The following is a 69,776-nucleotide window of genomic DNA, read 5'->3' as shown; positions in this document are numbered from 1 at the left end:
TCGCTGAAGGCCTCAGCAAAGTGTCCATTTCTGAAATCCTTCTTCATCTTGGGCCTGGACCCACATCACAATCTATGAACTACTTGTCTGCCCTGCTCTTAGTCCCCAGGCTCCACTGACTAGACCGTCTGGTGTTACAGCTGCCATCTTGGTCACAATGCACCAAGACACTCCACCTCCTGGGGGATTCAGCGCAGTTTGCCTTGCCAAGCAGCAGGGTCACTAATCCCAAGAGGACAATAGCTCATCTTCATTCATCCATTCTACAAGCACTTACTGAGCACCTACCGTATACCAGGCATGACATATAAACCATAGATAGGTCATGGTCCTTGCCCTCATGGAATTTACAATCTAATAGAGATGAGCATAAGAAAAAAAAGCCACAATGTGTTGTATGTATTCTATAGCACACACCTGTAAAGAGTCAGTGGGGGCACTTAGGAGGGCGTGGATGATTCAACTCTGCAAGGACAAGCTGAGGAGGTGGGAAAGGTTTCATGAAGAGGTTGTGCTACAACTGACTATTGGAATATGAAAGAGTGTTCCCTAGATAAGCAAGCTTGTATGGAGCAGGAGAAGGCAGGAGATTGTTCCTGCCGGAGGGAGCAGTATGAGCAAAATACCAAGGTAAAATTGCCTGGCAGTTAGGGGAGCCCTGAGCAGCATGGCAGCACACCCAGAGGGTGGTGGGTGAAGGAGCCCGGTGGTGGAGCAGAAAGGTAGTGTTGGAGAGATAAACAGACACAGAAGGACACTTGGAACTGTCCTTGTCTGCAGAATTCTTGGAAGGGTTCTAAGCAAGGGCTAAAAACCATATTTGTGTTTCAGAAAGACCACTTTGCTGAACCAAATGAACTTGAGGTTTGTGAAGATGGTTGGAGGAAGGCAAGACAAGTGGTAAGGAAATAAAGAGGAGGCAATTCCAGTAGCCTAGATAAGATAGGAGGAGGACCTGACCCTAGGCAGCAGCAATAGAGATGGGAAAAAGAAATAGATTGAAGAGATTTTAAGTAGGTAGAAACTGTAAGACTGATTGGATGTGGGAAGTGAGGAGGAAATGGGGATGGCCCCATATGATTCCAGGATAATCTAACTTAGGTGTCTGGCTGCTTGGTGGCTCCATTCAGCAGATTAGCAAGAGCAGGTTTGGGAGAAAGATAATGAGCTCCCTGTTGGGCATACTGAGTTTGAAGGGCCTCCTATAGGTATGTGGAGCCACAAAGATATGGATTTGGAAGTCAGCAGTGTATCACAGTTGTTCAAACAGCTCAAGGGACTGAGAGAATTCTGGAAGTACAAGCAACACAGACAGGAAAGAGAAGACACAAAAGGAACAGTCAAAGAAATGGGAAAAGAACCTGGAAAGAACAGAATTATGGAAACCAAGGTGGGAGAGTGTTTCAAGAGATCAGTAGTGTCTAATATTGAGAAAGGTCAAGTAAAATGAGTGCCCAGGATTTGATAACTTGAAGCCCATCAGGTGAGCTTTACCTGAGCAGGTTCAGTAGAAGATAGGGTGGAGGCCTGATTTCAGGGAGCTACAAATGAATGGAAGGTGAAGGCTTAGAAAGGCTGAGTGTCATCCATTCTTTAAAAGATGGCTGTGATGGGAGGGAGAGACTTGGATTTTCTTTAGAATGATGGACCAGTTTCCCTGAACAAACTTTCTGCTGAAGAAACAACTCAAAAAGCTCAGTAAACTAGCAAGTAAGTGAAGAATGCTCGAGTTAAAAACTAAGGAACAGAGGGGCTGGCCCCGTGGCCGAGTGGTTAAGTTCGCGCGCTCTGCTGCAGGCGGCCCAGTGTTTCGTTGGTTCGAATCCTGGGCACGGACATGGCACTGCTCATCAGACCACGCTGAGGCAGCGTCCCACATACCACAACTAGAAGAACCCACAACGAAGAATACACAACTATGTACCGGGGGGCTTTGGGGAGAAAAATGGAAAAAAATAAAATCTTTAAAAAAAAAAAAAAAAACTAAGGAACAGAGAGAGGAAAGCAGAACACCAAAGCTGGTTTCCACCTTGAGAGTATTTGCATACTAGGTGAACTTGAACTTTGTTTTTCAAAGGTGAGCAGGATACAGAGAACAGGAGACAAAGCCCAGGCCTGCCCAAGGTGGGGAGTCTAATAAGCAACACTCTGCAAAAAGCTGTGTTTTACAAAGCGTAATAATACACTCAGTCGAAGGATGAACTAGAAATAATTCACTCCTCCAGGAGATTGCAAGGAAAATTGCCTGACTTGAACCTCTGCTCAGAGTGAGAATGGGGGAAAATCCTCCCTGAGAATTCATAGCCACAAGCTGGCCTGCATGATTTAATTTCATTCCAAATTCACCCTACCTGGGTGGTCTAAAAAATTTAGATTCAAGTAGTCCCAGGCTGGTAGTACCTCCTGGTAATACCTAGAATAAAAATGAGCAAATCATCTCTAGAGGAACCCGCCTTCAACTCAGGTTACAAAGAATTCTCACAGACAAAATTCCAAGAAATATAATCTATGCATCAAAAATCCAAAAACAGTTAAATAGGACTGAGAGAAAAATAACATCAACTTAGAATTGCATACTGATAGAAAATGTCTTTCAAAAGTGAGGGCTAAATAAAAAATGTATAAGTTACATATGAATTCGTGTGTACTTTATTAATTGTCAGATATTCGCTAATAGAAGAGAAATAACTATAAAACTTTCAAGTTAAGAGATGGAAGGAACTAGAATGAGAAAAAAATAATCCAAAAGAAGGCAAGAAAGGAAAGAAAAAGGATGATATTAAGGTGAGATAAATAGAAAGCATAAAATAAGATGGTGAAAGTGAATTCAAATATATCTGTAATTACAATAAATGTGAATGGGCTAAATAATTCAATTAAAAAATATGGACAAGACTGGACAAGAGAAAGAGAGGAAAGGGGATTTCCAGAAGGATACACAAGGTCACAGAAGTGTTTGCTGTGTTTTGTTGCATTAATAAGAAGAGAGAGATGGCACCTTTAGACTGCAATAAAGGAGCTAAGAGGAGTTCAAAGATACAGGAAGAAGAAGGAGTAAGTGATGGAGCCAGAACCCAGGGTGGATGGGGAGCACAGGATCAAGATCCAGAGGCACAGGAAGTAGCCTTGGCCTGAAGGGAAATATTACCTTCTAGGAGGCTGGAGGAAGGAGATGAACACAGAAAGTTTATAGGTGAGAGAGGGGCCCCCTGGGGTTCTCAGTCAAGGTGCAGGCATGGCCCTCTGTTTTGGCACAATATGATCAGGAGGCAGGATGACATATGATGGTGGATGTGCCTGAAGAGAGTGGTGAGAATTTATAAAAGCCACTGTGGAGATGGGAGTGGTGTCCAGGGATACAGAAAAGCAGAAAAGGATTGCCAGAGTGGCACTGGGGCCCAGTTGCAGAACATAAAGTTGAGGTCATAACAAGCCTCTGATGGTACAGTTTTCTCTGGAAATGCTCAGCATCCCAGAGTGGGAGCAGATGAGGGGATGTTTGGAGGCTGAAGTGTTGGGGGGGGGGGTGCAGCTATAGAGGCTGGCTGGAGAACAGACGGGCCGGGGAGTTGAGGCAAGCGGAGGGAAGGCAGCTTAAGCAATGGAAGAAACTTGAATGTGCTGTGGTTGGTGGCTGGGGATGGGAGCCTGGTAAGAGGGACTGGTATGGGCTTGAGAAACCCAAAGGCCGCAGTCAATGTCAGAGACCTGACGCTGTCAGCAACATGCAGTCTGTGCTCACTGGTCCCATGGAATGGTGCTGAGCTGTGGTGTTCTTGAAGAAAACCCCTCCCTCCCAGGCTTTTCTTGCTCACTTTCTGCTCCAAAGGCCATTGCATGATCTTAGATTTTGTTTCTTTAACCCTCACGCTGACCTCGTTCCACCTCAATGCCTGCTTGGTAAACAGGCCTGGTACCCTCAGCCCTGATGATTCATACCTCACGTTCTATCCCATCATGCCTAGTGGCCAAGTAGGATGGCTCTCCTGGTCATTCACCTTTTGTTATGGACCTCTGAGCTTTTGCCTAACTGGCCCACCTCTTCTTCATGCCCTCAGTGAGGCCTCATAGCACACATCTCTGGTTCTGCTAGTGCTGCAAACTCCCTACCTCCTGGCCACCCTCCCTGATGTCACCAGGCACACCATGGCATGGCCATGTTCTGAGACAGCCCCCTTCATTTGGTTGTCTGCCTTGTTGAGAACATACAGGCTCCCTATTGCCCGTAACACAAGGCCACCTGCACGGCATTCTAAATCTGGAGGGGATTTTAGAAATTATTTCGTCTGAACCCATTGTTTTAAAGATGGAGAAACTGAGGTCCAGAGAAGATAAGTGACTTGTCCAGGACTGAACCAAAACTGGCAGTCAAGACCTCTACATGATGAAAACTTAATGTCCATCCAGACTTACTTCCCCTACTCTTAAAAATAGCGTTCAGAGACTGACCATTTAGCCTCCTAAGAGCTTTATGTGGATTACTTAATTAATCTTGACAAGAACCCCATGAGAGAGGTACCACTATTCACCCCATTGTAGAGATAAGGAATTGAAGCATAAAGAGATGGAATAACTTGCCCAAGATCACCCAGCTGATCCTAGTCCTTCCAGCTCCTCTCTTGTCCTGGCTCCTTTCTCTCTCTCAATCCCTCACCCTTTCACACACAAACACACATACACACACCCTCACACACCCACCAAGTCCTCACTCATAGTCTTTGCCCTGCCTGGGCAGCCCCTGCTCCCTCTTTTCCATCTGGATTACAAGAGTTCTATCCCTTTCACCTGCCTACGCCCCCTTCTCCTAGGTGAGTACACGGTCTGCCCTCTGGTCACAGATGATTGCACCAGCTTGGGCATCTGAACCAAGGAAAAGCAATAAATAGACTGGTTGAGCAATTCAGCTTCTCTCTCATGAGCGTTTGAACTAAGGAAGTGTAGAAACAGTTAATTCAATGGTGGCAGGAGCTACAGAGTAGTACCTGGAAGCCACCCTGGGCCATGTGGCAACAGAAAGCCAGGAGAGGAGAGTGGAGCAGAGGCAGGGAGAAGGAGAGAGAGAGATTATGGAGGTGAGCCTGTGGGTGTGTGCGTGTGCACACACGCCCTCCAGCCTCACCCACTCGAACAGTCAAGTTGTCCTCAACACACACCCAGCCTAGTGTCTTATCAGATCCCATGAGAGCTGGTCGTGTTTTCCACTACCGGTTTCTCTGAGATTCCCATGTATCTTTCCAGGAAATCCTCTTTTCACCTCCACTGGTTTGAGTGTGTTGATCCTTGTAGCCTAGGAGCCCTGGCTAGAATACCAGCTCAAGAAATTCTACCCATGCTTCAGAACAAGCTCAGGGCCTGACTCCTCCAGGAAACCCTCCTCCCTCCAGGGTGTGTTCCTCTCTCCTTCCCCAGAGAGATCATAAACCTTACAACTTCCGTTTCCTTCCTGACGTGCAGTAAATTCTTACTGATTGATCAAACTTATAACTTTGGGGGGCCCATTTCTAATTTTGCCATCTGAAGTTGGACCGTCTTTGTTGCTGTCATTTTCTGTTCTAGCAAATCCACGCATCCATCCATCATTCATTTATCCTGGGAACATTATTAGAGTGTCTATGAGCCAGGCACCAGACCAGGCCCTGGGAATGATTAAGAGGAAGTTCTTCGTTCTTGCCCTACAGGGGTTCACAGCCCAGGAGGGATATTCAGATTCCCCTCACCAAATGGGTCACACCAACACAGCCTCTGGTTTCATGATGCCAGAGACACACACACACAATACCCTAGATGTGACTACTAGCCCTGTCACCTTGTCACACACACCCAGACACAGGCTCTATCTTGTTTTCTCCTCCCAGTTCCTCCATCCCCTTCCTCACCCCAAGTGCCCACCCCTGCCTCCTGCCTGGCCTCACCATTCACCCTGCTCTCTGCTCCAGAAGGTGTCCTGGAGTTCTCCCTCTACCCTCTACTCTCCCTCCTTTTTGATCATTCTGTGGTACGGGAATTGACACTATAGTCTGAGTGTGTGAGTGCCTTTATGCTATTTTAAGACCCCAGCACTTTGCAAAAACCTGGTGGAGGATACTGCCAAAGCCAAAGGGTGGGGGAGGGGCGGCTGAGCAACCTGAGCCCGGGGCGGCTGGGCGTCTGCGTCTGGGAGCCAGGTTGGCGAAGCCAGTTGCACAGGAGCCAACGGCAGGGCCTCCGTTTGAACCTGTGCTGTTACCTCCTGGTTTCCTGGCCCGTCTAGCCTGGGACCTCCACCTTCTCTTTGCCCAGCCTCATCCTCTCCATGAGTTGCTTAGGAGTTTGCACACCAGGCAGCATGTAAAATTGTTGTGTTTCTGGAAACACACACACACGCAGAGAAGCCTTGAAATTCTTCTTGGAACAGGTCCAGGGATTTATTTATGAAATTCCCAGGGGGTGGGAGAGACAGAAGTCTGGACTTTGCAGACTGAGTGCTGTGCCATCATCTCATCAACATAACCGCCAGCTCTAGTGTGCACTTACTAAATGCCCCCTGTGTGCCTGGGCCAGGCTCGTGGGGGCCGTGGCAGGGTGGGCAGCAGGCACAGGTGCTCAGTACTCAAAACCGCCAGCATGCCCTACCCTGCCATCCCCACAAAAGGAAAAAATATGCATGATATGGACATATTTTGGCCATGGTCCCCCGCTCTGCCCTCTTTCCCACCAGCCTGCACTTCCTTGCTTTCCCGCTGTCCTTCTGCCTGAGCCTGCAGCCTCTCTCCCCCTTGCCCACTCTGCTCTGGAGTCCATGCTGTCCTGTGGATGGACATCTGGGTCCCCTAAAGAAAGGCTTCAGGGGGTTGCGCGCTCCGCTGCGACGGCCCAGGGTTCGGATCCTGGGCGCAGACATGGCACTGCTCGTCAGGCCACGTTGAGGCGGCGTCCCACATCCCACAACTAGAAGGACGTGCAACTAAGATATACAACTGTGTACCGGGGCGGGGGTGGGGGTGGGGTTGGAGAGAGAAAGCAGAAAAAAAAAAAAAAGAAAGGCTTCATGGCTAGTTTCTACACAACTGAGAAACTGGGAACTGGCTGTAGTGTGCTAAACCTACCTGATCCTCGGCAGATTGGCACGGGACAGAAATAGGGTTTATGCCCGGGCATGGCAGGACCTGTCAGCTGCTGGAGAAAGCTGGAGTGTCCTGGCCTCTTAGGATGGTTTCTAAGTTTCCCCAAGGATGGACTTTGGGTGCTTTGGAGGGGAACTAGATGGAGGCAGATGGTCAGGCTGAAGGTCAGGCTAACTCTGCGTTCAGTGGACAAGCGGGTGGAAGCTTTCTGCTTCAGGACTGGCCTCCAGGTCCCTAGCCCTTATCTAGCTCAGCATCTGAGAGGCGACTTGGCAGGACTTGCCTCCCTTGACTCTGTGGAGATGGGAAAGGGCGGGTCTAAATGTGTCTTTAGATTCCCATGTCTACCCTGCCTTTAGAGGGAAGGCACAGGATCAATATCTGTGCAATGACTGATCTTATGCAAATGTCACGATTTTACTTCAAGACCTTAGAGGTAAGCTCCCGGTTGAAAAGATGGAACAGTCTGTCAGAGATGCAACAGAATGACAGATAGTTAGACAGAGGCCACTGCATTTACCGCAGGGATTGTAGGACTTTCAAAAACCAAAGGCCACCATCCAGAGAATAATCAAATCAGGGGACAGGTAATTAAATATATTAAGTCAAAAAATGGACGCTGGAAGAACAATAGGGACAGCGTTCTTTAGGGACCACAGAATCTTCTCTAACCTAGAGCAGCCTAGGCACCAAGCTCTGAAGTTTAGGCTCCTGACTCTGTTTAGGGAAAAAAAAAAAAACCAAAAGTCCCAGCGGCCTCACAGACCTCCGAAGTCTCTCCCTCCCTTGCGAAGCCCCAGGCTGGCCTCACACAACGAGTTGGGGTGGGGAGATGTGCCTTCTAGCAGCCTCTCCCAGGTGAGGCAAGCAGGTGTGGGCAGGCTCGCCTGCCTGGGAAGCCTGTTGTGAGTAGGCGGGCCCATTCCTGGCTGGGAGGAGGACCGCGTCAGCAGGCCAGGGCGTGTGTGCGTGCATGTGCATGCGTGCATATGTGTGTGCGCATGTGTGTGTGGGTTGGGAGAGGGTTGGTAGGGTGCTAAAGGCACAGAAACATGCCCCCCGCCGCCTACCACTATACTAAGCAATCATGAGCTGCCCCTCTAAGCTGATGGGCAAATGTACCCATGTGAAGATATGAACACCCAGATCTATCTCCAGGCACCTTAGTAGACGAAAGACCGTGGGCTTTGGGTTCAGACAGATCTGAATTTAAACCCCAGCTCTGTTATTACTAGCTGTGTGATTCGAGGCCCATCACTTAATCTTTCTGACCTTTGGGTTCCTCATCTGTAATATGGGAATAATAATTTTTATCTTGCAAAATTTTGGTGAGGATAGAATGAAACTGTCCTTTATCAGTTGCCCAAGCCTGTAGAAAGGAGAGTTAGGACTTTCTAGGGGTCCATATTGCAGGCACTGAAATCAGACTGCTGGCATTTAACCCCACCACACTGGTCTCCTTGCCTGTAAAAGAGGGATAGTAATGGTCCTAGCTCATAGGTTTGTCATGAGGATCAAACAAATCAATACGTATACAGCACGTTTGTTGGCGTCTGGCCGTGGACGTGCTCAAAACATGTCAGGTGTTGTCCTACAGTTCACCTAGCCCAGAGCCTGTGCTCACCCCTCTGTGGTCTTTGTCTCAGGACCCAGCCCCACCACAGCCCGTGTCCCAGCTTGCCCTGCCCGTGGCTTCTGGCCAGTTTTTCTTACAGTGAAATCTGGTTTTTCCCCAAGCTGGTCCTTCTCAGGCGTGCTGTTGTCATGGGAACCTACAGGGACCCGCCTGTGTCTGGGCGGGGGAAGGGGTTGTGGATTAAAGCTAAAGAATCCCACCGCTGCTTTTGCAGCTGCTACGACAGTGGGCTGGCCGCCATTCGTGCCCCCAGGCTCCATCAAGACGGTGGGGGGCCGGAGGGAGGAGTGTATGGCGCTCACTCCCCTCCTGCCCCACCACTGGCCAGGTGGGTGACTTCCATGATTCAGCGCTCTGCCACCATGTCCTCATCATCCTGTCAGAAACAGAGCCTGGAACTGAACACTGTTGCTTCCTTGTGGGGCTGACCAAATGCACGGCTTCGAATAGGGATTCATAAGTGATTGATTACTCCTCTTCACCTTTGAGACAAACTGCACGACTCCAGAGTAAGGATAATTGCTCTCACCTAACAAATCTGGAAACTGAGGCTTCAGAACACCTAAGTGACCTGCCTGAGTCATTTAGCCAGTAAAATCTGGAACCAGCAGGTGGAACCCAAGTCTTTTGGTCTTTGCCATTACCCTGAAATGCCTGGGACCACAGGGCAGCTTGCCCTGGGGGGGTGCAGGACAGGGAGGGAGGGAAGAGGGCAAAAGCTGGTCCCCATAACCCAGTGCACACCATCTGTGTCTCCTCTGGGAGGTGATTCTGAGAGCACAAAAAAGCATTCTCCTCTCCTCCCCTACTAAAATTCCACCCTCGAAAATTAAGGCAGCCTTTTTTTAAGAGGAAAAGAGCAACAGATCAAGAGCCTTAAGGAATTTCTAAACTCGGGGGCCAGCCCGTGGCCAAGTTCACGTGCTCCGCTTCAGTGACCCAGGGTTTTGCTGGTTGGGATTCTGGACGCAGACACGGCACCGCTCATCAGGCCACGCTGAGGCAGAGTCCTACATAGCACAACCAGAGGCGTTCACAGCTAGAATATACAACTGTGTACCCAGGGGGCTTTGGGGAGAAGAAGAAGAAGGGAAAAAAAAAGATTGGCAACAGATGTTAGCGCAGGTGCCAATCTTTAAAAAAAAAAAAAAAATTTCTAAACTTGGACCTCATAATTCCACTCCCAGACATTATCCTGAGCATATCCACATACTTCTTAACTCTACAACCCCAGTTGTAGGAATTCATCCCAAAAATATACTGTAATCGGACACACGCATAAAGATCAGACTCAGGAACGCCATCACAGGTTCAGCTGAAAGAGTAAAATATGGTAACAAATGAATATTCAAAAATAGAGAGTTGCTCATGTAAGGTACATCTATACAAAAGGTTGTAGAACAGTATTTAATGATACAAAAAGATGTGTATGATATATAGTTAAAATGGGGAAAAGCAGGTTATAAAATATGTGTAGTATAATATTTATTTTAAATTATGCATATAAAAGAGTTAGAAGGATATTTAGCAAAATGTTTACAAGAGTTATCTCTGGATGGTGAAATTACAAATATTTTCCTCTTGATTATCTGTATCATCAAAGATGACTATATATTACTTTTGTAATTAAAACAATCAACATAAGCTAATTTAAAATAGCTTATCCACAAACATATACATTGCAGCATGATTTATAATAAAAAAATCCCAGAATATATATATATATATACACACACACAGAATGGCTTAATAAATTACATAATATACCACATTAAATATTATGCGATCATTAAAATGATTATGAAGTCTGTGAAGAAATATCAAAATGTTTATGATATCTTAAGTGAAAAATACCGGGCACAAAATGGAATGTGCTTCATGGTTATAAGTATGTAAAGTATGTATGCTTTCAAAAATGAATATATTTGCTTCAATGTGGTAGGGCAAGATTATGTGTAATTTTTTTCCTTTCTTTCAAAATTACCAAAATATGATACTTTGCCTTTTCAATTAACAAAAAATACTCATGGGATGATATAGTGCTAAGCACTGGGCGCTATTTCTGAAACTATTCTAGAGAAATGGGGGCAGAGAGTTCTGACATCCCTTCGTAGTCCTCACCTCATTCATCCCTTGAATATATTAGTAATAATATTATTGTTATTACATATTGAATACTTACCATATGTGTACATATCTCATTTCTAACTTTCACAAGAACTCTCTAAGACAGGTAAATTACTTAGGACTTTGTTGGTGCCAACTAACAGAAATCTAGTCTAGCTATTTAAGAAAAAAATTTTTTTTTCCTTTTTTAGTTTAAGGATGCGGGGGTTTCTCCCAGGTTCAGTGCAGCTGGTCTCAGTCAGTCACGGTGACCAGGATGTCAAACGCACATCAGAGAAAGACTCTCTATTTCCATGTTCTCTTCCTCTTTGGGCCTTTGCTTCATCTGTACATCCACGTCCATCCTCTTTGTTGCCAATCACTTTCTCTGCTTCCAACCACACAGGAACATATGGCTCCTGACAGCCGTTGGGTCTACGCTCAGTCCAGCCGCACAGGAAAGACTCCAGTGTGACTCCCTCTGGGTCCCAGCTCCTCATTCAGGAGGTAGGGACTGATGGTTCAACGTAGGCCAGGTGCGAACATCTGGCCCAATCATCTGGAGGGAGAGTGCTTCACCATGCTGTGTGAACATGGCTGCTAGGAACCACCGCTGCTCTTATACAAATAGGGGAGGAGAGGCAATTCCCAGAAAAAGTATGTGAGAGTGGACAGGAGAAGGTGGATCAGGTAGTTGAAAGGAAAAATCAATCTATGTCAGATATAGCAGGTATTATTATTCCTCTTTCAGCAGATGAGGACACCGAGGCTCAGAGAGATTAGTTGACAGTATTAAGGTCATACATACGGTACAAAACCAACAGAGCTGGAATTCAAACCCAGGTCTGCCTCCCTCCGGAGTCCATTCCATCACACCACCACACACATTTACTGATAAATGCAAGTTAGTCAGACCAAGAGTGTCCTAGACAGAGGGGACAGTATGTACAAAGGCCTGGAGGCAAAAAGAAACTGCAGGTCTAAGGAGCTGAAAGGAAGAAGTCTAGTGTGGCTGGAGCATAAAAAGGGAGGAGAGCCATGGAGAGAGATGTGGCCAGAGTTGTGGGCTGAGTCAGATCAAGCAATAAGGACCTGTTAAAACAAGCAGTTTACAATTTAACCTGAGGGCAGTGACATTCCATGAAGAGCATTATGGAACATCAATTTGCATTTTAGAGGAACTTCTCCAGCTTCAGTGTGAAGGATGAACCGGAGAGGCTCGATGGATGCAGGAGGAGACTTCACTAACCGACGTGAGAGCTGCTGGTAGCTGGGACCAGAGGAGGGATGGAGAGAGGTGGATGGAGTTGGAGAAATAACTGGGAGGTGGAATGGACAAGACTTTGCGTGTGATTGATTGATTTAAGGGGGTTAGGCGATAGAGAGAAGGAGTCATGAACAAAACTCATGAGTTTGCTTGGCTAGCAATACCATTCTCTGAACATCAGAGACGGAGCCGGTCTGGGTGTGACAGATACTGAGTTCTGTCTTGGACATGATGAATCTGAGATGCCTGGGAGACATCCAAGGAGCCGTCCAGAAGCAGCTGGGGCTTGAGGTCTGGAGCTCAGGAGGGACGTGTGGGCTGGAGACACAGATCTGAATGTCCTCAGCGAGCATTAAAGCCGAGGTGTGATGAATTCCCCCAGGAGGCATGTGTAGATGGAGAGGAGGCCTTGGGATGGAACGCCAGGAACACCAGCATTTATGGGAGAGGCAAAGAGAAGCCTGCAAAGAAGTCTGAGAAGAGGCAGGAGGGAGACCAGCAGCTGTGGCAGGAAAGCCAAGAGGGAGGACTGGTCAGCAGTCAAATGTTGCCCAGTTAAATAAGGAAGGACTGATAAGGGTCCATTGGATTTAGCAACGAGGAGGCCAGTGGTAACCTCCAAGACATCAGTTTCCACCGTAGAGCCAGAAGGTGGTGGGCTGAGGAGTGGGAGGTGAGGAAGCAGAGACTTCTCCAATAGATGTGACCATGAGGAGAGGGGAGAGAGATTGGGGTGGTGGGAGGCGTGGGGTTGAGAGTTTTGTGTTTGCAGCAAGTTTACACCCTGGTGGGAAGGACGGGAGAGAGAAGGTCAAGGTGAGGACTCATCCAGAAGAGTGAAGGGTCATGAAGAGCAAGGAAGCTGAAACGGAGACCCGAGGAGGGCGAGACGTGGCTGCAGGCCAGCCCGTGTCAGCCAGGTCTGGTGTCAGCAGTTGACAGCATCCAGGGGCTTCCATTTTTTTTTGCAGTAAAAGACAAAATCAGTTGAGATCTGAGAGTCACAACCCTCCCATTTATCACGCAACTGTGATAAATCTGTTTTTATGTTTTCACCTCAATACCATAGGATCAAATTCTCAAATTCATACCGGAAATACAATAAAAGTGCAAATCTGGAAGAATTGTGGAAAGGCCAGTCTGAATGAGTGAATATTGGTTAAAAAAAAAAGAGAAAGAAAGAGAAGTAATTTTATCCATTTCAGGTACATACAGTAACACAAAATATTACCTAGTGGTTGGGAAAGAATCATTTGTAATTAGCATAGAAATTGTTTGGAATGTAAATTAGTTTTTCTGAAGTACTTGACTATGCTTAAAAACAGTACTTTAGTATTTTAAGAATTCCCCTTGTGGGGTAAAACCACTTTATATCTATTTCAAGGCCTTGTTAAGTCTGCTTAAATGTAGTTAATTTTTTTTTTTTCTGGAAAAGATACCGGCTACATCAGAAAACAGTTTCTGGCAAAGGTAAGATTGTGCAACCGTGCGCTGCACGGGCGGTTTCCAAAGGCCATTTCCACCAGAGAGCAGATCTGATTGCCGGAGATTGTTACTAAGGGAACCGTGGGGCGTGAATATAAATTTCATTTCACAAAAGATCTAACTAAAGTATTGATCCAAAGGGAGCAGCCAGTGAGGACAGGATGAGAAGCCTTTTGTTAGTTGAAATAAACACATGTATACACGTACATATGTATATATGCAATCATAGGCCTTCACCTTGCCCTGCAGGTCTGTCCTTTAGCTGCTGCCCAGATGAGGAGGCCAGGGACATTAGAGAGCCAGGGGCTGGGGACGGGTTCTGCCTTTCTCTCCTCCCACTTGAGAGAGGAACAAAGGGAGAGATATTGACACCAAGCCGGCCTGTGGCTCTGCAGAACTGAAGCCATGAACACTACCAGTGAGGATAGTAAACCATCATTGGTGTTATTATTATTATTTATTGAACAACAATTCTGGCCGAGCCCTTTGTGCAGCATGATCCCAAGTCCTCCCAACCACCTTATGTATTTTCCCCGCTTCAAGGTGAGGAAGGGGCCGCCCCCCTGGCCGAGTGGTTATGTTCACGTGCTTCTGTTTCGGAGGCCTGGGGTTTCACTGTTTTGGATCCTGGGCGCGGACATTGCACTGCTTGTCGGGCCACGCTGAGGTGGCATCCCACGTGCCACAGCTGGAAGAATCCACAACGAGAAATATACAACTATGAACCGGGGGGCTTTGGGGAGAAAAAGGAAAAATAAAATCTTTACAAAAAAAAAAAGATGAGGAAGCTGAGTGTTCTGTGCTGTTTCATGCCCAGGGTCACAAGCTCGTGAGTGGCTGAGTCAGGACTCAAACTCTGGGTCACTGGTTTTGTTTTCTTTTCCCACTGTGTGGGCCTCAGGTTAATCTCCTGGTGGCATACTACTGTCACTGGCCTGTGCAGGGCTGCAGCTTTTATTTCCTGGCTCTTTCTCCAATCCCCTTTTCAGTCTCCATCCACTTTGCCCCCTCCCCTACATGCACTCTAGAGAGCTTGCTTGTTTCCTTAACAATGCACATCTTCGTGAAGAATGAAGTGTTGTTTAGAATATGGATGCATTCTATTATTATTTTGTGAGTGTGTATGTGGTAAGAACACTTGACATAAGTTCTCCCCTCTTAGCATATTTTTATACAATGCATCTATATATATTATATATATATTATACAATACATTTATACAATGCAATTTTATACAATGCATAAAATCCAATACAGTATTGTTAACTATAGGCCCTATGGCATACAGTAGCTCTCTAGGACTTCTTCTTGTATAACTGAAGCCTCGTACCCTTTGACTACTACCTCCCCGTTTCCCCCTCCCCACTGCCCCTGGTAACCAGCACTCTACTCTCTGCTTCTAAAGTTTGATTAGATTCCTCATATAAGTGGTATCATATAGTATTTATCCTTCTGTATCTGGCTTATTTCACTTAGCATAATATCTTCCAGGTTTATCTATGTTGTTGCAAATGACAGGATTTCTTGTTTTTAAATATTAATATTAATATTAATATTAATGGCTGGATAATATTCCCTTGTATGTACATACCACATTTTCTTTATCCGTTTTTCTGTTGACGAACACTGAGTCTGCTTCCATGGCTTGGCCATCGTGAATAAAGCTGCAATGAACATGAGAGTGCACGTGTCTCTTTGGGATCCTGATTTCAATTCCTTTGGATGTACACCCAGAAGTGGCATTGCTGGATCATGGGGTAGTTTTATTATGCATTCTAAACTGAAATAAAAGGCATTGTACTATAACCCTCATTCTCTTTTCATCGATCAGTTCTGTATTTCTAAGATCTATCCATGTTGCCGTATGTATGTCTGGTTCATTGCTTCTGATGGATGACGTAGTATTGTGGAATATTCATCCACACCATTTTACTTATCCGTTCCCCCAGAGAGGGACACCAAGGTGGGCACTAGCTCCCTGCTACCACAGGCAGCACTGTGTTGAACTTCCTTATGCGTATCCCCTTGTGGATTTGTATGAGAATTTCTCTGAGATATGGACTCGGAAATGGTATCATGAGGTCAAATGGCATAGGTACTCCCACTTTCACTAAGTAATGCTAAAAAGGCTACACCAGTTTATCCTTCTACAAGAACAGCACAAGGGTTCCTATTTCCCCATGTCCTTGCCAACACTTGGCATTACTCACTTTTCTAGTTCTGCCTTTTTGCTGGGTGTTAGTCGTTAAGTCATTTAAATGTGCATTTCTCTGACCACTAGTGAGTTTGAGCCTTCTTTTCTATACTCGTTAGTCATTTGCGCTTCCTTTTTTTGCGACTTGACTCTTCATATCTTTTACTCATTTTTTTATTGGGTCTTGTTGCCTTGCAAGAGTTTCTCATATATTGTAGATAGTAATGCCTTAACAATTTGGGGGATTGCAAATGTCTTTTTTTGGTCTATAATCTATTTATTAATTTTATTAACTTATTTATGTTAAATGTATTTACGGTGTATAGTTGAAGAGTGAACTGATATTGTCATATCCACATATTTCTCTGTTTCTATTTTAAGGGTATTTTTTAAGTCTTTCCCACTCCTAGGTCACAAAGATGTTCTCTTACATTTTCTTTTATTAGCCTTATGGTTTTCCTTTTCGCATTTTGGTCCTTCATCCATTTGGAGTCCATCTTTGTGGATGATGTAAGATAGAGACCCAACTGCATTTGTCCTCAAAACAGCGATCCAATGTTCCCATCGCTATCTGAACAACCTGGCCTTTCTTCACCAATATTTAAGCAGTTTTATTAAGATATAATTCATATACCGTAGAATTCACCTATTAAAGTGGCTTTTAGTATATTCACAGAATTGTATAACCATTATCACAATTAATTTAGAACATTTTCATCACTTCCCCCCTAAAAACAACCACTGTACCCTTTAGGCATCATCTTCACTAATTTTTGTTGCCATCTTTGTCACATATCAGTTCTCAGGTGGGTGTGGATCTGTTTCTGAGCTCTTTGTTATGTTCCCCTGTCCATTTGTCTACTGTGCACCTGTCTGGTATTCTATCTCCATCACTATGGCTTGTCTTATGTCTTATTATCCGCTAGGGCAAGTCTCCCCTCTTTGCACATCTTCAAAACTGACTTCGCCAAATTCACATATCCTTTGACCTCAGACTTCCATTTTTTAGAATTTATCCTATAGATATACTTGAATGAAACAAAATAAGGTACATACAGGTTTAGTCATTGCAGCACTGTTTGTAATAGCCAAGAATTGGAAAGAATCAAAACTTCTAAAAATAGGGGGTGGGTGTGACCATGGTACATTCTAACAGTGGAATACCATGCTGTTGTAAGAAAGAAAGGATGTGAAAGCTCTCTTTCTGCTGATATGGAAAGTTCTCCAAGATATTTTATCAAGTGAAAAAAGTCAGGCGTAGAATAATGTATATAATCTGCTACTTTTGTATAAAAGGTGGGGAGGGACAAGGATCCATATTCAAATTCACATATAAAGAAACTCTGAAAGGAGAGAAGCATAAGAAACTAAGACTAGCGGTTTCTTTGGGGGTCAGGGGACTTGGGCAGACGAGAGGGAGACATCTCACCGTCTGCTTTTTGATGCTTTTGCTTTTTGTAATTATGTGAATGTATAACCTATTCAAAAATTAACCTGAGGGGCTGGCCCAGCAGCGCAGTGGTTAAGTGCGCATATTCTGCTTTGGCGGCCCGGGGTTCATCGGTTCGCATCCCGGGTGTGCACACGGCACCGCTTGGCAAGCCATGCTGTGGTAGGCGTCCCACACATAAAGTAAAGGAAGATGGGCACGGATATTAGCTCAGGGCTAGGCTTCCTCAGCAAAAAGAGGAGGATTGGCAGCAGATGTTAGCTCAGGGCTAATCTTCCTCAAAAAAATAAATAAAATAAAATTTAGAATCAATTTGTTGAATTACTTAAAAAAAAAATCCAACTGGAATCTTAAGTAGGATAAAACCCTTTGCTCTTCACTACTCTGCTCCTTCCATCAGGTGTCAGAAGTGCAATGAAAGCTATGAGGGCCTGAAGCCAGGAGAAGGCCCTGGTCAGTGGTAACCAGGCCTGGAAAAAGATAAGAATTCAGGAGAAAGTCTCCAAAGTTGTATACGGCGGTTGGTTTTCTTTTAAACACTGGCTATTTAGAACCAGCTATTCCACTCCTTTATGTTTGCCTAACTGTTTTATTAAGGAACTACATCTCCGGGGAAGAGAGAAAAAGAATTATGGAATATAAATCTTTAAAACCCCTCTGTCCGTGAGTGATACCTGCTCGAAGCCCAAGAGGCCGGTGAAACCTCCTCACCCACCTGATGGCAGGTTATCTTCGCTGCAGGCCGAGGACTCGAGAAAAACCACCTTCGTGGAGCTGAGCTTACAAACCCAAACCCGAGAAGGGCAGCGGGGCGTGCATTGCTAACTTGTTTATTTTTCTAAACATCAGTCCAGCTTCTTGTCTTGAAGGATCATAGGTTCCAAATTAGTAGAGTCAAAATTAATGAGATTTTCCAGCAATGAGCCTGGGACTAAAATTACGGAAAATCCACTAATTATAGCCTACGCAGCCACCTAACCACGACTTGGATTCAGGCCTCTGGGGGGCAGGGTGAAGAGAGAAGGTCAGAGATGTAACCTATGCCTGACTGTCCTTCCTTCCTGCCGCCACTGCCCTTTTCCCTGGGCTTGGGGACCTCAGAGCACCCAGTGCTTCCTGCCTCTGAGCTACCACCTTCTCCCCGCCCCCCCAGGGCAAGCTAGGCCCTGCTTCTAAGGGCTCTGTGAGGCTAAATTCCTGGAAACTACAAAATCGGGCCGACAGTGTAGGTGGGGGGCATGTTTTCTTCTCAGTTCTGGGAAGCAGTGAGGGAGGGTTGCCCGGAGAAGGAAGAAGGGTAGAAAAAGCAGACAAAATGCCCATTATGCCCAAACCCGTCAATTTCCTTTTTTCATCTCTTTATCAGTGTTTATGACTGAGCTTCTTATCAACAGGAAACGCCTGCCTAAGGGGACGAGGCAGGTCCAGGGGGACTCGACGCCAGGGACCGGGAATTCTGGGTAGTGCGTTGCTGCTGTCCAGCCTAACCGAGTGGCCTCATGACTCCCAGGACCCAGTAAGGCTCCCAGGCTCTTTGCCTTGGCTGCTGGTGAATCTTTAGGTTTATACAGTAAGACAGCACACCAGACAGCCCTGAGGCCGAAGGGTCTGCAGGAGGGAGCCCTGGTGGGGCTCCAGCCCTGGCCCTCTGTGACCAAGGATGGGTTACCAAACAGCTTAAACTATAAAATGAGAATTGCTTTTGCCCCTAAAGTCCACCAAACCCCCTCCTTTCCAGCTGAGGAGAGGCCGAGTGACCTGCCAAGGTCACAGACAACTTAGCAACAATCACCCCGACTGGTCCTACTGTGTTTGCCTCGAGCCCTTAGAGGATGGTCCCTGTGGTGGGCTTCCAGGCCTGGGACAATCAGGTGCTTGGCACAGACGTGTAGATGAAGGGGAGGAGGGGACTCTAGCACTGACTGACCTCCTACTATGTGCCAGGTGCTTTAAAAACATTGATCATTGGACTAGGATACTGGTCTCTCACATGGGGCTCCCGGGAGAGGATGGACTCAGGGTCAGATTTCACAGGAGGCTAAGATCAAATCTTAGTGCTGAAAATAAAATGCCCAAGAGGGATTCTGGGCCAAGGACGGCTCTATGGGTGGCTGAGAGGAACAGGTTTATCTAGACGTTCTTTCTTCAAACTGGCAGAAGACTGAATCAAGAGTAGGGAACTGGCTGTCCTCCTGGTAGGGGAGGTGGAAAGCTTGGTGTAGAACAGGGTAGGGGCCACCTTGCTCCCCATTCCTTGCCTTCTGCCTGTCGGTTGCCCTTGAGCAGCAACACTCTGCTCTTGGTGGCGGCGATAATAAAGGAAATTCCAGTGTGCCTCCTGCCCTGCCCCCGAGGCTCCCTGGACAACCCCACTCTCTCCCCACCGCACCATTTGCTCTTGCAGTGGGGGATCTAGGTCAGTAAGAGTGGGTGGGTGAGAAAGAACAGAGAGGAGACTCATCCAGACGTGACACCCCGCAGGGCAGCAGCGACAACACTTTAACCTGGAAACTGCCTGAAAATAGACTGTGTGTCTATGACATTATGCAAATCATATGCAAAGTCAAGAAGCCCTCTGGCTCTATTTCTAGCAAACTGAATGTGGCCCTGGTGGAAGCAGCTCGTTCCAACAGTCGCCCACCCAGAGTGACGACGGCACAGTTAGCATCGGTCGCCGCCCTGGGAGACCGGACTCAGGACGCGCACCCCTCCACTCCGCCCCCAGGGCTGGGTCTTTTAGGCTTGAGGACTTGGCCATCTCTTGGTCTGTTGATCTTGATGTCAGTGAGGATACGGAGGAAGCAGGCACCCTCCTTGAAGGCTGATATGAGGCAGGACTGAGGGAGAATGGTGACTGGGAGGGTAGAGATAACGCCCTGGAGGGTCTGGGTACCACAAGGCCTTGGCAGGGCTCAACATCAAAGTTCATGCTCCAGGGACCACCTTCACCCACTTGGGCATGTAATAGACACTTATCACCCCTCAGGGAGGGTCCCTACCACACAGACGACCCTCTCCCTCTGTACAGGTAAGGAAATTGGTAAGGAAAGCAGGGCAAAGCTGCAAAGAAGTCGATGGGTCTTTCTCTTTCAAAGGCAGGTAGGTTCTCTGTGGACGGGGGGCTTGGAGATGGTCACCTCCCATGGACTCTTCTCACTCTGGAGGCGAAGGAGCCAATTCTCCTTTCCCAGACCCCAGCCAGGCTCCTGGTAGCTCCTTTTCTGCAGTTTTCCAACTGCCATTTTACCCATTCTCCATGCATAGCGTGGGCATCAGGGTGGGGATGTAAGGACCAGGGTCTGGCAGGCACAGAGGGAGGGGACAGGCTGCTTTCGTCGGATGCCCAGACGCTCTTATTTCCCCAAAGCTGGTCTGAAAGGTCCCCTGGGAAGGAGGGCATTGACTGCAGGAGGCTCCAGGCATGAGGCAGACTCGGGGGTTGGAGGGAGTAGGAGAGGTCCTCTGTGGTAAAAGGGATTCGAGTACCCTTTCCGTGCCTCCCTAAGAGGGCCTCTGATACCGAGGCACAGATTTTTCTAGGTTGGGCATCAGACGGACAAGTCTCCTCTCTGTTTCTTTTAATACCTGCCTCGCCCACGGCATGTCCCCGCCTCCGATTTCCCGCGGGATTGGCGAGGCTATTTTCTGAGCCCAGGACTCCAAAGTGGGGATGAGGACTGACTCCAGGCCAGGTGGGGACCCCAGTCGAGAAGGGAATTGAGAACAGGGAATGGAGGCAGGAGGGTCCAAGCCACCTCTGAGCGAAGACACTGAAAGCTCCTTTCTAGGTGCGGCTTTCGGGGGACAGCCCCAGCAGACAGGAGCACTGGGGGGCGTCCGCGCAGGGGCTGGGTGACCTGATTGCTCGAGCAAGGCCCGCGGGTCCCCGCGCAGGGCAGGACAGAGGCGACCGCGGGGCAGCCCTTCAGCCAGCAGAGGGCGATGTGGCCGGCGCCGCCAGCAGACTGCTCCCAGTCCAGGGTCGGAACTGAGACATGGGCCACTGCGCGGGCGTAAGCAGGGGCTGCGCGAACCTGACTTGTCTAAGGGCTGAGCCGGGCCGTGATACCCTGTCCCCTACAGGTTCCTTCTGCCACAGGCCACCGCAGAGGCACAGGCCTAGGAATATTCAGCAGGAGCTCAGGATTCAACCAGTTTATTGAGGACCTACTATGTGCTATGCACGTGATAATTGCCCCCACAAACAGTATCTCCAGGTAGGAGAGGTGTGATTTCCAACCTGGACACCTTCCTGCAGTCGGACAGGAGCAGTATGCAGACTGCTCTCACCAGTGCCTCCCTGGCCGCTGGCTGTCCTACCCACGCTGGCTCCCCTCTCCCCTTGCACTGCACCTCCTGCCTTAGACCTTCTCTTAGGGATTTTCCAGCCTTGGGGGAACTGCTGCTTTCAGTTTCTGGCTGTAGAGTCTTCAGAGGAGACATTTTGCCCCCAAATCCTGTAGAAATAAAATCCTTCGGGGGCAGACTGATTCCTGGCCTGGGTGGGTTCCAGTGACCAGAAGATGTGAAACTGCTGGGAAACAAGCTGTCCCAGGATGATCTGGGAGCCCGGCAGGTCCATCCAGCTTTCTGTGTTCACCCAGTTTCACTTCCTGGTTCTCCTCCGGGCCTTGCACAATGCTGGGAGCCAGGCCTGGGAAAGTGCCACGCCATGGTGGAAGAAACACCCACGAGCCAGCCTGGGGGGTTGTGCTGGGTCATTGACAGCAGGAGGGGAGGACGCTGTTTGCTTCACCTCCTCTGGAGAATGGAGGGTCCCTCCCCATCCTGCTCCAGGGGCTGAGGGCTGTGAGGCTAGGTTCTTCCAAAGCTTGGGGCTGGCATTGTCCCTAGAGTGTGCCTCCACCTCGTCGTGTCCCCGTCCCCCCCCCCACCCCCGTGCCCAGCCCTCACCTCAGCTCTATCTCCTGCCCATCCATGCACCAGTCTTCAGGATAACCTCCTCCGTGCATGGACTTATGCCCTTGACATTTGCAAGTGCCGAACTTTCTGTGTGTTTCCCTAGAGCCACGAGGTTCTTCCTAGATACAGATTCTCTGGGGCCTGGCCAAGAGTGTGAGCCTGGGGCGGAGTGGGGGGGGGGGGCGCGGGGGGGGCCGGGGGGAGCAGGAACCTGGTGCTGGAGGCTTGTCGGTTGCAGCCAGAGTTCTTTCGGAGCTCAGAGGCCCTGCAGGAAGCCGGTCCTCAGCCCCCTTCTCAGCCCTGGCAGAGAAGGCTAAGCCACAGAGGGGGTGAGCAGCTGGCTTGCCGGCCAGAAGGCCCAGGGCTGTCTGAGCCCAAGGATGGTCACTGGCAGGGGTCAAGGCAAGAACTGGAGCCTGTAGAATTAGACTAGGAGGCGTTTCAGACACTCCTGGACTCAGACAAAGTTATTTTCAAATCCCCAACATCTTGAGGCAAATTGCCAGGGGCTGGGGCCTAAGGAGTTGGACTGATGAGCTGAGCTCTGACACAGGCTGACATTTCAAAGAAAATTAGAGCTGAAAAGACCTCAAAGGACATCAGGATCAAATCCTTTACCATGTAGGTGAAGACACAAAGGTCCTGGGACAGTGAAGGCTTCCTTCTTGTCACATAGAGCAAGCACCCAGGACCAGCACCCGGGTGTCCTGACAACCAGCTGAGGCTTTCCCCTGCCATGCTCGGCCTGTGTCCTCTCAGTTATTCTGCAAGTCCTGGGCCTCACCCATCTGACCTGCCACCTCTCCACTGGCCTATGACCCTGCCACACCCTCAGCAGAACTCTTTGGGTTTAATGCCCTAATAAGTCAGCTAGGATGGGGGTGCAGGGAGGGGCCCAGGGTCAGGCCCCAGCTCTCCCAGGAGGCTGGCATTCAACAAGCTGGGGTCTCATCAGGGAAAGAGAGTCCCATGGCGTCGTGGAGCTGAGACACAAACCCATGGAGATAAACTGATGGTCCCTGGGTGTCTGAGGCTTGTGCCAGAGGCTGAGGCCTGGCAGGGCAGGGTGTCTACTGAAGGGCGGACAGGGCCCTGTGCTACCCTGGTAGCTTTGGCGGGGCGGTGGGGTTGATGGAGGGCAGGGGGTAAGGGCAGGACCAGGCTCTAGGCCTGGGCTTCCCCGGTTCGGCCACCCTGGCTCTGGGGCCTCTTTTGCATCCTGTCTTGGGGGCGGTAGGGGTGCGCCAGGGCGTGGGGGTGGGGAGGGAGCCAGGCGTCAGGGAGCCTGCTGCTTTGAGCAGGCCAGACAGGGGGGGATCGTGTTTCAGCCCAGCTGTATTTTTGGCTGGATGGGCTGGGGGCGAGCCAGAGCCAGGCAGGCACAGAGGGGCACTCCCCTCCCTAGCACACACAGTCATACTACCTCTACCCAGACAGGCCACCACCACTGCCCCCCTTCAGCCCCGCTGAAGACGTCAGGTGCCCATGGCTAGTGAATTACTTTGGCTTTCTCCAGACTGTTGCTGAGTTTCTGTAGCGTCTTCTTGATCCTAAGCGCGGTGAGGCGGGCAGAGGGGTTGGGGTACCAGCACTCGCGCATCATCTGAGCCAGGCCTGAGAGGACCTGGGAGACAGGAGAGAGAGGCAGAGGAGAGGAAGCAGAGGCATGGGTCAGCAGAGACAGAAAGGAGGACCCAGGAGGATGGAGGATGTCCCAGTAATAGGGAGACACAAGCAAGACAGAAAGGACAAGAAGAGGAACACGAGAGTGCTGAAAGGAAGGGGAGAGCAAAGACAGAAGCGGTAAGAGGGAGAATGGAGGACCAGGCAAGGATGAGAAGGGAAAGATAAAAAACGGAAGAGGAAGATTGTGGAGTGAGAAGGAGGATGGAGAGAGTCAGGGCAGAGAGAGAACTCCGATCTTCAGGAGCACTCAGGTCCCCCCTTGGGGAACACCTCACCCCACCCCCACCTCCACCAAGATCCAAGAAAGGGGAGATGTGCAAGCCACGGGGCTCCCGCATCCCCATGTGCAGCCAGACCCCAGCGCAGAGGGCAGGTTCCCCAGCCCTCCGCCAGCCCTGGCTGGGCCCAGGAGACAGTGGAAGAATGGGTGGTGGACACTGCCCTGAAAAAGCCTGGAAGCTCAGTGGTCCCAGGGTGAGCCAGCCCAGCTCTGCCTCAGCACTCAAGCTTGTTCCTCAGAGGGAGTGCATGTGTGGCTTTCTGTGGATTGTGTGTTGCATAGAACTGTATGTGTGTCTACGTACACATATATGTTACACATGTGTACATTTATTCATTCTTTCAGTAAACATTCATTGAGCACCTAATGTATGCACTGTGAGAGGTAACAGGGAAATAAGGGTCAGCAAAGGAGACTGCTCCGTGGCTTCAGGGGCCAACACTCTGGTATACATGTGCATGGGTGTGTGTCTGCGACTGTGTGTATATGCGCACATGTGTACCTGTGAGGGTGTGTATATGTGCACGTGTGCATCCATGAGGGTGTGTATATGTGTACATGTGTGTACCTGTGAGGGTGTGTATATGTGCACGTGTGCATCCATGAGTGTGTGTATATGTGTACATGTGTGTACCTGTGAGGGTGTGTATATGTGCACGTGTGCATCCATGAGGGTGTGTATATGCGCACATGTGTGTACCTGTGAGGGTGTGTATATGTGCACGTGTGCATCCATGAGGGTGTGTATATGTGTACATGTGTACCTGTGAGGGTGTGTATATGTGTACATGTGTGCACCTGTGAGGGTGTGTATATGTGCACGTGTGCATCCATGAGGGTGTGTATATGTGTACATGTGTACCTGTGAGGGTGTGTATATGTGTACATGTGTGCACCTGTGAGGGTGTGTATATGTGCACGTGTGCATCCATGAGTGTGTGTATATGTGTACATGTGTGCACCTGTGAGGGTGTGTATATGTGTACATGTGTGCACCTGTGAGGGTGTGTATATGTGTACATGTGTGTACCTGTGAGGGTGTGTATATGTGCACGTGTGCATCTGTGAGTGTGTGTATATGTGTACGTGTGTGTACCTGTGAGGGTGTGTATATGTGCACGTGTGTGTACCTGTGAGGGTGTGTATATGCGTATGTGTGTATCTGTGGGTGTGCATATGCACACGTGTGTATCTTTGAGTGTGTATATGTGAGCGTGTGTATCTGTGCACTGTGCAGAGTGTATCTGTGTGTATGCATACATGTGTGTCTGTGATCATGTATATGCACACGTGTGTATCTGTGCAGAGTGTGTGTATCTGTGTGTATGCATACATGTGTGTCTGTGATCATGTATACGCACACGTGTGTATCTGTGCAGAGTGTGTGTATCTGTGTGTATGCATACATGTGTGTCTGTGATCATGTATATGCACACGTGTGTATCTGTGCAGAGTGTGTGTATCTGTGTGTATGCATACATGTGTGTCTGTGATCATGTATATGCACACGTGTGTATCTGTGCACGTGTGCAGAGTGTGTGTATCTGTGTGTATGCATACATGTGTGTCTGTGATCATGTATATGCACACGTGTGTATCTGTGCAGAGTGTGTGTATCTGTGTGTATGCATACATGTGTGTCTGTGATCATGTATATGCACACGTGTGTATCTGTGCAGAGTGTGTGTATCTGTGTGTATGCATACATGTGTGTCTGTGATCATGTACATGCACACGTGTGTATCTGTGCAGAGTGTGTGTATCTGTGTGTATGCATACATGTGTGTCTGTGATCATGTATATGCACACGTGTGTATCTGTGCAGAGTGTGTGTATCTGTGTGTATGCATACATGTGTATCTGTGATCATGTATATGCACACGTGTGTATCTGTGCACGTGTGCAGAGTGTGTGTATCTGTGTGTATGCATACATGTGTGTCTGTGATCATGTATATGCACACGTGTGTATCTGTGCACGTGTGCAGAGTGTATCTGTGTGTATGCATACATGTGTGTCTGTGATCATGTATACGCACACGTGTGTATCTGTGCACGTGTGCAGTGTGTGTATCTGTGTGTATGCATACATGTGTGTCTGTGATCATGTATACGCACACGTGTGTATCTGTGCAGAGTGTGTGTATCTGTGTGTATGCATACATGTGTATCTGTGATCATGTATACGCACACGTGTGTATCTGTGCAGAGTGTGTGTATCTGTGTGTATGCATACATGTGTGTCTGTGATCATGTATATGCACACGTGTGTATCTGTGCAGAGTGTGTGTATCTGTGTGTATGCATACATGTGTGTCTGTGATCATGTATATGCACACGTGTGTATCTGTGCAGAGTGTGTGTATCTGTGTGTATGCATACATGTGTGTCTGTGATCATGTATACGCACACGTGTGTATCTGTGCAGAGTGTGTGTATCTGTGTGTATGCATACATGTGTGTCTGTGATCATGTATATGCACACGTGTGTATCTGTGCACGTGTGCAGTGTGTGTATCTGTGTGTATGCATACATGTGTATCTGTGATCATGTATATGCACACGTGTGTATCTGTGCACGTGTGCAGTGTGTGTATCTGTGTGTATGCATACATGTGTGTCTGTGATCATGTATACGCACACGTGTGTATCTGTGCACGTGTGCAGAGTGTATCTGTGTGTATGCATACATGTGTGTCTGTGATCATGTATACGCACACGTGTGTATCTGTGCACGTGTGCAGTGTGTGTATCTGTGTGTATGCATACATGTGTGTCTGTGATCATGTATATGCACACGTGTGTATCTGTGCACGTGTGCAGTGTGTGTATCTGTGTGTATGCATACATGTGTGTCTGTGATCATGTATATGCACACGTGTGTATCTGTGCACGTGTGCAGAGTGTATCTGTGTGTATGCATACATGTGTGTCTGTGATCATGTATACGCACACGTGTGTATCTGTGCACGTGTGCAGTGTGTGTATCTGTGTGTATGCATACATGTGTGTCTGTGATCATGTATACGCACACGTGTGTATCTGTGCAGAGTGTGTGTATCTGTGTGTATGCATACATGTGTGTCTGTGATCATGTATATGCACACGTGTGTATCTGTGCAGAGTGTGTGTATCTGTGTGTATCTGTGATCATGTATATGCACACGTGTGTATCTGTGCACGTGTGCAGAGTGTGTGTATCTGTGTGTATGCATACATGTGTGTCTGTGATCATGTATACGCACACGTGTGTATCTGTGCAGAGTGTGTGTATCTGTGTGTATGCATACATGTGTGTCTGTGATCATGTATATGCACACGTGTGTATCTGTGCACGTGTGCAGTGTGTGTATCTGTGTGTATGCATACATGTGTGTCTGTGATCATGTATACGCACACGTGTGTATCTGTGCACGTGTGCAGAGTGTATCTGTGTGTATGCATACATGTGTGTCTGTGATCATGTATACGCACACGTGTGTATCTGTGCACGTGTGCAGTGTGTGTATCTGTGTGTATGCATACATGTGTGTCTGTGATCATGTACATGCACACGTGTGTATCTGTGCAGAGTGTGTGTATCTGTGTGTATGCATACATGTGTGTCTGTGATCATGTATACGCACACGTGTGTATCTGTGCAGAGTGTGTGTATCTGTGTGTATGCATACATGTGTATCTGTGATCATGTATACGCACACGTGTGTATCTGTGCAGAGTGTGTGTATCTGTGTGTATGCATACATGTGTATCTGTGATCATGTATATGCACACGTGTGTATCTGTGCACGTGTGCAGAGTGTATCTGTGTGTATGCATACATGTGTGTCTGTGATCATGTATACGCACACGTGTGTATCTGTGCAGAGTGTGTGTATCTGTGTGTATGCATACATGTGTGTCTGTGATCATGTATATGCACACGTGTGTATCTGTGCACGTGTGCAGAGTGTGTGTATCTGTGTGTATGCATACATGTGTGTCTGTGATCATGTATACGCACACGTGTGTATCTGTGCAGAGTGTGTGTATCTGTGTGTATGCATACATGTGTGTCTGTGATCATGTATATGCACACGTGTGTATCTGTGCACGTGTGCAGTGTGTGTATCTGTGTGTATGCATACATGTGTATCTGTGATCATGTATATGCACACGTGTGTATCTGTGCACGTGTGCAGTGTGTGTATCTGTGTGTATGCATACATGTGTGTCTGTGATCATGTATATGCACACGTGTGTATCTGTGCAGAGTGTGTGTATCTGTGTGTATGCATACATGTGTGTCTGTGATCATGTATATGCACACGTGTGTATCTGTGCAGAGTGTATCTGTGTGTATGCATACATGTGTGTCTGTGATCATGTATACGCACACGTGTGTATCTGTGCACGTGTGCAGTGTGTGTATCTGTGTGTATGCATACATGTGTGTCTGTGATCATGTATATGCACACGTGTGTATCTGTGCACGTGTGCAGAGTGTGTGTATGCATACATGTGTATCTGTGATCATGTATACGCACACGTGTGTATCTGTGCAGAGTGTGTGTATCTGTGTGTATGCATACATGTGTGTCTGTGATCATGTATATGCACACGTGTGTATCTGTGCAGAGTGTGTGTATCTGTGTGTATGCATACATGTGTGTCTGTGATCATGTATATGCACACGTGTGTATCTGTGGGTGTGTATATGTGTGTATCTGTGTGTATGCATACATGTGTGTCTGTGATCATGTATATGCACACGTGTGTATCTGTGCACGTGTGCAGAGTGTGTGTGTGCACCTGTGAGTGTGTGTTTGTAGGAGCATTGCGTGCCTGTGTTTATATCCACGTGTGGATGTGCCCTGTCAGAGCACGTGGAGTGTTCTGAGAGAAAACAAACAGCAGAGCTTTCACAGCAGGAAGTGCAGCAGAGTGCCTCTGGCTTTCAGGCCAGGTGAAGGGTCCTGAAAATCCCGGAACACCCAGACGGTCCCTGGGGGCGCACAGGCCGGGGACGTGGGAGGGAGCATCTCGGGGGTCCCTGCAATCCATCCCCCAGACTCTATCCAAGGTGAAGCAGAGGCCTCAGATACAAGCTCCTGGGCCCAGAAGTCCCAGCTGTGAGCCACCATACCATCCATCCCAGCCCAGTGGAGCTCTCACCGGGTCTGCAGCCAGCCGGTTGGGGATGGTGGGGGTCTGCTGGTCAACACACACCACCTTCTTCATGTCCTCAAAGCTGGGATCATTGGGCACCACATCATAGAAGGGTGGCCTGTAGTCCTCCACGATGCCTGGGGAGAGAGGGGGTGGGACAATCACTCAGGACAAGAAGGCCCAATACCACCTAGAGGAGAGCATTGCCCACCCTCTGTCCAGGGCCAGGAAAGAGTGCCTGGCTACACTACTCCTGAGAGGGATACTATAATATAGTAAATACATTCACAAATAATAATAATAATTACTGCCATTTATTTTTCACTTACCATGCGCCAGACATTGTGCTATAAACACTTTACATGCATTATCCTGTTAGTCTTCACAACAACCCCGTGAGGTGGGTACTATTATTACCTGCATTTGACAGATGAAGAAACTGATGCTCAGGGAAGTTGAGCCCAGGGTTACACAGCTAGTAATGGCAGAGTCAAGGTTTAAACTCATCTAATTGGATTCCTAGGCCAGATCTTGTTCCAGTCTTTCCCACTGCCTCTCGCCCTGGGCCTGGGTACTGCTCCCAGGTCCCAACTATCACAGACACCCAGTGATACCTCAAGTGTACTGAGCACTGACTCTGTGCAGGTATGTCCTAAGTGTACTGCGTAAATCCTCACAGCGGCTCTATGAGGTAATACTGTTAGCTCCACTGGATAAGCAAGGAAATTAAGGCCAGAGAGGTTAAGAAACTTGTCCAAGGTCACACAGGGAGTAAAGAACAGAGCCAGGATTTAAGCCCAGAAAGTCTAACCAAAGCCCATGCCCTTGATCTCCAAGCTACCTTAAGGGAGGGTAGCTGGCTGATTGCCGGGTGAGGATGTGGAACAAAGAGAAGGGGAAAAAAACAGCTCTCCTAAGAGAAAGGGATTTTCACCCTGGTCCAGATAACATCCACCCACCTTCAGGGACAGCACAGGCCTCTGATGACCCTCTCAGCCAGCAGGGCGCTCCGCCCCGCAACATTGTCCCAGGTGCACAGTCCTTAGCAGGAGCTTTCTGAAAACGATGCCTGTGGAGCTGCAAACAGCTTGGGCAGAAGAGGCAGCCCCGGAGAAAGCGCCCCAGGCCCCACCCTGCTTCCCAGCCTGAGGTGGGGGGCCCGGCCGCACAGCCCAACCCAAGTCGAGCCTGCTCCAGCTGTTCTCCCCATGGCCAGCGTCCAGGCCAGCCCAGTGTCACTTGCGCCCTAATCAGTGCTGCGCAGAGGCCTGAGCGTGTCTAATGGGCCTTTAATCAGCGCCGGGGCTGACACCAGATTACAGTGTTTATAATGCGCCACAAATCTGTGTGGGCTGGAGGAGCTTCCCTCGGCCTCAGGAGCTTCAGTCAGCCTCCCTTGGCCCTGGGCAGGCCAGCCTTCCTCTCCTGCCTGCCTGCAGCCTGGTCCTGGGGGGCTCGGCTCCCTCCAGGCACCCCCTTTCCCTGACCCCAGCTTCTAGAGCCCACTCTGGGAGTCCACGCCCGAAGGGGCAGGAATCTGAGCCCCTCGAGAGTCTCTCAGAGGGACTGGTTACCCCTCAGCCTCCACCAGTCGATGACCACTGAGGGCAAATGAAGCCTGGCATGGGGTTGGCTCCTGGCAGATGCTCAGGAAATGAGAGTGGCCCTGTCCCCAAGGAGCAGAGCTCCAGTCATATCCTGAGGGTTGTCCCCAACCTGTCAGGACCCCAGGCAGCCCCTCCCCACGGACAGTTTCCACAAAGACCGACAAGCCTCTCCACCCAGTCCAGACCACCAACCGTCATCCATCTACCCCAGGGCTGGGAGGGCACCAGCCATAGGGCTGCCCCCTCTACGGGGCCAGCGGGAATGAAGTCCCTCTGCCTGCTCCCAGCCCCTCCTAAGCTGAGTCTCCTGTAGCACCCTCAGGAATAATGAGGTAGCAATAAGCAGACAGTGCAGGCATTTTCGTGGACAAGGAAACCAAGGACCAGAGAGGTTTAAGTGAGCACAGTGATAAAGAACACCGGCCCCAGAGTCAGATTGCCTGGGTTCAGACGACAGTGCTGCCTCTAGCTGGCTGTAATTCTGTGCCTCAGTCCCCTCAGATGTAAAATGGGCATGATACTGTGTCAGGCACTCATTATTACAACAGGAATTGCCACTAACATTTCCTGAGCTCCAAAACAGCTCCAGATAGTGTCCTGAAAACTTTATTTGAATTATCTCAACAACTAGAAACTATTTTCATTCTCATTTTACAAATGTGGAAACTGAGGCACAACGAGGTTAAGTAACCTGCCCATGGTCAGTGGTGAAATCAGGAACTGAACCTAGGCCATCAGATTCCCAGCCTATGCTCTTAACCACTGAGCGATACCACCTCCCTGCCAGCACAGGATGATTAAATAAGATGATACATATATGCAGCACGGCATCTGGCACACATTTAAACTCAATAAATGTTAGCTGCTATTAACATTTCTATTATTATCACTTACCCAAGATTTTACGGTCAGAATCGCAGACTGGCAGACTCAGATGAACCTTGATAGGTCACTCAGCTGAACCGGCTCGTGAGTGACAATGGAGGGAATCCAGGAGGTCTGGTCACAAACCCCTCAGGCCACAGGCACTAACCATGGCAGGAGGCCCCCATCTCCTGCCTGTCTGCCTCTCTATGCACCTGCCCCACTCCCCTTTGCCCATCCTGCGCAAGGTGGGTCCTCACCATTGACAGTGGTCCGTCGGGTTATCTCCCACAGCACCAGGCCAAAGGCCCAGATGTCTGTCCACTTGTAGGACTCAAAGCAGTCGGTGCGGATCTGCTCATCCAGCACCTCAGGGGCCATGTACCGCTTGGTGCCCACTCGCGGGTTGTTGCCGATGTCCAGGTAATCGCTACCCTGGGAGTGCATCACAGCCAGGCCTGTGGGTACCGGGTCTGTCACTCCTGCTGCTCACTCGAGCCCAGACAGGGCAGCTCCGGGAGGCAGGGTTCCAGGGGGCAAGGTGGGGGTGGAGCAAGGCGGTGGGACACAGAGGAACAGGCAAATGGAGACTGCCCTGAGGTGGCCTGGGAGACAGCAGCCACAGGAACAACTGCCGCTGTCTAAGGCAGGCATGTTATGCCCATTTCGCAGAGCAGAGCCCCAAGGCCTAGTGAGGCGGGCGCAATGTAGACAGTTGAGCCAGACTAAGACCCCAGGTTCCTGGCTTCCCGCCCCTTCAACCCAACTCCTGGAGCCAGGGTGGTGTGATGGAAAGAGGCTGGGCTTGAAAAGAGCGTTTAGGCAACTAGTGGGGCTCTTGCGGAGGTGAAATGAGACAGCAAACATCTCTAAGTTTTAAAGAGCCAATCAGGATCGTCGTCGTCGCCACGCACCCAAACCAGCAGGGATGGAACCAAGCGGAGAGGAAGAGTGCGCGACCCCGCCTCCTGCGGACGCCTCGCCCCGCCCCCTGCGGAGGGCACGTCCCACCACCCACCTGCGAAGGGCCCGCCCCTGCCCCGTCCCATTCGACGGGCCCGCCCATGTCCCCGCCCGCCCCGCTGCGGAGGGCCCGCCCTTGCCCCCGCCCGCTCCGCTGCGGAGGGCCCGCCCCACCACCCCCACCTGCGAAGGACCCGCCCGTTCCCCGCCCAGTCCCCGTGGGGAAGGCCCGCCCCACCACCCACCTGCGGAGGCCCCGCCCCTGCCCCGCCCCCTGCGGAAGGCCCGCCCCTGCCCCACCCCTGCCCCGCCCCGCTCACCCAGGTCGGCGATGCAGCACTGCAGGTTGCTCTTGACCAGCACGTTGCGGCTCTTGAGGTCGCGGTGGGCGATGGCCGGTTTGCCCTGCGTGCCGAAGATCTCTACGTGCAGGTGCGCCAGGCCGCAGGCCGCGGACACAGCTAGCCTCAGAGCCAGCTGGGGCTCCAGCGTCTGCCTCTGCAGAAAGTCGTAGAGCGAGCCATGCTCGTGGTAGTGTGTGATGAGCCACAGCTGTGTGCTCGAGTTGCGGGAAGTCATGTCTGAGGCAATAAAGCCTGTGGGCAGAGGGTCAGATGCCTCAGCCGAGGGGCCTAGGGATGAGGGAAGCTGGACTGGTCAGGATCCCGGCTGGGGCTAGGGTCAGGGGAAGAACTGGGTCAGGGCAAAGCTGGGGCTAGGGCTGAGACCAGCTGAGGCTGGTCTGGCTTAGGTCAAAGAGGAAGCTGGAGACAGAGATTAGGGTCAGGGTTAGGTCAATGTCCAGAGGCCTGGCAACTCCAGCCCTGAGTGCAGAGGGATGAGAGCCCCAGGCTTGGCATAGCAACCCCCTGCTTGCCTAGGATGTTGTCATGTCTGAGCAACACTGTGTTGTAGATCTCCGTCTCCCGGAACCAGGACTGTTCATCCCTCGAGGAGAAGATCTTGACGGCCACACTCTCGCCATGCCACAGGCCCCGCCATACCTCACCATAGCGGCCCTTTCCTGGGCCAGAGGGGAGGGAGAGGGTCACACCAAGGCCCTGGGCACAGTAATCCCCAGAAGAGTGCTCCATGTTGATGCTGCACTGAACCCATCTGCAGAACCTCTGACACTTATGTTTAACTTAATCCAGACCCAAACCCAGCTGGCAGGCCATCCCCATCTGCCTCTTGTTCCACCCCGGCTCCTACAGAAGGATCTAGCCGTGCCCATCTCCAGCCACTCCTGGCTCAGCAGAATGCCCATTCTGACTCAGGCCTGGCCCTGCCTATCACTCCAGAAGCCAAGAGCTCCCTCAGCCCTCCAAGCTCATGGGAGCCCTTAGTCCCCATCCCCTCGGCTCACCCACTGCTCACCCACACACTCCACCAGGGCAACCTGCCGTGCCACTGTCCTCTGCACCAGGAAGGGGAGCCCCGAGCCACTGCCCGTGGTACAGTCACTGTCCAAGAGGTCCTAGGAGTACCGAGAGGCCGCTGAGAGGCCACCCCCACCCACCCTAGCCCCTTTCTCCATCCTCAACCTAGGTCCTCCTACTGTGTCTCTGATGCTCCTTCCTCGCCCAGCTCCCCGCCCACTCGAATCTCTGAGTGTCTGTGATTGTGCCTTTCTCAGCTGCCTGTCACTCTGCATCCCCTCTGATTCTGTGGCTCCTGTCTACCTCCCACCACCCTGTGTCCCAGGTTCCCCCATGCCCATACCCCCAACATGCTGTCCCCCTGCTCGGATGCCTTCAGGATGAGGCTGGACTCGCCCAGCTCGCTGTGCAGGCCCCGCTGTTTCTCCTGCCTCCGCCGGACATGCCACAGGCCCAGGGTACCCAGGGCCACCAGGGCCAGGAAGGCCAGCACAGGGCCCAGGATCAGAGGCAGCTGGCCATCTACTTGCGGCTGCTCCGGAGTTGGGGTGGCTGCCAGAGGGGGGAAACTGAGGCCCAGCTTCCACCAGGCCAGATCCCCCTACCTTGCCACTCTGCCATCAGTTCCAGGGTCCTGCCACCCCCACCCTCCTGGCCAGAGCATGAGAGGAGAGCAAGACAGGGAGGGCAAGGTCTGAGGAGATGGGGAGGGGTTGGAGGGCAGCTGGACATACCCTCCAGCACCAGGGACACGTTCTGGTTGCAGAGGGGGCTGTAGCAGCAGTAGTGGTTGACGAACTCGGTGGGGCGCCCCCTGCAAAGCTCCTGGTGCAGGTTCCCGCAGCCCCGATGTTCCTGGGGGTGGCTGCCCTCCTCCCGCACCAGCACTACTGTGCACCAGGCCCCCTGGCAGGTAGGCCTGCTGCAGTGTGGGCTGTCACATGTGCAGGTCAGCAGTGGGCCCCGAGAGGGCTTCACGGGGTCGCCTGGGAGACACACCAGAAGCTCAGCCACTCTGGGCCCAACTCCCCAGGCTGAAACCATTACCCATGTCTGTCCCACAGCCCTCTCCCTTCTGACCTCTCAAACAAACCCCTTGAGGCCTTGGTCCCTTAGTTCCATCCTCAGACTCTCCTTCCCTCCCCAGCCTTACCCCCAACTAGGGGCAGCTGAGACTATGAGAACCAGGCCTCTGTTGCCTCCCTGATCCTAGGACCTCCCCTCCCAGTTCCAGGCCCAGCCCTGGCCCCCAGCCTCAACTCTGAGGGCCCTCTCAGGCCCTCCCTGCCAACGTCCCCACTCTCTGCACCTCCAGAGAGTAGTTCCACCCTGGAGACCGACAGAGCACCAGACTGCAGGTTTGAATCAAGAGGACAGCAAAGGAGGGCTGGGGCAGCTGGGAGCTTAGCCTAACTGAGCTTGTCTCCCACGCTCCAGCCAAGCTCCTAAATCCCTTCTCCCCAGCTCCTCAAACTCAGCCCCAGCAAGAGCTGAGCTGAGCCCAGATAGCCCTTTCTCCATCCAGGCCCCTGTTCCCTACCTGCTCCCCCAGTACTCACTCTGGGTCAGGCCCAAGGCCATTAGTAGCATCAGAAGGCCTCTCCTGGGGGGGTCCAAGGTCATGATCCTGAAGAGAGGAGCAGGAGAGAGGATGCACTAAGATCTGTGAAATGTGATCCCCTCCGTGTTCTCAGCCACTGACCACAGGTCCCTCCCACTCAGAGGAAATCACTGGGAGTTTTTTGGGGGGGGGCAGGGAGGCCTCCTCCCTACTCCCTGCGTCTGGCCTTGGGGCGTGGCCTGCAGGGGAAGTCCTGGTTCACTTCCCCATGGAAACCATCCTGTTAGGGGTGAGGGGTGGGGAGCCACGTTTAAGTGACTGAGAGCTTGGGGGACTCCCAGCCGTGCCCCTCTGCTGCTGAGCTCAGACCGGAGGGCGCAGAGGGCACGGGGCTAGGGTGGCAGGGGCATCTCTTGAGCAGCCCTCCACCCTTCTATCCTCTTGCCCACCCCCTCCCAGCCTCCACCCCTGCCCACCCTTTCCCCAGTGCCCCCCCAGCCCTGGCTGCCTCGAACATAAACAGGCTCCTCTCTTCACTTCCTGCCATTCAGGGTCCCGCCAAGCTGGGAACAGGAATCAAGATTGTTTAGATTGAGGTCTGGATAGAACAGACCGGAGTCACGCACGGCGGGGACTTCAGGGCACATTCTCAGGGCAGGCTGGAGCAGCCACAGGGTCTGCAGGAGCCACGTGGGGCTGGAACACCCTCATGACCGAATTCTTGGGGGACACCTTGTGGGTCACAAGCCCAGCTCCTCATTTTAGAGCAGATGGGCTGAAGGCTCAGACAGAGGAGGAGACTTGTCCAAGGTCAGACAGGATTCAGTGGCAGTACGAGGAGTACAACCCCGGTGTCCAGACTCCCGGTCCAGTGCTCCTTCTACTCTGTCTCCCAATCCAGGGGGGCAGCCAGGTCTGAGCCCTCAGGATTATAACAGCCATACAAAGCTTTGACAGTGCTGGGTCATGCCAGCTGTGCAGGAATCTCTCTGCCACCTCACTAGAGTACAAGATGCCCTCTGAGCCATTCCCTGGCCCCCTTCTCTCTCCTTGCTGTCATGAGAAAGCATGGGGGGAGGGCCACTGATGTGGGAGAGGAAGCGAAACACACTTAGATACTAAATGTTTGACCTTCCATGGCTGGCTGAGGTTGAACTGTTCCAGAAGTTTGGTGAAGAGTTAGTTAAGGGAAGTAATTCTGATCTATGGTAGTCCCCAATCCAGAACTAGTGCTTCAGAAGCCACCCCCTTCTTCATTTCTCAAAGGTTTAGAACAAGAAGATAAGAGCTGAGGCTGCAGCAAGAAGGACTGAGGTCTGACAGCAAGAAGGACTTTCTAAATGGTGGAGAGTGTCCAACTATGTGCCTGGGGACCAAATCCCCAGGCAGGGGCAGCTAACACGAGGGAGAGTGTCTTCTGACATCACATGGTGAGGCTGGTAGGGCTGGACATATGGCCACATAAGCTGCAGAAGGCCCATAGTCTAAGAAGGTGCCAAATGAAGATGCATGATGCTGAGGCTCTGAGGGCAGGACGGCTGTTGGGGGAGCTTCATGGGCCTCTCTGGCTGGTGGCAGCTCTGGCCTTCCTGCCCGGGCTTCCTCTGCCCCAGAGGCCCAGGGCTGGGGGAGGAAACGGAGCCCTGGGCTGCTGCAGCTGTGTCCCCAGCCTCTGCCTGACCTCCTGTCTCTTGCCCCTCCTGGCAGACAGTGAGGACTCGCAGGAGAACTGGAGGCTGGAGGGGGAGTGAGCCCCAGACAAGCCGAATTTGTCCACTAGGGTACAGGCGGGAAGCCATCCTTGGCAGCCTTTGCTTGCTCAGAAAGCAGCTCAGGAGAGGGTACATGGCAGGAAGGAAAAAGTGGGTAACAATAAGGATGAAATCCGGCTTCCTTCTAGGATCCTCCACCCATGCTTCCTCTTCTCTGGCCAGGCCCCAGGCCACCCTCTCACCAATTTCTCGTGCATCAATCACCTGAAGTGCTTCGTTAGCAATGCACATTCTTTGGTCTCTCTCCCACTCCAGATTCGGATGCAGTCTATCTGGGCCCAGCAAGAAACATGCGTTTTGTAAAAGTTCCCCAGGTAATTCTGATCAGTTTGTGTGGGTATCCCACTTTGAGAAATGTCACCATGCTAAGACGGGTCCCCTTGCTTTCATTTCACTGTGCAAGGCCTCCTGGATGAGTGGATGTGGGGTGCTCTCACTCCTCCCCCCGGGGGCCTCCCCCTGTACTGGAGGACTGCAGAGGGTGGGCGGGGCGAGGGTGAGGGCTTCTTCTCGACATCTCAAGCCTGGGAGTGCAGGGCAGGGAGGGCCAGGCAGCATTTGCAGAACTCACTTCTGGTCTAATCCTGGGGATCTAGTGGAGTAGATCGTGACTGTCCAGTTTTTACCTGGGCCCAGTGTAGGGCTAAGTACAGGAGGGTGCTGAGTCCTGTCTAGTCCAAACTCAGAGCTGACCCTGCAAGATTCGCTCTGAGATCTGACTCGAGCACAGATGGACTCCTGGGGACTGGCGGCATCCTTTCACTTCTAAGCAAAACTTCGTGAAAGATCTCCTGCTGACAGAAGCATCACTGTTGTTGGCCAGAAATCACAAATGCTAGACTAATTTTAAACATTAACCTACCACTGTGAAACCCTCAATAAGAAGAGAACTTCCTCTGAGCACTACTTATGTGCTAACTGCTGAGCTTTAACGGATCTCATTTCATCCTCACAACCACCCAATGGGGAAACTGAGGCTCGGGGATGTTAAGTTTCTTGCCCATAATCACTCCATGTGTCTTGATCAACTTAAATTGCTGGCAAGAAATCTTCGTTTGCTCATTTTATTCCTACGGACGTTTGGTGTTAGGTGAGTCTCTCGGAGCAGAAAGAAAGAATAGGTCTCTCAGGCATTAACAGAGTGCCTGCTGCTGTCGTCATCAGCAGGTGCCTGATGCGGGTTTGTTTAGATGTGAAGACAGAAGTTATCTGTTTGCCGAAGGCTTAGTCTTAGGTGGGGCTGTGTTTGGAAGGTGGTTGTCAATCTTTTTCTTCCCAGCCCACTTGAGGGATTGAGAAAACCTGCTCCCATCAGCAGCAGTGGCTCCGCACAGGGGTGATTATGAAGGGGCTGGAGGTGCCCGCTCTGCCCGTCAGCAGCTCTCACCCAAACAGAGAGGACCAGACTGAGCCTCTCGATCTGGGTTGCCCCTTATCATACACCAAGCCCTTTCATCTGCATCACTGCCTTAGCCTGTCACAGCAGAGTGATGTAGCATCAAGCCTGGATTTCACGGTCTCAGACAGACTGCAGAGGCAGCACAGGTTAGCACAAAAGTTGGGACGTGGGCTCTGGACTGTGTAGACCTGGGTTCAAATCCTGCCTCTGCACGTAGAGTGGTGAGATTTGGGGCAAGTTAGTTAATCATTTTGAGGCTTAGGCTTCTCCTGTGAAAAAATGGCAATAATAATACCACTCATTTCACAGGCATAATGTAGTAAAATCATTTAGCAGGGTACTAAGTGGTACACAGTAAGCACTTAACAAATGTGACCAAAAGGGCAACCCGCCATTTACACCATCCATGGAGCTCTGGACAAGTGATTCACGTCTGAATCTGTTTCCTCTTCTGTAGGATGGGCATAATAACACCTCTTCTGCTAGGTTGTCGCCAGGATTACATGAGAAAAATAAATCTAAGTGTCTACATAGTAGTCAATAAATGGTAGCTATTTTTAACCACCCCATGAGATGGGAGCACAGATACTAGGACAAATGGGGCAGTGCGGGATCAGAGGGGACAGACTCTGACCCAGCCCATAGAGAGTGGGAGCTATTGTCCACTATGCACATCCCTGGAGAAGAATAGAGAGTGGCTGCGGCCAGCCCAGAGATGGGCTCAACACCACCGGCCTCCTGGCAGACTGAAAACCTGGGGTCCCAGCCTAGAGGGAGACGGGGATGCCCTCTGGCCTGGATCCTGAAGGAAGGCCAGGCAGGGGATCATCTGACCACGCAGGGTTCCAGGTGAGGTTTGCGGGATAGAGTTTCAGGGTCAGATTCCTGAAGCCTGAGCTGCAGGGGCTGGTCTGGGAAAGGTGGGCGTCAAGGGGAAGCTCGACAGCGCTGGAAGCGGACCCTCCCTCCCAGGTCACGGCCAGCCGCCTGGAGGGCCATGAGCCCATTTTATGGATGAGGGCGGGAGAACGGAGAAGTTAAGTGACTGGCCCCAGGAGCACCGTTTTCTGATCCTTTAGCCGGGTCAGCCCAGCCCCCTCCCAGTCTGGGTGGGATAAAAGGCAGATGTGCACGGAGGGCGAGGGCAGCTTGCTCTCGGGATGAGCTGGGGCAGAGGCTGCGGCGACCACTCTGAGGGGGTCTCTGGGATCCGCCCGAAGGAAGGGCCCATTCGGGGCGAGGGTCGGGCGGCCCCCCTCCCCCGCCGCGCCCGAGGACCCCGACTCACCTCCGGGCCTGCGCTCGGGCGCTGGGGCGCGGGCGTGCAGCGGGCGGGGCGCCTCCCGTGCCGGCGGCGGCCGCGGTGGCACGACGAGCGCTGGCCTGCGGGCCGGGGTCCGGACGCGGCCCGCGCGGGGCTGGAGCCGAGCCGGGGAGGGGCTCGCTCGGCGCGGCTGGCGCGGCGGCCTCCCGGGACTGGGAAAGGGGCCGGAGCAAAAATGTTTCTTATTCCAGCGTCTTCCTGCCTGGCCCGACTCCACCACTCCCTCCTAATAAACCGTTTCCTATTGCCCAGTTCGCCGACGGCCGCCCGCTCGCCCCTCGCTGGGGCTGCGAGGCTGGACCCTCCCCCGCGAGGCTCCCAGACCCTGGGGGCGGCCGTCCCCCACCTCCCAGCGCTGGGATCGCCGCCCCCGCCCGAGCCTCCCACATCCGCCTCCCCGAGGGGGCGGGCCTTGGACTCGGGCCGCGGGGGGTCCTGTGGGGTCTGGGCCGGAGCCATGGGGACCAGAGCAGGGACAGGAGGCACCATCTGACGGCTGGGGTAGGGTTGGGGGCGTCCCTCCCGTTCAGAGCTGCTGAGGGGGCGACCTGGAACCCTGGGATGGGAGGGGGGGCACCAAGGGATGGACATGCGGGGAGGAGGAAGGGAAAGGAAGTCACCTGCCCTTCTGGCACCCTCAGCCCTGGGTCCTGGGCCTAGAAGCTCAGAGCAGCAAGGGCAGAGTTTGGGGCTGGCAGGGTCTCAAATATTTTGGCTTCCCCCCTCCCCCAACCCCCGGCGGGGACTGTCTCTCCACTTGGGGACTCTCCATTCGGTCCGAATCCTTCAGTCTCCTCCCTCGGGCCCCTTCACCCACTCTTGTCCCCTCCCCTCTTCCGCAGCCTCTCTGCGTTCAGCTCAGCGCAGGGTAAACAGGCCCAGATGGGGCGGCTCTGGGTCAATGGTGAGGACGGCTCAGCCCCATCGGTCAGCCGCAGCACAGCTCAGCTCGGTGACAAGGACGCCTCTCCCCACCGTGGGCGACCAGAACGGAGGGAGAGGCTTGGAACCGCCTTGGACTGCCCCCTTCGAGGCAGACCTCTCACCCCACCAAATGGAGTCTTAGAGCTGGGGACCGAACCTCCTGTGGGACACCACTGGGACAAGGTGCTGTGGTGGGGGGTGCAGAATGGCTTCTCCCCCAGGGAGAAACAGACTCTTCCTCCTGACGCCCTTCCTCAGGCTCTGAGCTCTGACATCCTTGTCCTTCTTTATGACCACCGTAAGCAGCCTGGAGGCAGGACTCCCGGCTTTATGGTTTTATTCCTGGCCTCCTGGTTATCCACAAAGACCCTGGAGTCTGGGAATCCAGACTAGTTGCCTTAGATAAGCGACACCTCTCCATGCCTCAGTTCCCCATCTGCTAAAAGGGTGTGATAAACAGCCAGCCTCACAGGGCTGTGAAAATGAAGGGAAATGTTGCATGCTCGGTTCAAAGCAAAAATGCTGTCTGCTGAGCCTGACACAGTGTAGGCCCTTCCGGAAAGTGTTTAATTAAATTAATAAATGACAAGGCTGGGAGGAGGTGGCCTCAGAGCCGAGTGGAAAGACCAGGGTATTAGGAGCAGGAGCAGACCTCTACAGTGTCTTGCTCTAATATGGGGATTCTGTGAGATGGGCCAGGGACCCCCACCCGTTGCCGGGAATAGAGGCTGGGGGAGACAATGGGTAAAGGCTCAAACAGGCATCAATTGTTGACTGACCTCACTTCCTCTGCAGAAACCCTCCCCAGCCCCCACCCTGCAGCTGCTTCACAACTCGTGAGCATTGTGAATCCCAGAACCGAGGCACACCCGAATTTCAGTGTCAGGACGGAGCTGTGTCCTGCAGCCAATAGGAAGTACTATGGGATTACAGTATCTGCTCTTGCAGATTATAGCGGCCACTTCGGCACTCGATTAGCTGGAGAACTAGCAGTGTGGCTGCCTGTCCATCGTCCAGACCCATGCTCACCCCGGCCCTACTATGGCTTCTGATAAACCTTTCCCAACTGCAGCCAGTGGACCTCTGTCCTGGGAGGCAGAAGTGGGGGCTTCCCCAAGGGAAGCATTCAGTCTGAGACACACACTGAGAACAGAAACATGGAGATGGACAAAAGCTGAGCATCAGTGGGGATGGGGAACTTTATCTGGGAAGGGCTCATGAAACAGATACAAGAGTAGGGTTTGGAGGAGGAAGACAGGGCCCAGTAGGGGATGGGCTGTTCTTCAATGCTGGGTAGTGCGTCCCACACCCCCCACCCCCCTGCCCCGGTTCCCAGAGTGCTGAGCCCTCTGGACCCTGACCCGTGCTCTTTGGGGCTTCTTGAACCTGGTGCCTTCCACAGCACGCAGAGAATCTTGGGAACGTGCAGAAATCTTGGGAAGGCCTCAGAGGAGGGACACAGTTGGAGAAAGCCCAGTGGAGACAGAGCCCAATGAGGAAAGGGAGAAGGAATTACAGACTGTATCCAAGTCTGCAAGAATTAATTACTCAGAAGAACCAGCTGTTCCCCATAATCGGTGAGGACAGGACAAGAGGAAACAGGCCCAGAGGACTGAGATTTAGATTTAGATATTCGGAAGGATTTCCCAGCAGCGTAAGAAGCAGAGGCCTGGAGCCCCTGGGAAGGGTGTGTGGAGTGAACCTGCAGGGAGATTCTCAGCTGGGGCAGGGAGGTGACACAGAGTCTGCATGAAGGCAGGGGAGTGGCCCTTTCAGGACCAGATATGAATATTGAGTTGAAGCATTACTCTTGACATGAGGGCGGGGCCAGCTTCGTGGGTGTTCAACCTGTGCAGACGCCTCTGCTTGGTTTAATGCTCTGCTGTTGCCATCCTGAAATTCTCAATAATGTTTGAACAAAGGGCCCAGCATTTTCATTTTGCACGGGGGCCTGGCGAATTGCACAGCTGGTTCTGCATCAGGATAAGGAGGAGGAAAAAGCAAGGGAGGGAAATTAGCAGAGGGTGAGCTGGGCTTTGCTCCACTCAAATTGCAGAGTGGAGATTTAGATCAGACAACCTAGGGCTTTTTCAAACATGAGAACCATGAAGACAGGAGAACAGGGTGCCCGAGGAGAAGGAACTGTGGGCAGAAGGGCAGATACTTGTGAATTTCATTTATCCATCTGTTCTACACAGAGTCTCAGCTTGGTGGGCTGGATGCAGCCTGAGTCTTGCCTGGAGGAAGAGGGAGAGGAAGTGACTTCTTTAGGTCTCCCTCAGCTCAGGGCAGAAGGCACCCTGGTGTCCCGAAGAGAACAGTCAACCAAGGGCCATAGGGCCTGGGTTCCAGGCTTAGATCACCTTTCTGGGCCTCAGTTTCCTCCTCTGTACACTCAGAGGGTTAGACCTGATACTCCCGAAGGTCCTTCTCAGCCTTATATGATCTTCTTTGGCTCTAAGATTCAGGAAACTATCTGGTCCCTGGCCCTGTCACCACAGCTCAGGTAAAAGGGCAGTTTGGCTGGTACCGAGGGTTGGGGAGGTTGGGGGCAGCCATAGCTCTGCCCAGCACCTCAGGAAGAGGCTGGCAGAAGAGGAACCAGCCACCGAGTCACCTTCCTGTTTCTCGCCGGCTCCTCCAGGATGTCCCCTGGATGAGTTCATCCACTCCTTGCCCAACCCTCAGCCCTCAGGATGACTCATCTCAGGATGGAACCTCTTGAGGAAGGGATGGCATGTCAGGGCAGGAGCCACATTAGACGGTGCCCACACAATGCCTCGGGGTAGGTTGGCGCGCAACCTGGGCCCTGAGGAGGAGCTGCTTCAGTAAGGCCTCCTGCCCGGCAGTCCTGCGACCTCTGGATGGCCCTCCCCTCTTGCCTCCTTGAGGCTCTGTGACTCTCCTGCACCCAACAGGCCCCGCCACTGGAGGAAGAGGAGAGAGAGTGGGAACAGCCCAAGCTTGGAGTCGGAGCCCCTGTGTGTGAGCCTCAGTTTCCACACCTGTAAGGAGGGGCTGGTAATGCCTTCTCTACCACACTCTCAGAATAAAAGCAAGTATCTGTGAGAGTTCTCTAGCAGCTGTAAGACCATGCAGACGACCGGTTTGTTTTAAGGAAGGGAGGCTGAGCTGTGGGGTAGGAAAAAGCACAAAGTGAGTGCCAGGAGAGCGGAGTCTTGGCCAAGGGACAGAGGTCTCTTTCCTTACTGGGTGCTAAATGGTGACTGTTCTAATAGCCACCAGAGGGGTCGTGATACAGATGAAGGCATAGCTACTACAGGGCCTTCGAAGCGTGAGACAGCCATTCTGGAAAATATTAAAGAAATCCCGAATCAGCGTGGGGTAAAATCAATAAATAAGATTCTGCAGAAGAGTTTACAATGAGAGGGGACTGGACTGCACCCCCCATGCTGGGGCCAGCCCCTTCTCAAAGTGTCGGCTGTTTGTTCCTCTGACGTTTACTTCGACAACTCTAAATGATACGTTTATACTGCTACCTCCATATTTTTCAGCTTTATTGAGTATAATTGACAAATAAAATCGTAAGCTATTTAAAGTGTACGTCGTGATGGTTTGAACACTTACACGTTGTGAGAGGATCCCTCCATCTAGCTAACTAACACATCCATCGCCTCACATAGTTATCTCTTTGTTTTTTTGGTGAGAACATTTAAGTTCTACTTTCTTAGGGAATTTCGATGATACAATACCGTGTTATCAACTGTAGCCGCCATGTTTTACCGTAGACCCTGAGACCTTATTCATCTTATAGCTAAAAGTTTGTGCCCTTTACCAACCTCTCCATATTTCCCTCGCCCCCCGGCCCCTGGCACCCACTTTTCTACTCTGCTCCTGTGAGTTTGACTTTTTTTTTAGACTCCACGTGTAAGTGATGCCAGGCGGTATTGTCTTTCTGCTATCTCTAGACTTAAAATCTTCAAGCAGGGGCCAGCCCCGTGGCCAAGTGGTTAAGTTCACACGCTCCACTTTGGCAGCTCAGGGTTTCACCGGTTCGCATCCTGGGCGTGGGACATGGCACCACTCATCAGGCCATGCTGAGGCGGCATCCTACGTAGCACAACCAGAGGCACTCACAAACTCACAACTAGAATATCGATCTATGTACTGGTGGGGCGGGGTGGGGGGGGGGGCTTGGGGAAAAAAAAAAAGAAGATTGGCAACAGTTGTTAGCTCAGGTGCCAAACTTTGAAAAAAAAATTTTTTTTAAATAGCCTATGGTTTAAAAAAAAAGTTTCAGGCATTATTTAAAAGCTCCAGAATTTAGATTTAGATTCTCTCCCTTCTTTCTCCCTCTTAATTGGTGATGGTGATGTTATTATTCTGTAAGTTTAAATTGTATCCCTTTGGCTCCTGTTCTGTCAGTATCACACAGTGTCTCTGAGTTTTCACCAGCTGACGAGCCCCCCTTCCCCCCTTCGCTGGAGCTGCAGTTTTGCTACGATAAAGGATGCGGTGTCAATTAGCTGAGGTGAACCATCTTGGTACTCGGGGATGTTCAACTGAGACTCAGGACGGGGGAGACGCCTTGAGGGCCTTGCTGAGCATTTTGGATGGCACAGCACTTCCTAGAGGCATCCAGACTCACGCCCACTGTAAAGAAATCAGGGCCTGCGTTTGCTGGGGTGAAGGTGGGCAGAGTTGGCCGGCAAGGGGGTAGGGGGCCCGCAGGCTCTTGGGTGGTGCTGAAGGGACTCTTGCTGCCTGGGGAGAGAGTCTGAGGGACCAAGAGCACCATCCCTGATGGAGAAGGCTTGGTATTTGGACAAAGAAGGGGTCCCCAGGATCTGAGAGTGGGTAATGGCCCCCTCTGGGAGAGGGATTGTTTGAAAGAGGGGCTGAGTGGCTGGGCGAGGCCAGAGGCCAGTGGGATTTCCTTCGGCTCCAGCCACTCGGGTGGGTGGGACCGGATTGCTGGAGCTGGACACAGGAATCTGCCTTTGTTTCCAGCTGGAGGGGAAATGCCATAAATCCTGCCCCTTTCCCGCCTCTCCAGCATCCGTGCCCAGGCTCTGCCCTTTCCAGCACCGGAGGGCCTGGTACTGAGAGCCCTCGGGGAGCCCTGGTCTCCAGGACCCCCTCATCCGCAGGCCTCTGCCCCTTGATCTCCAAGGTGGACCCCTGGCGCGGATGTAGGGGATCGGGGCGGGGGTGTCCAAGGCTGGTCTGGAGTAAATAGCCCAAGAGCAGAGTTTAGGTTTCCACCTGCTCACCTCTCTCCTTTCCCTTGGAGGGACCATGGCTTTTCACAGTTAAGGAGGACAGCTGGGTCTAAACGGAGGACTTGAGAGTGAGGTTTGGCCCTCCCTCAGCCCCCCACCTCCTGCTCCAAGCAGTCAGACAGACTCCACAACTTTGACCCCAGTCACACAGGCAAAGTATGGAGCTGGATGGCTGGGGGAATGCCAAGTGTTGGGGGCAGAGCAGAGGGGCCAGGAACCCCAGGGAGGGGGGGGGGTCCCAATCTTTGTTTTTTCCTTTGTCAGTGAGACTGTGTGTTTGTGTCCCTCTGTGATGGGGTGTTTTTATGCATGCTAGCGTGTGGGGCCTCTCAAACTGCCACTAGGCCAGTGGACCTGTGTGCACTTCTGTACCTGTGACCCTGCGGGTCCCGGTAGGACCCTGGCTGACCGTGTGTCTGCACGTGACATTGCCTGCATGTGTTCGAAGTTTCAGAGACCATCCAACCTCATGCCTTGCCCTCCAGTCCTGGCTTCAGATGTGGTGTCTTCCTTAACCGTGAAAAGCCACAGTCCTTCTGAGGCAAGGGAGAGAGGCGAGCAGGTCTGAATGTCTGCATGAACCCTGGCCAGATGGGTTCTCAACGTGGCCCGCTGAGCGCTGACAGGAGAAAGGTCTGAGGGGTCAGGGCGAGGAGCGGACTGGGGGATGGACGGCAACGTGGGGAGGGACACGGCTGGCCGGTGGTGGGTGTGGTGGAAGACGTGTGGATGTTTTCAACCATGTGGAAAGCATGAGTGCTGGAGAGAAGGGACTCTTGTCCAGGCGCCCCGTGTGGGGAAAAGGGGACACGAACCAATGAGTCCCCACTTGTCCTTCTGTCCTCCCCCAGATATGTACTCCTTTGCCTTCTCTTGACCTGACAGGGGTTTCCTGGGGCATGCCCTGGAATAATTGGGGACACTGCCACTCCAGGAACCAGGGCAGCCCCTGAGAGGAGGAGGGAGATGATAAAGGCCCCTCTAAGCATTCTGGACCTTGGTGGAGCCTGAACTCACTTCTCTTCTATACGCATTTATTGAGCCTATATCGGCCGGCATGGAGGGAGACAGACATGGTTTCTGCCCACGCAGGAGTCAGGGGGGTTCCCCAGGAGTCCCCACCAGCCTGGCTGACATCCAGTGTGCGTCAGGAGAGCCAACCTGGAAGTCCCTTCTGTAGGAGCCCCCTGTCTGCCAGGGTGTAGGGTGGACACATGCACACACAAGGGACAGGTCGGCCGGCCGTCGGTGCTGCAGTGATGGGGAGCGGGCCAGGGGTGCGCGGGGATGGGGGTGCAGAGCTGTGCAGGAGCTGGTCTGAGAAGGCTGCCTGGGATAAGTGTGTGTTTTCACTTCAGGGCCACCAGGATAGGATCCTAGAATCACAGGGGAGACCGTGGGCTTTCAAGGACACGTCCGCTGGCCTCCTCCACAGAGCTGGCCCCTTGGCAGTTTCCTCCCTGTTGCTGCTCGGCACCGTCACAAAGGCTGCTGTTTCCCGGCGCTGACCATGTGCCAGGCCGCTCAGTGCCTCGGACACCTCTCACTGTTGAGGCTGCACAACAACCCTGGAAAGTAGTGATTATATGTTATCACCATTCGATGTTACAAATGGGCAGACCGAGGCTGGGAGAGGTCCCTGGTCGCAGAGATGGGAAGAGGCAGGGCCAGGATTCAGACCCAGGTCTGTCCGACGTAGCAGGGCAGCTTCTCGGTGGCCTGTGTTCTGCACATTCAGGGGCCTTGTCCTGGGTTCTCTGGCCTCTGCTGACAAGGACTCGGTTTGGAAGTCTCTGGAGCTGTGTGGAGTGGGGAGCAGCTGGGATGTCGGTTGAGAGGTTGACTTGGGGCAGTGCAGGCAGAGCGGCGGTCCTAGGATCCCTCCCCACTGGTGCCTGAAAGGCTGTCAGGCGCTGTTAGAGGATTAGCGGGGGATGGATCGGCCTGGGAGCAGGAATTACTGGACTGCAGGCCTGGGACTCTAGCTGCCCTGGAGAAGACCAGGGATGGAGGCGGGGGTCTCCTCCAAGGTGGAGAGGCTCCCTCTGCTGGGAGGGAGAGCGCCACAGAAGGCTGGTTCTCTGGCCCTGAAGATGCCGTGGTCACCCCTGCACCCTTGGAAAACTCGAGCCATTGGAAGTGGGAGGGAGAGGTTCAGAGGACCAGGGGACCCGGGCTGGGGGCAGAGGTCACTAGCTGCAGTGCAAAGGACACAGCCTTCGGAGGATCACAGACTTGGGCTCCAAGCGTCATTGGCCACTTTGCAGCTGGTGACTTTGGGCAAGTCGCTTAACCTTCCTAGCCCCAGTTTCCTCAACTGTAAAATAGGAAGGTTGTGAGGATGGAATAGGATGGTGATGATATTCACACAGCCAGGCACAGTGCGAACAGCAGCAGTGTCTCACTGAATTCTCACAGCAGCCCTATGTGCACACGTTGTCATTACCTCCCTTCTCTGAAGGAGAGCCTTGAGGCTCAGAAAGGTTAAGGAACTTGCCCAAGGTCGCAGGCCAACTCCCGGGTCAAAGCATGTAACCAGCGGGCTGCGCCTCGCATGCTGTTTCTTGGAACATGCAGATGTCGTTTCTTTCCCTGTCTGCCATGCCCGATGCCAGCGCCGGGCGGGAAGCGAGGAACTCTAGCCCCACCCTGGAGGCCCTGAAGCAGCTCAGTCAAGCTCGATTCCCCAGGGCCCTTCCACAGCACCCCAACTCTTGGTAGCACTTTACAGTTTACCCATATTATCTGACAAATCTTTCCCCCGTTTAACAGATGAGAAAATGGAAGCAAGAGAAAGTTAAGTGCCTGGTTCAGGACCGCAGAGGTGGGAAATGGCAGTTAACCTTGAACCCACTCCAGTCCACCATAGTTGCCTTCAGAACCCTCTGAGAGAAAGGGCACTCTGTCAACCCTATTAGTCGTTGCCGCCTCTGTGTGTGTGTGTGTGTGTGTGAGATCCCCTATTCAAAGATCAGATTTATTTTTTAATTTTTCAAAATTTGGTAATCTATGACTAAAAGGTTGAAACGTTCTGTGCAGAATTCCAAATAATGTGCATAGATACTCCCCCCAAGGAGATGGAGTGTACCCCCCCGGCGTGGACTTCATAGGATGACTTCCTTCCAAAGAGTACAGCATAGAAACGGGGAGGAAAAGGGTCACTTACAGTGAAGGGACCTGACAAACACGACCTCCGCCAGGTGCTCAAGGTCGGCTCAACCGTGGTGGGTCACGTTCATCGTATGTACCCTTGTTAAGACGTGAGGAGAATGGCGTGTCACCTCTGTGGTCTTCCTCCTGAAACCCCATAAACCCTGGCCAATCATGAGCAAAACAAAAGAGAAATCCCATGAGGGACACGCTACAAAATACCCGACCAGTTTCCTCAGAACTGTGGAGGCCATCTGAAACAAGGAAAATCTGAGAAGCTGTCACAGTCAACAGGAACGTAGGGAGGCGTGACGATTAATGTAATTTGGTACCCTAGTTGGAGCTCTGCACAGAAAAAGGACATTAGGTAAAAACTAAGGAAATCTGAAGAAAGCATGAACTTTATTCATAATAACGTATTAATATGGGTTCATTAATTGTAACAAATGTTCTATACTCATGTTAATAATAGAGGAAACTAGGTGTGGGGTGTATGGGAACTCTCTGCACCATATTCACAACTTTTCTGTAAATCTAAAACTGTTCTAAAAACTAAAGTTTATTTTTTAAAAATTCAAAAGGTCCAAAAAGATATTCAGTGAGAAGTTTCCCTTCTGGCCGTGACCCGCTGTGCGGTCATCTTCCAGAGAAGACCTCCATGCTCCTCTCCAGGGAGGTGCCAGGGAGGCTGTGTGGCTTAGTGTTAAGAGTCTGGCCTCCACAACTGGATGGCTGGCTCTCACTCTTGATCTCTGCCTATTTCTAGCTGTGAGACCCTGTGCAATTCCTTACCCTCTCTGTGCTGCGTGTCCTCAAAGATCCTCATAGGATTATTTTGAGTGTTGAATGTATTAATGTATATAGTAAGCACCTTATAAGTGGTTGCTTTTATTATTACGAGTAAACAAGCAAATATATTTATGTCACAATGTGTTAAGAAAGAATATCCAAAACCTGTAAATAAGGCACTTGTAAAAATTACTGTGCCCTTTCAAAGATATTTTAGATCACTGGCTAATAACCCCACCTATGGGTCATCTAGGGGAAGTAACTTTGCTGACATACTAGTTACTATTGATTAGGGCCCAGACTCTATAAAGTTAAGAGGTTAAACTGTAGATTGATACATAGCAAATTATTTTTGTCTGGTAAAAAAAAAACCAACAACCAGTTATAGTTTTATTGCCAGGCAGGGATTAACATTTTTGTATCTAACTTTGCAATCTTATTCCAGCATTCCTTTTTCCACTGACTGTCAATAATAGTTTTTCCTTTTTTTTCTTTTAAGGATTGGCCCTGAGCTAACATCTGTTGAAACATTTTTTATTTTCTTCTTCCCAAAGCCCCCCAGTACATAGTTCTATATTCTAGTTGCAGGTCCTTCTGGCTGTGCTATGTGAGACGCCGCCTCAGCATGGCCTGATGAGCGGTGCCATGTCTGCTCCCAGGATGCGAACCAATGAAACCCCAGGCCACCCAAGCGGAGCGCGCCAACTTAACCACTTGGCCACAGGGCCGGCCCTCATTTCTTCCTTTGATCCATCCTGCTGGTTCACTCATTAAGTAGTTAAATAAATCTTGGTACCACTATTTATTTGTATTAGTCAAGTTTATCTTGGTGCACATTTCACTTTGACAAATAGTAGCATGCCAGACACACTGTTCCACTCCTTGGTTATTTTCACCTAATACATCTTGAAGATAGTTTCATATCAGAACATAAAGAGCTCTCTTACTCTTGTTTTACCACTATATAGAATATATCACATGGGTGTACAGTAATTACACCCATAATTGATTTAGCCAGTCCCCTACTGATGGATACTTAGGTTGTTTCTACTCTCTTACTGTGGCGAGCAATGCCGTGTGAATAACCTCGTCCAGCGGTTATTCACAGAGAAGGATGGGAAGGCTGAAGGGCCTCTAGAGGGCAAAGGGGCCTCAGCAAGGGGCCTATTACCTGCTCCCAGCCAGCCTAGCCCATCTTCCCCTGGCTCTGTGACAACCTGGCCTCCTCCTCCTCCTCCTGCCTCCTCCTCTCCATCCTGAGCTCCTGGTATCTCCAGAGAGGAAGGGCCAGCATTCGATGCCCTGACGGCCGGGGCTTCAGCTTGCACTGCCAGGGAGATGAGGGTGCCTTGGAGAGGAGGATCTTGGGAGCTTGGGGCCTGGGGCTGGTACTGTCCCTGGGCTGTAGCCACTGAGGGCACATGCTCAACATGCCCTGAGGGCTCTGGTAGGGGACGAAGACCCGGGAGCCGGGGACCACCTGAGGGGGCTGGGGCACTGGGGGAGGGGGCGGGGCACTGCCTAGCAGCTCTGGCACAGACTTGCTTCGGGTGCCCAGTGCAGGTGGGTGGTCAGGGCACAGGGTCTGGCAGGCCGTGGTAAGGAAGGGACTCGCCAGGCTGGTCGTGATGGTCACGAGGTGGTCCAGGACACCCCCCTCCTGAGGAGACTGGGCAAAGGGCAGGCTCAAGGTGGTCTGTAGTCGCTCCAGGAGAGATGGGGCGGCCTGGGCCTGGGCCTGGGCCTGGGCCACGAGCCCGGGCAAGGCTGGCCACTCGGGCTGGTAATACTGGCTGAGCTGCTCCACCTGGGGCCGCCGCAGCAGCTGCCGGATCCTGCACACCGTGTCGAAGCTGTCGGTCAGCAGTGCCCACTCCAGGGCCGTCTTGCCTCGAACGGGATCCACCGCTGTCAGGTCAGCACCTGGGTGGGGGGAGGTTACAGGGGGGACGTGGGGTGGGACAGGATTGGTGACTTGCAGAAGGGCAGGTTCTTTAGCAGCAGGACTGATTTGGGTTAGATTCAAAACCATAGAGGGGCTGGCCCCGTGGCCGAGTGGTTAAGTCCGTGGGCTCCGCAGCTGGCAGCCCAGTGTTTCGTTGGTTCGAATCCTGGGCGCAGACATGGCACTGCTCATCAGGCCACGTCCCACATGCCACAACTAGAAGGACCCACAACGAAGAATACACAACTATGTACCAGAGGGGCTTTGGGGAGAAAAAGGGAAAAAAAAATAAAATCTTTAAAAAAAAAACAAAAACAAAACAAAACAAAAAAACCCATAGAGTCCCATCCTCTTGCAGCTGGAATCTGGGAGCCCTCAGTGGCTACAGCCCAGGGACAGGACCAGCCCCACATCCCAATCTCCTGTTTAAGACTGAACCAAGGAACTGAGCAGAGGGGTGGTGTGCAGGTTGCCCAGGGCAGGGAGACACCTGAGCTGCCCACTCTGGGGAGGTGGAGGGGCGGTCCTGCTGGTTCCCACTCCTGGTTCTTCTCTTCATCACTATGCCCCTCTAATCCTGGGGGGCGGGGAGGAGCAGTCACTGAGACAAAAGAGGGGGTACGGAGCTCCCCAATCCTAGTCTGATAGGATGGGGAAGGGAAAATCCGGAGGCCAGGATCACCCAGAGGGACCCACAGAGGGCAGCCCCACCTCGGGGAACAATGAGGACCCACGACTCCATGGACAGCATGGACTTCACCTCGGAACAACTCCACATACCTCAACTACACATCACTGTGTCCCTGGAACCCTGGCCTGTCAGAGCTGGAAGTCATCCCAGAGAAGGCCACCACCCTCCTTATACTGATGAGGCCCAAAGAGGGAAGCCATCTGCCCAGGGTCACTCGGCTGGTGGCAGAGCCAGGACTAGAACCCGAGACTCTGGTTCCAGATCCCAGCCTTTTTTGTTTTAGGTTTTTCATTTCATCTAGGTTATTCTCCCGAGCTTTCTCTTCTGGGACTGCCATTCACCATGTAAATAGAACTATCCATAGCCGGACTTTGTTGACTGTGAGAGGCCTAAGCACACTCCCCTCCTCCAGGAGGTTGGCCTAGATTGATCCTCCATTGCCACCTCTCTCCGCTCTGCAACTATGACAGCTGATTTAGTGTCTGGCGAGGAGGATTAGCGGAGGGACTGGAGGCCACGCATGCCAGTCCAGGCCCTATGCACCTGCCATGAGGAGGGCAGCCACACATTCCGAGCGGTCCCGCATGGCAGCCTTCATCAGCGCAGTCAGCCCCCGCTGGTCCCGGCGCTCCAGGTCCAGGCCCGCATAGTAGTTCAGCAGGAGACTCACCAGAGGCACGTGGCCTGCAGGGCACCAACGGTAGAGCGTGGCTCATCAGGAAAGGGGGTGATGAAGCCCCAAACCCACCCTCCACCCAACATGGCAGAGCCTGGGGTGCAAGGAGATCATGCAAAAAGTAGCGGGCTGTGGCCCTGTCTGAAAGGGGGGAACCGGCAGAAGTTGGGGTCACAGCCTCGCACCTGCTTGGGCAGCCAGCATGAGGGCTGTGTCTCCTTCTTTGTCCTGCTGGTTCACATCGAGGAAAGGGCAGCGGCTGAGCAGGGCCACGACACTCCCGAAGCCGTGGTAGCATGCGACCATGAGGCCTGTCTGGGGGTGGGGCAGCTCAGCCCCTGTGCCCTCTAAACCCACATAGGTCCCAGAGATGTCCCACCCCCTCCCTTCTTCCTGAGGACCCAGGTAGTGGGTGTTGAGTGCGAAACTCTCGCAGGGAGTCAGACCAGGATGGCGTGGTGGGGACGCAGAGCTGCCCCAGCAGGCCTGGGAAGCATCCGGGGTTGCTCACCCTCCCGTTGCCGTCCACCTGGGTGGCCTCTTCTGGGGAGACCCCATCATCCAGCCTGGCTTGGAGCTGGGCAGGGTCATTGCGGACACAGGCCCAGTACAGGGCCCCCAGTCTGCAGCCTGGGGCAGGGGTCTCATTGCTGGGGCAGGACAGCGCCTCAGACATGTCCAGCCCTCCCCTCGAAAAGGCAGCTTTTCCTTTTCCACCTGGGGGCAAGAAGGCGAGTCCCTCCTCCTCACACCGCTGGCATCTGTAACACAGAACGGAGGGGGGCAGTGTCTCCCTGGATCCCAGAGAGGGGTCCCAACAGCTGCAATTCGCCCAACCCTTGCCCCAGGGAGAGCCTTTTCCTGGGTGTCCCGCCCCATCCGCCTTTGAGAGAGGACGCCCGGTGGAGGGACGCGAGTGGCAGGAGCCCTAAGAAGGCAGAAGGGGTTTACTGAAGGGGTCCAGTGAGATTCAAGGAGAGGGTGGTCTTCTCCTGGCCACGGGACCTCACCTGGCTTCGGAGGGGCCCTAGGAGGCAGTTGTTGCTGGGGCCCCGCCTGAGCCCACAGTATCCCCCAGCCTCCTGAGAGCACACTCACCGGGTCTCCAGAGCGGCCCGACGGGGACTGCCTCTTCCCAGGAAGAACGCAGGTAACAGATGGCCCGACTTACGGAAACAGCCACTGCAAACACCCAGGGCTGAGCTGGATCAAGCCGGGTTAGCAAGGATGAGGGGCCGGGAGGGCGGGGGCTCTTCTCTTGGAGCCGCCCGAGTCCCGCCCCAGGATCCTGCCCAGAGCGGGCTGGGCACTGCCCGGCGGCTCCGCCCCGCGGGGGCGGCTCTGAGAGTAAGACCCTCCTCTCCCCCAGACGCGCCCACCTTCCGTCTTCTAGGGAGACCCGCTGCGCCAGAAACAGAGCCTTGGAGGACGAGAGGATCGTGAGGTCTCCGGACCCAGCCCCGAAAGCCGGAGGTCCCTTCCCCTTTGGCGGAGCGGAGCTTGGTGAGGGGCGGGGGTGGCAGAGGGCGCCAGCGCAGGCATCTCGCTTCTTGGGGGCCGGGACTACAGAGCCCTCGGGGCGGGTGGGTCTCTAGGGGTTACCTGGACCTGTTTTTTGAAATTCCGGGGAAATTAAAACATAAAACATTGCCTAAGTAGGAGTACAGAAATGATGACATATTAAGTTCAATGGGCTAGCTTTGGTGTGGTGAATTAAATATGAAATATTTAAATTGCATCAATATTTAATAATTTAATAATTATAAATAATTTAATTTAAATAAATTAAATTTATTATTAAATTAATAATAAATTATTTGAAGCTAGTCTTTAAATTAATATTAAATTTAATGGATTGTTTTGGATCTCAGGTGTAGAAAATTGAGCCAATCAAATTGCTGTTTATATCACTCCCACCATCAAACTGTACAAGCTCTCTCTCTTGTTTTATTTTACTTTATTTAATTTATCTCTTTCATCCCTGATCTCTACAGCTGTTCTTCTCTTTTTCTTTACGGTAAATTCCGCACTTATGTATCCTTGAAAATACACATTTCATTGTAAAAGGTAGTGTTGATTTGTGTATGTTTTCACTAACACCTGTAAACTGCGTTACAGAGCTCATCTGTGTGTTTTTTTTCACTCGGTGCAGTGTTTTGCAGGTCTGTCCTTGTTGCTTTCTGTGCATAGGACGTGGATCAATTAGGAGTGCCTTTGGTTGTAAGTAACCAGAAGCCGAGCTCATGGTTGGCTGCTGGGCTGGACCCACTGCTAAGCTTCAACCCAAAGCTTCTTTTAGTGTTTTTTCTGAACGGCAGAAGCTGGAAAGCTAAAATGACACTTCCCAGATCCCCTTGAGCTAGGAATCTGTGATTTAGGCTCTGTTCTTGTGCAAGACATAAATTTGGAACAGAGCTAAATAGCACGGGACATCCGTTTTGCTGTCACAGATCAGGACAGATGCGGGGGGCGGGGGGAGCTCTGGGGAGCAGCTTCCTGATTCATCAGCTTCCTGTAGGAGTGACTGTTGTTTTCCCAATCACGGCAGAGGTCATGTGCCTCTCAAAGCTGGGAGTTCTTCCCGGACCTAGAGCCTGCTTCTCCATCTCTGTATGCTTAAACTAACCAGCCATCTCGTTGTGTTTAAACTAGCCAGACTTATTTCTGTTGTCTGCACTTGAACCCTGACTGATACATGTGGCTTAAACAAATAGAAGTTTATTCTTCACACAAGATAACACGGTCAGGGATAAGAAGCTGTTGGTGTTGATGTAACTTGATGACGTCAGGGCCTTCTCTGGGAGTCTCTCCACTTTTCCCCATGGTCACAAGATGGATGCTGAACCTCTAGCTATCACAGTAAAATGTGGTGAATGCACATACGGAATTCTATGCAGCAATTAGAAGAAATCTACTAGATTGTGTGTCAGACATCGCTGGTTAGATGACACAATCCCTATCTATAACCCCACTTGTCTCCAGTCACCTTTCAGTTAGGTATGACCATGTGATACAGTTTTGGCCAATGAAATGAAAGCTGTAGTCTGATGAGTGAGACTCCTGGAAAAGTCTTTGCTCTCTTGATAAAAGATGTGGGGCGTACCTTTTTACCTCTTTCTTTGCCCTTCTTCCTGCTGCGTAGAATTCCATAGTGTGCATCCATCACCTTTTACTTATCTATTCTTCTGGTGATAGGTATCTAGGTTGCCTCCAACTTCCTGCTGCTACAAATAACACTGCGCTGAACGTCCTTGTTCATGGCTAGTCGTGGACCTGCGAGAGAGCGTCTCTGAGGCTGCTGGGTCATAGGGCACGTACATGCTCATTGACCAGGTACTGTCGGGTTACTCCCACCAGCAGTTCTTAAAAGTCTCCCTCCATCCTGTCGACACTTGTAATTATTCAGCCTTCTAATTTTTGTCAATCTGATGGTGCAGAACTATAAAGTGATATTACGATTTTACACTGGATTTCTCTAATTATCAACAAGGTGAGCATCTCTCTGCATACCTGATAGCCATTCTTGTTTCCCTGACTTCGAATCGCCTGTTCATAGCCTTTGTCCAATGTTCTGTTGGACTTTGCTGTCTTTTTCTTACTGATTTTTCAGGAGTTCCTCTTAAAAATCTAGATAATCAACCCATTGTCAGATAGGTTTTAGAAATGGCAATGTTATAAACCTTTCTGTTAGCTTTATCTGTGGTGAACTTCATTGAAAGAAATCTTGAATTTTGGTGTGGTTAAAGTCATCAAAATTTCTCCTTATACTTTGTGCTTTTGGGTCTTGTTTAAGAAGAATTTCCAGGGCCAGCCCGGTGGCGCAGCAGTTAAGTGCACCTGTTCCGCTTCAGCGGCCCAGGGTTCTCTGGTTCAGATCCTGGGTATGGACATGGCACTGCTTGACAAACCATGCTGTGGTAGGCGTCCCACATATTAAAAAAAAAAAAAAGTAGAGGAAGATGGGCACGGATGTTAGCTCAGAGCCAGCCTTCCTCAGCAAAAAGAGGAGGATTGGCAGCAGATGTTAGCTCAGGGCTAATCTTCCTCAAAAAAAAAAGTGTTAAACTTTTTTCTCCAGAATGGTCTTATACATTCACTGTTAGGTTGATTTCTAGATTCTTTATAGTTTGTCCTGTTATTGTAGCTCAAGTCTCATATTTTTTTTTGCTTATTGTTGATATAGATGCATTTCTTTTTCTCTCTTTCTTAGACCTATATGAATCAGATTAATCATAATCCCCAGTTCATGACATATTCTCATTTTGGTCCCTGTATAGTCTGCTTTTTTTTAGTTTATTAGTTAGTTAATTATTTTTAATAAAGCAATAAGAACCTATAATACCTCCCCCCAAAACAAAAGCTAGAACTTGACAATACACCACATCTTAACACGATTTCCCCAGTTTATTCCGTCTGTCTCCACCCGAGGCAGCTAGAATCCTGAATCTCATGTCCGTTGTTTTGTCGCTTTCCTTTACAGATTGCTTTACTCCATCTTTAGGTATTCCTTCAAAGTGTATACATTACCTGTATACAACCCTCCTTGACTTATGACGGGGTTACATCCTGATAAACCCATCATAAGTTGAAAATACTGAAAGTTGAAAATGCATTGAAGGGGCCGGCCTGGTGGTGCAGCGGTTAAGTTCGCACGTTCCACTTCTTGGCGGCCTGGGGTTCACCGGTTTGGATCCCGGGTGCGGACATGGCACCACTTGGCAAAAGCCATGCTGTGGTAGGCATCCCACATATAAAGTAGAGGAAGATGGGCACGGATGTTGGCTCAGGGCCAGTCTTCCTCAGCAAAAAGAGGAGGATTGGCAGTAGTTAGCTCAGGGCTAATCTTCCACACACACACACACAAAAGCATTTAATACACCTAACCTACCAAACATCATAGCTTAGCCTAGCCTGTCTTAAATGTGCTCAAAACACTTGCTTACGGTTGGGCAAAATCATCTAACACAAAGCCTATTTTATAATAAAGTGTTGAATAGCTCATGTAATTTATTGAATACTCACTGAAAGTGAAAAACAGAATGGTTGGAGGGGTGCAGATGGTTGTAAGTGTATCTGTTGCTTACCCTCGTAATCACGGGGCTGCCTAGGAGCTGCGGCTGCCGCTGCCCAGCGTCACGCGAGAGGATCAGACTGCATATCGCCAGCCCAAGAAAACGTCAAAATTCAAAATACGAAGTATGGTTTCTACTAAATGCGTATTGCTTTTGCACCATCGTTAAGTTGAAAAATGGTAAGTCAAACCATCGTCAGGGGCCCTCTCTCTCTCTCCCTCTGTAATTTGAGTTATTTTATTTAAAAGATTACAATGCCTTGTGTAGTCTTTTGCTGTCTGCTTTTATCACTGAATACCATATCGCTAAGATTCATTCACATTGCCGTGTGTTGCTGTAGTCCATTCCTCTTGGCTGCTTTGTAATACTCCATTGTGTGAATATACCACAGTTATCACCTGCCCTATTGGTGGATATTTGAGTTGTTCCCCAGTTTCTGCTACTATGAATTGTGCTGCTGTGAACACTCTTGCAAGACTGTCTATGCAATCGTGTATATTCGTTGAGCATATACCTAGGAGTGGAATTGCTGAGTCAAAAATCATTTAATTATACAATTTTAGGAGATAATGCAAAACTGTTTTCCAAATTGTTTGTGCCACTTATACTCCAACCAGTAATGTAAAAGAGATCCTGTGGGGCTATATCTTCTTGCACACTTGCATGGTCAGACTTTTTAGTTTTACCAATTAGAAGGCTGTAGAGTGGTATCTCGTCATGGTCTTGATTTGCATTTCCTTAATAACTGATAGTGCTGGATCTCTTCATGTGTTGTGGGCTATATGTAATAGGCCCTCTTGAGTTCTAGCAGGGCACAGGCTACCCAGCTAGAGAGTACATTTTCCAGCCATCTTTGAAGTAAGTATGACCATGTGACTAAGCTCTGGCCTGAACTAACTCCAAGTAAGTGCAGGGGGTGTGTTCAGTTTCCAGGAGTATCCTTAATTAGGCAGGAGTGTGCACTTCTCATCTTCCACTATCTTTCCTGCTGGCTGCAGAAGTTATGTCTGGCGCTAGAGCAGTCATCTTGGACCATGAGGTAGAAGCCATGCACTGAAGATGAAGAAACCACAGAGAAGGCACCTGGTTTATTTGTCTATACCCAGGCTAAAAGGACACTATCCTAATTACTGTCGCTTTAAAATAAACCACGATAGCTGCTAGGGCAAGTATTCCCATTTTATTTTCCTCCTTTAACAGTGTCTGGGCTACTCTTGGTCCTTTGAACTACTGGAATTTTAAATCTGTCAACTGTGTATCCTTAATTAGGCAGGAGTGTGCACTTCTCATCTTCCACCATCTTTCCTGCTGGCTGCAGAAGTTATGTCTGGCGCTAGAGCAGTCATCTTGGACCATGAGGTAGAAGCCATGCACTGAAGATGAAGAAACCACAGAGAAGGCACCTGGTTTATTTGTCTATACCCAGGCTAAAAGGACACTATCCTAATTACTGTTGCTTTAAAATAAACCACGATAGCTGCTAGGGCAAGTATTCCCATTTTATTTTCCTCCTTTAACAGTGTCTGGGCTACTCTTGGTCCTTTGAACTACTGGAATTTTAAATCTGTCAACTGTGGTAAAGTGAAGATGGTCATAAATTCTCTGACACTCCTCCTATTGAGAGGTGGTCTATTTGCCTTTCCCTTGAATCTGGCTGGTCTTAGTGACTTATGGTGGAAGCGGTGCTGTGTGACTTCTGAAACTGGGTCAGAAGATGCCTTTCAGCTTCCACCTTGGTCTCTTGGAAAGCTCACTCTCCAGACACTCTCTCAAATGACTCCCTCTCGGGTTACTCCCTCACCATCCTGTGAGATGTCCAGGTCACATAGACAGGCCATTTGTAGACGCTATAATTGACAGCTCCAGCTGTGTTTCTAGCCTCCAGCCAGATTCAACAGCATCATGTGAGGGCGCCATCTTAGACAGCCAGCCTTCAGATGACTCCAGTCCTGTAGTCAACACCTGTCTGCAACCACATTAGACGCTCTAAGAAAGGATTATCCAGCTGACTCCTTCCTGGATTCCTAACCCACAAAATTGTGAGCAAAATAAAATGATTTTTAAGCCACTAAGTTTGGGGGTAGTTTGTTATGCAGCAATAGATAACCAGATTATCAAATTCTACTAAAAAAAAAGTGTTGAGATTTGATCAAGATGCCATTGAATCTGTAGATCGAGTTGAAGAAAACTGACACCTTTATAATATTGAATCTTTGAATCCTTAACATGGTATATCTTCTGTTTATTTAGATGTTCTTTAATGCCTCTCTGTTTTATAATTTTCTCCCGAAAAGTCTGTGCTCGAGGCTTATTGTGCCCACCCTTGTCCAGTTCTTCTGTTTTCTTCCAGACACACGGGAGGATTATATTTCCCCATCTCTCTTGCAACTAGGCAGAGCTGTGTGGCTAATTTTGGCTAATAGGTTGTGAGTGAAATTGACACGTGTCCCTTGTGAACCAGTGCATTCTCTTGCTGGTGTCAGGCTCTCCAGCAAACTCTTTTCCTGCCTTGGTGATGGGGGAGGATGCCTCCCATCAAGATGGTGGAGCCACAGGATGAAAACAACCTGAGTCACTAAGTTGCCCCGTTGGTAATCCCCCAGACACCTGGCAGATTTTCAGTGAATGAGAGTAAGAAGTCAGCGTTTTTCAGTGTGTTCAAATACTGATATGGGATTGACTAACAGACTATTATATATATTTTGAAAGATTTATTCCTAAATACATGTTTGATAGTAAGTAAATAGTAGCCTTTTATTAATTTTTATTAATAGTTCCTAAGTGCTTGTTCCTGGAATATAAAAACCAGATATTTCTATATTCTACTTTATATTTTATATTGTATTCTAATATGTTTTTGCATATTGATTTTGTTTCAAACAATCTTTGTAAACTTTCTTACTGATGTTTTGTTTTTTTGGGTGAGGAAGATTGGCCCTGAGCTAACATCTGTTGCCCATCTTCCTCGTTTGGCTTGAGGAAGATTGTTGCTGAGCTAACATCTATGCCTATCTTCCTCTACTTTGTATGTGGGATGCCACCACAGCATGGCTTGATGAGCGGTGTGTAGGTCTGCGCCCAGGATCCAAACCCACGAACCCCAGGCCACCAAAGCAGACCGTGCAAACCCAACCACTACACCACTAGGCCGGCTGCTTTCTTACTAATTTTGATCATTTATCTATAAATGCTTTTGGATTTTTGCATCTATATTCATGAATGAGATTGACCTATAATTTTTACTTTTTATTATCCTTGTCAAGTTTTGATATCATAAAATAATTCACAAAAAAGCCTCACAAAATAAATTGAGGTGTTCTCTTATTCTCTCTTTTCTGGAAAAGTTTGCGAGGGGATTAGGAATATTTATTCCTAATATTCGTTACATCTTTCTAGTGAAGTCAACTGGGCTGCAGTTTTATGAATGGGAAGATTTTTTGACCACCAACTCACTATCTTTAATGGTAATAGGGCTATTTGTTATTTTCTCTTTCTCAAGTCATTTTTGGTAAGTTATATTTTTCTAGGAATTCATCCATTTCATATAAATTTTTAAACATATTGGCATACAGTTGCTCATATCTTCTTACAGCCTTTTTATATCTGTGACATATATAGGTAAGTCCCCATTTTTATTCTTATGTCAGTAATTTGTGCCTCCTCCTCTTATTTTTCTTGAACAAGCTCACCAAAATGTGACAATTTTATCAGTCTTTTCAAGGAATGTTTGAGCTTCACTGTTGCTTATCTGTTTTCTAGTTCATTGGTTTCCACTCATCGTTTTTTTTTTTTTAAGATTGGCACCTGAGCTAACATCTGTTGCCAATCTTCTTTTTTTTTCCTTTTTCTTCTTCTTCTTCTCCCCAAAGCCCGCCAGTACATAGTTGTATATTCTAGTGTGGGTCTTTCTAGCTGTGGCATGTGGGATGCCACCACAGCATGGCTTGATGAGTGGTGCCATGTCCGCACCCAGGATGTGAACTGGCGAAACCCTGGGCCGCTGAAGCTGAGCGCGAGAACTTAACCACTTGGCCACAGGGCCGGCCCTCCACTCTTATCTAGCATAATGTATTTTTTAGGGGGGCCAGCCTGGTGGCATAGCGGTTAAGTTCGTGTGCTGTGCTTTGGCAGCACAGAGGTTGCCAGCTCGGATCCTGGGCATGGACCTATACACTGCTTGTCAAGACATGCTGTGGCAGGCGTCCCACATATAAAACAGGAAGATGGTCACAGATGTTAGCTCAGGGCTAATCTTCCTAAAAATAAATAAGTAAATAAAATGTATTTTCTTTTACTTTCTTTGGTTTATTTTATTTTTATTTTTATTTTTTTTAAAGATTTTATTTTTTTTCCTTTTTCTCCCCAAAGTCCCCCGGTACATAGTTGTATATTCTTCGTTGTGGGTCCTTCTGGTTGTGGCATGTGGGACGCTGCCTCAGCGTGGTTTGATGAGCAGTGCCATGTCTGTACCCAGGATTCGAACCAACGAAACACTGGGCCACCTGCAGTGGAGCACGCGAACTTAACCACTCGGCCACGGGGCCATCCCCTTCTTTGGTTTAGTTTGCTAGAATTTTTCTGATTTTTAGACATACAAATAGCTAATTGATTTTCATCCTTTCTCCTCTTTAAATATCAGCATTTAAGACTTTAAATTCCCACTAATTACTGTTTTAGTTTTTCTATTATTATATCCTCTTAGACCAATGAATTATTTAGAAGTACATTTATTAACTTCCAAATACATGGAGATTATATTTTTGTTGCTGATTTCTAGCACTGTGGTCATAGAGCATAATTTTAAATAGTTAAAATCAGTTGAGACTTGCTTTGTGGTCTAGTGTATGGTCGAATTCTGCCAGATATCTCATGTGTACTTGAAAAGAATGTGTATTTTGCAATTTCTGGGTGCAGTGATACACTGAAAATACCCCACTGGTTTCTGACTTTCTTTGTGCTGTTGTGAGCTCAGTTTATTTCCTTTAAAGCTTGTGTTTTTTTCTCTTGCTGTCTTTAAAATCTTCTCTTTGTGTTTCGTGTTCTAAAGTTTTACTCTGTTGTGTAGGTACGGATTTCTTATTGTTTATCTTTCTTTGGATTTTTATTCATCCTGCTTTGGATCTATAAATTGTTGTCCTTCATCAATTCTGGAAAATTCTCTTCAATACTGCCACTGTCTCATTCTTTCTTTTCTCTCTTTCTGGAACTCCAGTTAAACATAGGTTATCTTGCTCACTCTGTTATCCATATCTCTTAACATCTTTTTAAACTTTTCATCTCTTTTTTTCTCCCTATGAGGCATTCTGGATAATTTCTTTTGACTTGTTCTCCAGTTTACCAATTCTCTCTTCAGCTGTATCAAATTTGCTGTTAATTCTGTCCATTTAATTTTTTTAAAGTTCTATAATTTCCAGCATTCGGAAATGAACTACCATTGCAATGGCAGGAATAATAGTCTCCCAAAAGATGGTCACATCCTCATCCCCAAAACCTGTGAATATGTTACCTTACATGGCAAAAGGATGTCGCCGATAGTCTTTTTTCCTTTTTGTGTTTAGTGGGTTTTTTTCCTTTTGTAACTGTGAGCTATTTATTTTCCCTGGAAAATTTTGTTGGAAATTCCTTGAGGCTGAGGATGAAAAGGTCTTCTTTCAGAGGATATGCGTTTGCTTCTGCCAGGTACTTAGAGATACTGCCAGTCATGAACGACTTTCAAGTATTTCTGACCTGCAGAGTTTGGGGTCACTTGAGGTAAAGTAAACTTGGGCTGCAGATCAGCTTAAGGATCGGCCAGTGGTTACAGCTCAGGGATAGAGCCTTTCCATCAGTGTAGCACTGGGGCAGCTCTCCTTAAAGTCCCCTGGGGGTGACAGTGGGGTGGATTTATTTCAAGTTCAATCTTACATTAAGGGTGTACCCTTTGGAGTCATAGCTTTTTAAAGAAATCTATTAAATTCCTCACCTTGGTTCTGTCAAAGATACAGGCTGTTGACATTGAAGCTCAAGTTTGCCTGATTCAACAAATGTCCTCAGACCAAAGCAGATCCCCTGTTGTTTTCCTGAGTTCCTACTTTCCCTTAGATTTTAACCTAATAAACTCTGGCTACCTGGCCAACTCTTCCCTGCTTTTAAAATAATTTGCATTTGTATTTTAACGAGCATTTTTAATGTTTTACTCAGAAAGGTCAGTCCACAGTCCAGCCAGTCACATCATTGGAAATAGAATTTTCTCTAATGCTAATTAATTAAAAAACAACCTAGGGGCCAGCCCAGTGGCACAGCGGTTAAGTTCACACGTTCTGCTTCTTGGTGGCCTGGGGTTCGCCAGTTCGCATCCTGGGTGCAGACATGGCACCGCTTGGTACACCATGCTCTGGTAGGCATCCCACGTATAAAGTAGAGGAAGATGGGCAGGGCACAGATGTTAGCTCAGGGCCAGTCTTCCTCAGCAAAAAGAGGAGGGTTAGCAGCAGTTAGCTCAGGGCTAATCTTCCTCAAAAAAAACCTAATAGGAAAATAGGCAAAAGATGTGGTAATTAATTCATAGAAGAAACAAATGGCCAATAAATATATGAAAAGATGCTTAATCTCACAAGTAAGCAGGAAAAGGCAAATTAAAACAATAATGAAATCTTACTTTTGGCCCATCAGTTTAGCAAAAATTATACATTAATAATATTAAGTGTTTACACCATTGGGGGAATGTAAATTAAAGTGAAGTATTTTTGGAAAGCATTTTGACAGTGTCTTTCAAAATAACAAATGTACATACACATTAACCCAAAAATTCTTTTAGAAATCTTTCCCAAGATAGTATTTGCATATGTGAACAAAGGTATACTGTATATACTTGGCAGCATTGTTTATAACAGCAAAAGAAAGTTAGAAACAACTTAAATGTTCACTAGAGGAAGGGCTTAAAAATATACGCATGCAGATTATGCCTCCATTAAAAAATAAGATAGATCCATATGGTCTGCTCTGAAAATATCTCCAAGACATGTTGTTAATTGAGGAGAAAAAAGCCCAAAGTAATAAATATATATTTATGGTATGTGTGCGTATGTGTGTGATTGCCTGCTTACATATTTGTAAATGCATAGAAAGGGCTGGAACAGTAGTTCTCAACATTGACTGCACGGTGTAATTACTCAGGGACTTTAATTTTAATTTTCCCTTTTTCTCCCCAAAGCCTCCTGGTATATAGTTGTATATTTTAGTTGTGGGTCCTTCTAGTTGTAACATGTGGGACGCTGCCTCAGCGTGGCTTGATGAGCAGTGCCATGTCCGTGCCCAGGATCCGAACCACCAAAACCCCGTGCCACCGAAGCGGAGCGTGCGAACTTAACCACTCGGCCACGGCCGGCCCCAGGGACTTTTTAAAAATAGCTATGCCTGGAACCCACCCCAGAAATCCTGAGGTAATTGATCTGGGGCATAACTTGGGCAAAAGGAGTTTTTAAATCTACCTGTGTAATTGTAATGTGCAGCAAGATTGAGGACTATTATAAAGAAGGATGCTCATTAAAACATTGGCAGTGGTTAAGGAAGGAGAACAGGCGTGAGGGGAAAGGGGACCCTCCTATTTTGCTTTTTAAACTTGTGTAATGTTTGAATCTTCCACCAAGATAATCACTACTTGATAACAAAAGCAAAACAGAAGAGAATCAGGAAGACTCCGCTGAGCGTTTCCTCCTGTCCCTCCCCAACCTCTCCTGTACATGGATTTCATCGCTCCTCAGTGCTGTCTCTCACTCCTTTAATAACTATGCATTGAAACCTACTGTGTCAGGCACATATTTCGGCTCTGTGCTTTTCACATGAGTTATCATTAATTTCGTTCTCGACTGCCTCCCCCACTTTGGTCATCTCTATCTCCTGCATCTGGCAGTGTCGGCTGCTCAGGAAATGTGAATTCCCTGACCCTCCGCTGGCCTGGAGGGTCCCGCAGCACCATTCAGCAATGACTGTGGAGGGAGAGGAGGCTTTAACCTGTGCTGAGAGGTCCCAAGGATATCTAGCTAGGTAAAAGGCGATTTCACATTTTGCTTTTCGAATCCTCTTCCCCCAAGCCTGGAGAAGCTACCGCTGCTCCCGTACAGACCACTCCCAGCCTGTGCAAGGCTCCTGTTCTGCAAGGCTCCTCTCAGCCAGCAGGTGGCAGCCCTGGGCAGGAGTTGGAGAGCATCCCCACCCCGCAGAGTTGAGTGTATAGTAGAGGGTTTCGGGGTGGATGCAAAGGCAGGGTCTTGGCAGGGCAGGTGCACAGGTGGAGGATGGTGGGGTCCCATTTTGGGCCCAAAGGACAGGGGAGTTATTTCTGTAGATCAGTTTTAGCCAAGCTGGCTAGGTACCCAGAAGGTTTGTGAGGTTTCTTTTGCCTTCTGCCTGCAGCAATGCCCTGTTCCAAGGTGCCCTATCCAGGTCTTGGTCCTCCGGGGTACTCTGTGGTGGTCCCTTCCCACCCCCTGGCCTGTTCCCCAGGTTGGGTCTTGACCCTCCCAGTGTATGTCTTTGCTGATAAAGATGATTGTGGTAGTGGGGAGTGGCAGTTGCTGGTTCATGTGTAAAAGACTGGATGACATCCTGGGTGATACAGGTTCACCAGTGAGGGCTGTGAGGAGTCTCAGTGAGGAGGCCTTAAGGATTAACAGTAAAGGAATTGCACTGGTTATTCTCCTCTTGATCGCTTAGCTGCCGGGGTCTGCCAGGGGTTCACCAGGATGCTCTGTTCTGGCCACTCCAATTTCTCTTCACCCTGCTCTCTTCACTGCTTTCTGTCTGTCTGTCTTCTTGCTGTCTGTCTGACGTCACCTTTTCTCCATTTTTTCAACCTCTGATCTTTCTCATCTCACTGTCTGGATCTTTCCGTTTCTCTATGTCTCCACCTCACTCTGAAGCCCTGATAACATACAATGTCTGGAGCACCAGCTTGATGCTCTCTATCTTGCCCTCTGACTGTCATGCCATATCTCCCCCCATCTGATCCTTTGGGCTGGGGTCTGCAGGAGTCTTGACTTGTGGAATTCAATCCACAAAGAGGTTTGGGGAGAGCACAGTGGCAAATCTGTAGAGAAAGAGCTCAGCAAATTCTTGAGTCTGGTTTGGAGCACGGACCAGTCACCTTTAGGGAACCAAATGTACTGTCATCTCATCCTCTCGCTTTCTTTGGGATCTTTTTCCAGCACAAGCTTCCCTACTCCAACCCTACAGGCCTGGTGGCGGGTACAGCTGGGGCCAGCAGTCAGTGGGGAAATGGCACAACCCAGCTTAAGGACTAGACACGGATGGGACCCAGTGGGGTGGGGTGGAGAATGGAGGAGGTGGCCTCTGACCCCAGCTCTGGCCCCTTCTGGGGGTTCTGTGTGACCTGCCATAGGTCATGCCCCTTCCTCCCCAACCATGATCTACATCACAAAACCCCCAGCTCGTAACTCAATGCCAGCCAGGGAAGTCTGGGACTGATTTAGGGCCCTTTCTGCCCAGTTCACCCTCTCTGGACTACAGCCCCTGGGGTGAGGGTGGGGATGAGGGTCATGGGTGAAGTTCAGGCAGGGGGTCCTGACTGCCACTGCATCACACCTGTTGTACTCTGAGTGGACTTGCAGGGGCAGGAGTCCAGCACAGGAGTTCCAGGTTCTCACTGGCCAGCTCATTTTGTCTGGCTCAGCTCAGGGCCATGCTGAGGGAGCAGCATCCATGGCCTAGTGGGCATTCAGGAACAGCATCCTCTGGATTCAGCCCCAAGGCATCTCACAAAGCAGAGAGAGCCTTGTTACCCACCAAGAGGGCAGTCAGGTCGGTCCTAAGGAAGCCCCTCCACCCATGCACAGAGCCAGGTCTCAGGAGTCTGGGGTTCCCCAGTCCACCGTGCATTACATTTCCCTTTCACCTGGTGCGTTTCATGTTGTTGGTTTCCATCCATCCACCATTCCCTTCTGGAGATATCACTAAAGATCCTCCTCTCCTTGGAATGTTTCAAACTTTTCTGACCATCACCTCCAGTAAATACATCTCCCTCTGGCCCCAGGACATGTGAACACACTTACAACTAAAGGCAAAGTTTTACGAAGCTTTGTGATGCTCTGTGATGTTTTCGACTCTATGCTATTTTGTTGTAAGAAAGAAAAGGTTTGAAAAATGATTTTACAAACAACTAAGGGGCTGGCAGTTACAGTTGAGAAGTAACCACTGACATTTTTACACCTTGACAAGTTGTAAAGCCACATTATCCTCATAAAAGCCAGTGAGGTCAGGCAGGGTTTTTCATGGACCCATTTTATAGATGAGGAAACAGAGACTCGGAGAGGTTAGCGGACCTGCTCGAGGTCGCCCAGCTGGTGGGTGGCAGAGACGGGTCTTTCCTGTGCTGGTTTGCGGTCCTCTGTGCCCTGCAGCTCCTCTCCTCCCCAACCCTCCCAGTTGATATCATTGTCTCTTTCCAGTGTGAAGGCCATGCCCTTCCAGGGGGAAGATGGAGGGCCAGAGCAGCTGAGTAATTCTGTTCTCCACGTCATCTGTTAACACTGCACCATCTGCCAATTCCGCTGTCAGCCCCCACCCTCTCTGGGAGAGGCCAGAGCTGGGGTGGAGGCTGCTCTCCTGGAGCTAGACCTCCAGGACCCCTCACCAAGGGACGCAGAAAACTCACAGAAAGCTCATTTTTCGGCTCCGAACCAAGAGCAGTGGACTAGAATGACAGAGGCATGGAAGGGAGCGGAGCGAGATGGGAGGAAGGACTTTCGGACCTCAGAGGGATAAAACAATAGGATTCACCCCTCCCCACTCTAGGGTCTTGTCTCCACACCCCTCTCACCTCCACCTTGGTGAGGCTCCAGAGCTGCGAGGAGGATGAGCTAATGCCAGCAGCCACTCACTCTGGGTGAGGGCAAAGTCAGTCCATCTCACAGGGAGCAAGCAGGGCAGATTTATGGGGCCTCGGGTGTGGCGGGCTGTTACTCAGCCTCTGACTTTTTAATTCCCCAGTCTCCTCACCCACCCCGCCTCCTCCCCAAGAAGGCCTTTGTGCAGGACAATGAGGAATCTATAAATTCCGGGGGACAAGGATGTGGGGGAGGGGAGCACCGGTCACTTCAGCTCTGCATGGATAGCAACCCGGTTGCCTCCGTGGACCTGCCGC

General features: G+C 50.2%; 2 protein-coding genes and 1 long non-coding RNA gene across 11 annotated transcripts; 1 reads left to right on the top strand and 2 right to left on the bottom strand.

Annotated features, from left to right (window-relative positions):
• Window positions 1-20,805: 20,805 nt before the first annotated feature.
• ACVRL1 (activin A receptor like type 1) lies at window positions 20,806-40,350 on the bottom strand. 6 transcript variants are annotated; one of them, XM_070494130.1, is made up of 10 exons: window positions 40,111-40,350; window positions 35,650-35,717; window positions 34,825-35,076; window positions 34,434-34,642; window positions 34,089-34,188; window positions 33,589-33,735; window positions 33,032-33,307; window positions 32,009-32,206; window positions 29,284-29,414; window positions 21,372-23,788 (listed from the first exon to the last, which is right to left on the bottom strand). In XM_070494130.1, exons 2-10 carry the CDS (start codon window positions 35,711-35,713, stop codon window positions 23,654-23,656), a joined length of 1,512 nt encoding a protein of 503 aa, XP_070350231.1. In that variant the 5' UTR covers window positions 35,714-35,717; window positions 40,111-40,350; the 3' UTR covers window positions 21,372-23,653. The 6 variants fall into 6 exon arrangements, with proteins under 6 accessions (XP_044611999.1, XP_070350231.1, XP_070350234.1 ...); XM_070494132.1 differs by having other exon boundaries at window positions 21,383-23,935; window positions 40,111-40,310; XM_044756064.2 differs by lacking the exon at window positions 40,111-40,350 and having other exon boundaries at window positions 20,806-23,788; window positions 35,650-35,887.
• Window positions 40,351-51,043: 10,693 nt separating this feature from the next.
• Window positions 51,044-54,846, bottom strand: ANKRD33 (ankyrin repeat domain 33). Of its 3 annotated transcripts, none has more exons than XM_070494137.1 (5): window positions 54,663-54,846; window positions 54,076-54,325; window positions 53,750-53,875; window positions 53,432-53,572; window positions 51,044-52,175 (listed from the first exon to the last, which is right to left on the bottom strand). In XM_070494137.1, exons 3-5 carry the CDS (start codon window positions 53,868-53,870, stop codon window positions 51,439-51,441), a joined length of 999 nt encoding a protein of 332 aa, XP_070350238.1. In that variant the 5' UTR covers window positions 53,871-53,875; window positions 54,076-54,325; window positions 54,663-54,846; the 3' UTR covers window positions 51,044-51,438. The 3 variants fall into 3 exon arrangements, with proteins under 3 accessions (XP_070350238.1, XP_014702921.3, XP_070350237.1); XM_014847435.3 differs by having other exon boundaries at window positions 53,750-53,879; window positions 54,663-54,844; XM_070494136.1 differs by having other exon boundaries at window positions 51,061-52,175; window positions 53,750-53,792; window positions 54,663-54,802.
• Window positions 54,847-54,854: 8 nt separating this feature from the next.
• LOC123279915 (uncharacterized) lies at window positions 54,855-61,557 on the top strand. Of its 2 annotated transcripts, XR_011496825.1 has the most exons (5): window positions 54,859-55,067; window positions 56,760-56,897; window positions 58,673-58,815; window positions 59,635-59,805; window positions 59,910-60,706. It is a non-coding gene; the product is annotated as an uncharacterized lncRNA (long non-coding RNA). The 2 variants fall into 2 exon arrangements; XR_011496826.1 differs by lacking the exon at window positions 59,635-59,805 and having other exon boundaries at window positions 54,855-55,067; window positions 59,906-61,557.
• The last annotated feature ends 8,219 nt before the right edge of the window (window positions 61,558-69,776 follow it).

Source organism: Equus asinus, chromosome 22 (genome assembly GCF_041296235.1).
Source record: "Equus asinus isolate D_3611 breed Donkey chromosome 22, EquAss-T2T_v2, whole genome shotgun sequence".
NCBI classification, from domain to species: Eukaryota; Metazoa; Chordata; class Mammalia; order Perissodactyla; family Equidae; genus Equus; species Equus asinus.
The sequence above is the reverse complement of the archived record's forward strand: the minus strand, read 5'-3'. Positions and strand labels throughout refer to the sequence as shown.

What these genes read in the sequence shown, in the direction of transcription:
- ACVRL1 (XM_070494132.1), bottom strand. Translation starts at nt 35,713, where the DNA reads ATGACCTTGGACCCCCCCAGGAGAGGCCTTCTGATGCTACTAATGGCC. An exon ending in AGGGGGACAGCATGTTGGGG is followed by an intron (nt 34,189 to 34,433) that starts GTATGGGCATGG and finishes CGGTACTCCTAG; the next exon opens with GACCTCTTGGACAGTGACTG. An exon ending in TGCCCTGGTGGAGTGTGTGG is followed by an intron (nt 33,736 to 34,088) that starts GTGAGCAGTGGG and finishes CCTCTGGCCCAG; the next exon opens with GAAAGGGCCGCTATGGTGAG.
- ANKRD33 (XM_014847435.3), bottom strand. Translation starts at nt 54,240, where the DNA reads ATGTCTGAGGCGCTGTCCTGCCCCAGCAATGAGACCCCTGCCCCAGGC. An exon ending in AGGTGGACGGCAACGGGAGG is followed by an intron (nt 53,880 to 54,075) that starts GTGAGCAACCCC and finishes CCCCACCCCCAG; the next exon opens with ACAGGCCTCATGGTCGCATG. An exon ending in CATGCTGGCTGCCCAAGCAG is followed by an intron (nt 53,573 to 53,749) that starts GTGCGAGGCTGT and finishes GGTGCCCTGCAG; the next exon opens with GCCACGTGCCTCTGGTGAGT.